The sequence below is a fragment of the Rhinoderma darwinii genome, chromosome 2 (assembly GCF_050947455.1).
Source record: "Rhinoderma darwinii isolate aRhiDar2 chromosome 2, aRhiDar2.hap1, whole genome shotgun sequence".
Taxonomy (NCBI): Eukaryota; Metazoa; Chordata; class Amphibia; order Anura; family Rhinodermatidae; genus Rhinoderma; species Rhinoderma darwinii.
Window position 1 is genome coordinate 467,815,455 of NC_134688.1, and position 66,479 is coordinate 467,881,933.

The 66,479-nt window shown below is 44.4% G+C and overlaps 1 protein-coding gene across 1 annotated transcript; it reads right to left on the reverse strand.

Moving 5' to 3' along the window:
• Positions 1-29,175: 29,175 nt before the first annotated feature.
• On the reverse strand, positions 29,176-60,151 carry RIPK4 (receptor interacting serine/threonine kinase 4). Its single transcript, XM_075850999.1, has 8 exons — positions 59,918-60,151; positions 46,338-46,629; positions 40,117-40,265; positions 39,043-39,092; positions 38,400-38,558; positions 35,419-35,525; positions 32,192-32,444; positions 29,176-31,499 (listed from the first exon to the last, which is right to left on the reverse strand). Exons 1-8 carry the CDS (start codon positions 60,097-60,099, stop codon positions 30,568-30,570), a joined length of 2,124 nt encoding a protein of 707 aa, XP_075707114.1. The 5' UTR covers positions 60,100-60,151; the 3' UTR covers positions 29,176-30,567.
• Between the last annotated feature and the right edge of the window lie 6,328 nt (positions 60,152-66,479).

Genomic DNA, 66,479 nt, shown 5'->3' on the forward strand with positions numbered 1-66,479 from the left:
TTGCCTGAAGCCTTAAATACTAAATTGTCTTTCTAGATTCCAGCAGAGCGTCACAAAAGGACCCTCGGGACCTCCTCAAGTAAGAGCTGATGTCACTCCCACACATTTACTGCATCGTAGGAGACTTATTGTGAAATTTTGGAAAACGTGAAAGCGGCAGATGGCCAAATACTTGGGGACCAGAGATGAGCACTGACATGTCTCTGAGTGACATCATTCCGACAAGAGCTTTCAACGCCCTAAGGACGCAGTTATTTTGCACAGAAATTTTTTATGTTTTTTTTTGTATAAGCCTTGTATAATTTTTGCACCATATTGGGGGGGATACAGGGGCAGATTTGCTAGGACTGGCATTTCATACGCCATTCTTAGCCATCTGCTCCGATGAAAAAGGATGCAACAGATTTATTAGTGCATGAGGTGAAATGTGATCCTCAGTTGTTGTACCTGGCATCGTCCTCCCCGTCTGCGGGCTGTAAATAGTCCTCCGGTACTCCGGTTGTATCACAGGTCATGCTGGTGAAGTGATCGTCTAGATCAGTCCGGCTTCGTATGTCCGTGAAAAAGTTATAGACCTGGTCTCGGTATTGGGTCCAAAAGTTGCTTTTTATTTTAAATTATCAGGTTAAACATAAAAAGTTGTAGTAAAAAATCAGGTAAAATAAATAATACAATAAATGAAAAACAATAAATAGAACCAGGAGTTCAACGTTTCGCAGGTGATTCCTGCTTCATCAGGGAAATGCGGGTTTGGGGGTAGTCTGATCGGAATGGGGGGCAAGGTACGAAGTCAAACAAGTGCCTCTACCTCACTATGTCAAACAGAATGAAATCTCTGCCAGCTCAAGTTGGCGTAGATTTCCACTATAATTTACACCAGTTTTCCTGCATAAATTATAATACATGTGCCCATGCCCCTTTTTTTGAAGCCACGCATCATTCCACTAAATTGGCGAGGGCGGCATAAAAATCTTAAAAGTCTCAAATTGTACAAATTGCGACTATTGGGCCCTTTGTGACTTTTTATGCTAGAAAACTGGCGTAGAAGCTTAATAAATTCCCCCCATAATGTATTGAAAAACTTTTATACATTTTTTTGGGGGGGTAATGACAGAAAAGCAGCGATTCCACTAAGTTTTATTTTTTTATTTAAAAAAATATTCTGTGGGTTGTTAGGTTTACGAAGTTTATATAGTTTATATAATGTTTTGTGTTTAACTACTTTTTCGTAGCTGCATTCCATGTTTTTGGCGGGAGGACTAACGGCTCATGCACATGACCGAGTGCACCGTCCGAGTCCCGTCAGTGATCTGAGGAAAAATAGGACATGTTCTATCTTTCCTCGGATCGGAAACTCGGACCATTTTTCACAGACCTGATTCACCCGCTAAAGTGAATGGGTCCGTGAAGACTATCAGGTGCCACTCGGATGCCGTCAAAAATGGCCCGAGTGGCACAACGGTCGTGTGCAAGAGACCTTAGGTTATATTCACACGACAGTGAAAAAAAAATGGACATTAAAAACTGATCAACTGTCAGTTTTTCATGGCCATTTTGCATCAGTGTCTCTAAATTCTCATCCATTTCCAGTCCGTCTGTCCGTTTTTAATGGCCGTTTGACATCTGTTTTGCATCAGTTTTTCATGGCCGTTAAAAAAACAGATGAATTTCATTGGTCAGGCCTTTTTTGTCCCAACCCCCTGAAAACACCCAAAGGAAGGTCATTGTCATAATTGTTTCACAGCCCCGCTGTAGATGATGGCACAAAGACCCCTTGTATATGATCCAACACATCCCCCCTGTAGATAATGCCACACAGCCCCCCTGTAGATGATGCCACACACACACAGCCCCCCTGTAGATGATGCCACACAGCCCCCCTGTAGATGATGGCACACAGCCCCCCTGTAGATGATGGCACACAGCCCCCCTGTAGATGATGCCACACAGCCCCCCTGTAGATGATGCCACACAGCCCCCCTGTAGATGATGCCACACACACACAGCCCCCCTGTAGATGATGCCACACACACACAGCCCCCCTGTAGATGATGCCACACAGCCCCCCTGTAGATGATGGCACACAGCCCCCCTGTAGATGATGGCACACAGCCCCCCTGTAGATGATGGCACACAGCCCCCCTTTAGATGATGGCACACAGCCCCCCTGTAGATGATGCCACACAGCCCCCCTGTAGATGTTGGCACACAGCCCCCCTGTAGATGATGCCACACAGCCCCCCTTTAGATGATGGCACACAGCCCCCCTGTAGATGATGGCACACAGCCCCCCTGTAGATGATGCCACACAGCCCCCCTGTAGATGTTGGCACACAGCCCCCCTGTAGATGATGGCACACAGCCCCCCTGTAGATGATGGCACACAGCCCCCCTGTAGATGATGGCACACAGCCCTCCTGTAGATGATGCCACACACACACAGCCCCCCTGTAGATGTTGGCACACAGCCCCCCTGTAGATGATGGCACACAGCCCCCCTGTAGATGATGCCACACAGCCCCCCTGTAGATGATGGCACACAGCCCCCCTGTAGATGATGCCACACAGCCCCCCTGTAGATGATGGCACAATGCCCCCCTGTAGATGATGCCACACAGCCCCCCTTTAGATGATGGCACACAGCCCCCCTGTAGATGATGCCACACAGCCCCCCTGTAGGTGTTGGCACACAGCCCCCCTGTAGATGATGGCACACAGCCCCCCTGTAGATGATGGCACACAGCCCCCCTGTAGATGATGCCACACAGCCCCCCTTTAGATGATGGCACACAGCCCCCCTGTAGATGATGCCACACAGCCCCCCTGTAGATGTTGGCACACAGCCCCCCTGTAGATGATGCCACACAGCCCCCCTGTAGATGATGGCACACAGCCCCCCTGTAGATGATGCCACACAGCCCCCCTGTAGATGATGGCACAATGCCCCCCTGTAGATGATGCCACACAGCCCCCCTTTAGATGATGGCACACAGCCCCCCTGTAGATGATGCCACACAGCCCCCCTGTAGATGTTGGCACACAGCCCCCCTGTAGATGATGGCACACAGCCCCCCTGTAGATGATGGCACACAGCCCCCCTGTAGATGATGCCACACAGCCCCCCTTTAGATGATGGCACACAGCCCCCCTGTAGATGATGCCACACAGCCCCCCTGTAGATGTTGGCACACAGCCCCCCTGTAGATGATGGCACACAGCCCCCCTGTAGATGATGGCACACAGCCCCCCTGTAGATGATGGCACACAGCCCCCCTGTAGATGTTGCCACACAGCCCTCCTGTAGATGATGCCACACACCGATGCTGCTCCATCTACATCACGTGTGGTCTCTAGTCTCACGGGTTCTGCGGAGGCAGCGCGATGACCGCATCTCATCGCATTCACAGAACCTGAGACTAGAGACCACACCTGAAGAAGACGGCGCTGCATCGGTGAGTATGTGTCATCGCGCCGCCGATAGCCAGCAAGGGAACCAATAGTTCCATTGTCTCTTGAATCCCCATGTCACAGATCAGTTTTTAACGGTTGTTACATGTATTGTTAAAAATGGATCCATTGCCTTCTATGGGGCCAGTCTGACTGTGAAAACAGACAAAAATAGGACATATCCTATTTTATGACGGCCATTATTCACAGTCCGTTAAAAAAACGGCCGTGTGAATACACCCATAGAACATCATTGTTCTGAAAACGGCCGTGTGACGGCCGTTAAAAGAACGGTCGTCACACGGACATTTTTCATTGTCGTGTCAATAAGGCCTTATTCATTTTTATTGGTAAAATGGTACATATTACTTTTTATTTATTTTTTAACAAAAAATAGCAATTCTGCCGTTGATTTAAAGTTGTTGTTGTTTTTTTACGGCGTTCACCCCGCGGGATAAATAACATGCCTGTTGTATAGTACGGGTCGTTACAGTTGCAACAATATTAATTATATGTACTTTTTTTTATATTTTTTATATTTTGTAAGGGATAAAATCTTATTTTATTTTTGTATTTATTTTTTATATTTCTTAACATTTTGATTAACAATCCCCCTAGGGCACTAAACCCTGCAACTTCCTAATAGGCATACACGATTCTTTATGGCCCCAGCTGCCATGAAAACTCATCAGCAACGATCGGGGGGACAGAGGGAGCATTGACCAAGGCATCTGGAGGGTTAAACGGCCAGGATCGGAGTTGACTTACACCGGAGTGTGGGCCGGCTGACACCCACTGCGGAGGGTGCGGACACAGCTCCTTTGCCTGCACCATCCCAAGAAGTACATTTACAGCGCTTTGCTCTAACTGCATAGCGCCGGAGTCGTAAATGTTTATCCAATGGCGCCAAGAGGTTAAAAGGGTGTTCCGGATTGAACAAATAACGCTTATACACTTTTTCAATCTACTGTCTATAACAATCCTCATCGTTTTCAAGATCTCTGCTTGCTGTCATTCAATAGCAACCTTTAATGTTTACTTCCAGTGTGTGCAAATCTGTCCAGGCCACGTGATGGACACACAGGCACATGACTACTCCCAACCAACGTCCTATGTCATATCCAATTTAAGTGAGTTCGCTTGGTCCATCTTGATGACATCATTAGAAGAGCATTGGCATTAGAAGAGCCGCTATGGCAGGGGGTGCTCTGGATGCAACATCTGCAACCCTTATTGCTGTGCCAATGGTATGTGGCATTCTGACCATGGCGAACTGCTACCCAAGAACGTTAATTAACGAGGTGTCCTACAGTATATAGTGTTATGGGATCTCGTAATCTGGGTAAGATCAGTATTGTGACGTAAGAGCTCAGTCCACAATACATTTTTATTGCTCTTCCCTTAGGCAGGACAAGTTAATCATTCAAGATTTTAAACATCTCAGATGTTACTTGGAGAAAAACAACATAGTCCTCAAAGAGTTTACACCGAGAAGTTAATGGATAGAAGGTAAAGGGGTCAATCATTACCATCTGGCTCTGGCCTATTTTTGGTCAGTATAATTACATGGCACTCAGGAGGGAAGAATAATATTGCTGCGGTGTCCCCCATAAGGAACAGAGCCCTTAGTGTAGTTCTATGCTCGTCATGGACATTCAACAATTAAGATGAATAAACCTATGGAGAGGAGATCAGCAGCTACCTGACACCTATTCCATCGCTTATCCCAAAAAGAAGCAAGATATTTGACCCGAAAAAATCCTAATATACATTTTTCCGCCAATATCATATGGTTGATAGATCACACCAAGTCTATGTTTACATTAAAGGGCTTGTCTAGCTTGGACAACCCTTTTATACACCCTATTAGGGAATTCAGAGTTAATAGAGGGGGGTCCCCTGTTCAGGATCCTCATCTCTTGGTCAGAGTGGAGAGCGGTTACATAGAGCGTCTCCCACTCTGGAGGACCTGTCCTTTCCTGCATTACACAGACAGCACATTGATACGAATGGACACTGTGTAATGCTTCATTTCTCCTGTGGTGGTGCTGCAGGGAAACTGAACACATACTGGAAGGTTTCCCCACAGATTACAGCTGATCGCTGGGGGTCCGATCGGGGAAAACTCTGTGATCTGCTTAACCCCTTCGCGCCATTTCACGTACAGTTACGTGATGGGAGATGGCCTTTTCGCGCATCTCCACGTAACTGTACGTGATGGAGATGAAGCTGGCTCAGGAGCTGAGCCAGCGACATCACCGCCGGGTGACAGCTGTATGTTACAGCTGGCACCCTGAGGTATCGGCCAGGACCGGAGCTAGCCTCCGATCCGACCGATTAACCCCTCACATGCTGCGTTCAATAGAGATCGCAGCATGTGAGGAGTTTATAGCCACCGGCGCCCCAGCAACGTGATCGCTGGGTTGCCGGTGGCTGCAAAGGCGATCGGAGGGCTAATGCTTACCTCCCGATCAGCCTGTAACGGAATCCTCCTATGCCCCGTCGTCGGCGGGGCCCAGGAGGCTTCCGGTACCATCGGCAAGATGGCGCCGGCTCAGCTTCCGGCTCAGAAGCTGAGCCGGCGTCATCAGCAGTGGGTGTCCGCTGTATGTTACAGTGGACACCCCGATCTATCGGCAGGAACCGGAGCTAGCTCCGATTCCTGCCATTAACACCTTCAATGCAGCGATTCAATGCAATCGCTGCATCAAAGTGGTTTGTATGCAATCGGCAGCCTTGCCATGCGATGGCAAGGCTGGCGACTGCTACTATGGCAACAGGATGCCTAACAATGGCTTCCTATCTGCCATTACGTTAGCCGATTAGGCCCCGCCCGGAGGCGGAGCCTGATCGGCTTGCTGTCAGTGAACAACTGACAGTTCTAATACATTGCACTACATAGGTAGTGCAATGTATTAGAACATCAAACAAACAGTTGGACCTTCAAGTCCCCTAGTGGGACTAAAGAAAAGTGTAAAAAAAAGTGTAAAAAAAGTAAGAATAAAAGTTGTAAAACATACAATAAAAGTTTCAAATAATAACACAAAACACAATCGCCCTTTTTCCTTTATCAAGTCATTTATTATTGAAAAAAATAATAAAGCCATACATATTTGGTATCGCTGCGACCGTAACGACCTGAACTATAAAAATATTATGTTATTTATTCCGCACAGTGAACGCCGTAAAAAAAAAAAACTAAAAAATACTGACATAATTGCTATTTTTTGGTCACTTTGTCTTCCAAAAATTTTAATAAAAAGTGATCAAAAAGTCGCATGTACCTAAAAATGGTACCTATAAAAACTATAACTCGTCTCGCTAAAAACAAGCCCTCATAGAGCTCCGTCGACGAAAAATTAAAACCTTTATGGCTCTCACAACATGGCGACAGAAAAAATCCATTCTCTTTACAAAGGTTATTTTATTGTGCAAAAAGTTGTAAAACATAAAAAGTGCTATAAATTAGGTATCACCGGAATCGGACTGACCTGCAGAATAAAAGTAACATGTAATTTATAATGCGTGGTGAACGCTGTATAAAAAAAACTAAAAAAATATGCCAGAATTGCTGTTTTTTGGTCACCTGGCCTCCCAAAAAAAAAAGGATAACAGGTGATCAAAATGTCGCATGTACCCCAAAATGGTACCAATAAAAACTACAGCCCGTCCCGCAACAAACCAGCCGTCATACCGCTACGTCTATGAAAAAATAAAATTAGTCAAGGCACCAATAAATCAGGAAAGAAAAATATGTAGTTGTGCCCGAGGGGAACATTTCTTCTGTTTCAAGTGGCGAATTATCAAGGCCCCTAAAATTAGGGAACCAGGAAGGGGTGGGCCCAAACATATCTGCTGGAAGTGAGGGCGCTCGTATTATACTAGGACAACACTTCTCAGCAAAATTCCCCAAACTTCAAAGGTGCGGAGTGTGGACCAAAAGGGGAATAAGTAAAGACCATTTATTAGTGCGACACCGGCCTGTGCAGAAAGGATTGTGTCACAGCGTAACACACATCTATGGATTATTTTATTGTTTTTTTTTACCCCACTATACCACCTGACTATGCCCCTTATATACTCCGCCCGCCTTACATGTACCCCGACATTATAAACGGAAACACCAGTAAGACTCAAAACAAAACTACTACAAGCAAAATCCACGCTCCAAAAGCCAAATGGCGCTACCTCCCTTCTGAGCCCTACAGCGTGCCCAAACAGCAGTTTACTTCCACATATATGGCATCGGCATACCCGGGAGGACCCTTTTAACAATTTTTGGGGTGTGTGTCTCCAGTGGCACAAGCTGGGCGCCACATATTGGCATATCTATTGAAAAACCATTTTCACTCTGCAATATCGAGTGCACACCAATTTCTGCCAATCACCTGTGGGGTTAATATGCTCACTACAGCCCTAGGTGAATACCTTGAGGGGTGTAGTTTCCAAAATGGGGTCACTTCTGGGGGGTTTCCACTGTTTTGGTCCCACAGGGACTTTGCAAATGCGACATAGCGCCCAGAAACCAATCCAGCAAAATCTGTACTCCAAAAGCCAAATGGCGCTCCTTCCCTTCTGAGCCCTACTCTGTGCCCAAACAGCAGTTTATGACCACATATGTGGTATTGCCGTACACAGGAGAAGTTGCTTTACAAGTGTTGGGGTGCTTTTTTTCATTTATTTGTTGAGAATATGAAACATTTTCAGCTAAAACTACGTCTTATTGAAGAAAAAGGATTTTTTTTATTTTCACTGCCCAATTCTAATAAAATCTATGATACACCTGTGGGGTCAAAATGCTCACTACACCCCTAGATGAATTCCTCAAGGGGTGTAGTTTCGTGAATCGAGTCACTTTTGGGGAGTTTCCACTGTACTGGTACCTTAGGAGCTTTGCAATAGTGAAATGGTGTCAAGAAACCAATCCAGCAAAATCTGTGCTCCAAAAGCCAAATGGCGCTCCTTCTCTTCTGATCCTTGCCGTATGCCCAAACAGCCGTTTATGACCACAAATTGGGTATTGCCGTACTCCAGAGAAGTTGCTTTACAAATGTTGGGGTTCTTTTATTCCTTTATTTGTTGAGAAAATGAAACATTTTGAGCTAAAGCTACGTCTTATTGGAAAAAAATGTTTTTTTTTTATCTTCACTGCCCAATTCTAATAAAATCTATGAAACCCCTGTGGGTTCAAAATGCTCACTACACCCCTAGATGGGTTCTTCAAGGGGTGTAGTTTCCTAAATGGAGTCACTTTTTTGGTGTTTTCACTGTTTTGGTCCCTTAGGGGCTTTGCAAATGTGACGTGGTCTCCGCAAACCATTCCTGCTAAATTTGATCTCCAAAAGACAAATGGCACTCTTTCCCTTCTAAGCCCTGCCGTGTGTCCAAACAGTCGTTTATGACCACATGCGGGGTATTGTTTTACTCGGGAGAAATTGCTTTACAAAAGTCGTGGTGCATTTTCTCCTTTTAGTCCTTGTGGAAATTAGAAAAAATTAGCTAAACCTACATTTTCTTTGAAAGAATGTAGATTTTCATTTTCACGGCCTACTTCCAATAATTTCTGCAATAAACCTGTGGGGTCAAAATGCTAACTATACCCCTAGATAATTTCCTCAAGGGGTGTAGTTTCCAAAATGGGGTCACTTTTGGGGGATTTCCACTGTTTTGGCGCCGCAAGAGCCTTTCAGACCAGACATGGTGCCTAAAATATTTTCTAATAAAAAGGAGGCCCCAAAATCCTCTAGGTGCTCCTTTGCTTCTGAGGCCGGTGCTTCAGTCAATAAGTGCACTGGGGCCACATGTGGGGTATTTCTAAAAACTGCAGAATCTGGGCAATAGATATTGAGTTGCATTTCTCTGGTAAAACTTTCTGTGTTACAAAAAAAATAGATGAAAAATGAATTTCTGCAAAAAAAAAAAGAAATTTGAACATTTCACATCTACTTTGCCTTAATTCCTGTGAAACATCTAAAGGGTTAATAAACTTTTTAAATGCTGTTTTGAATACTTTGAGGGGTGAAGTTTTTAAAATGGGGTGACTTATCGAGGGTTTCTAATATATAAGGCCTTAAAATCCACTTCACAACTGAACTGGGCCCTGTAAAAATAGCCTTTTGACATTTTCTTGAAAATGTGAGAAATTGCTGCTAAAGTTCTAAGTCTTGTGAGGTCATAGAAAAATAAAAGGATGTTCAAAAAACGATGCCAATCTAAAGTAGACATATGGGGGATGTTAATTAGCAACAATTTTGTGTGGTATTACTATCTGTCTTACAAGCCGATACATATAAATTTAGAAAAATGCTAATTTTTGCAATTTTTCGCTAAATTTTGATGTTTTTCACAATTAAATACTTAATGTATCGGGCAAATTTTGCCAGTAACATAAAGTCCAATGTGTCACGAGAAAACAATCTCAGAATCGCTTGGATAGGTAAAAGCATTCCGGAGTTATTACCACATAAAGTGACACATGTCAGATTTGAAAAAATAGGCTGTGTCCTTAAGGGGTTAAAGAGGCTCTGTCACCAGATTTTGCAACCCCTATCTGCTATTGCAGCAGATCAGCGCTGCAATGTAGATTACAGTAACGTTTTTATTTTTAAAAAACGAGCATTTTTGGCCAAGTTATGACCATTTTCGTATTTATGCAAATGAGGCTTGCAAAAGTACAACTGGGCGTGTATTATGTGCGTACATCGGGGCGTGTTTACTACTTTTACTAGCTGGGCGTTCTGAAGAGAAGTGGATGATACTGGCAGATCATGCTGTGACGTCACTTCCCCAGGTCCTGCATCGTGTCGGCACCAGAGGCTACAGTTGATTCTGCAGCAGCATCAGCGTTTGCAGGTAAGTAGCTACATCGACTTACCTGCAAACGCCGATGCTGCTGCAGAATCATCTGTAGCCTCTGGTGCCGATGTGTCCTCGCTCGTCTGACACGATGCAGGACCTGTGAGTGACGACACAGCGTGATCTCTCGAGAACACGCTGTGTCTGCACTGCCAGAAGCTGGGCGTTGTGAAGAGAAGTGGATGATACTTCTATACACAACGCCCAGCTAGTAAAAGTAGTAAACACGCCCCGATGTACGCACATAATACACGCCCAGTTGTACTTTTGCAAGCCTCATTTGCATAAATACGAAAATGGTCATAACTTGGCCAAAAATGCTCGTTTTTTAAAAATAAAAACGTTACTGTAATCTACATTGCAGCGCCGATCTGCTGCAATAGCAGATAGAGGCTGCAAAATCTGGTGACAGAGCCTCTTTAAGGACTTTTTCTAACAAGTATGAATTGTTCAAAAGAGAGAACCCCTTTACTATGTTAGGTAACATTGATAGCTTAGATAGACAGATCTTCTGCTACAAGTCTTTGACACTCTTAAAAAATTAAAACAAGACCCAAAAAAGTTCAGCCTGCGCCATGGAGAAAGTGGTGGGTTTAGGGTTAGATTTTAGGGTTAATTCATGGGTAAAGTTAAGGTTTTATTTTGGGGCTCTACATGCCCTCAAATTCTTATGTCTTTCAATGGTAACATTTTTGGAATCTTCAGTTGTCATCTTCTAGGCCACAACTGAAGTCTGTACCGGCCATCGAAATATCCTAATGTTATGTTTCATGGGCAAGCACAGGCTTAAACTGCGGCTTAGTTGAGGACGGGGGAAATCTTTGGATTGTTGGCATTCAGATACATAAAAATTTGGGGACATGTGGAGCTAAATCGTCAAAATAGGATGTTAGGTAACAGAGAGATGGACAGGTCTTCCCTCACAGGTGTTTGACCCTCTTTAAAAGTAAGAACAAGTCTGCACAATGGAAAAAGAGACGGGTTTAGGGTTAGAACTCAGGGTTAAGTCGTGGGTAAAATATAGGTTGTGTGATGTCCAGCATTTGAAATCAGATTTTGTGGTTTAGTAATCTGGTTGTGCTCTAAGGAAATAGTAGAAACTGGAGATTTGGCCGTTTCCTATGGGGAAGATAGGAATTGAGCATGGAGTGGATCCTCTCAATCCCTAATAAAGATATGTTTGTCTTCCAAATGTAATTCTGGACACCAACTGGAAATTTACGGAGCTCTACAAGCCCACAAATTTTCATTTCTCTCAATAGCACTCTTCTAGAAAACCACTTGCCACGACCAGCACAGGCTTCAACTGCGGCCTACTTGAGGACAGGGGGAATTCAGATACTTGAAACTTTGGAGACGTGTAGAACTCCATGACTCTGCCCAAAAGCTGAATATTCCATTATTGTCTGGAGTTAGACTTTAAGGACGTAGCTATTAATTTTGGAGAAAGTGGAATTGCTGGAGACTGAAGAGGTCAAAACTGCAATCTCGCCTAATTAAATTCACAATGAAACATCTATATAAAGGAGTGGTCTTCTCAAAAAGGTGGTCTTCTGGAGAGGTTTCATTGCATGTGGTGGAATATGTTGATTAGTCCCACTATAGTGCATGTGCCTACAGGGGCACTCAAGCTGAATATAGGGTGTTCTGTGCCTTGTTGAATGTTCGGGTCAGGATGTAGAAAACAAGAACAGTTCAAGCTCAGCCTTCATCTCAGTTCGTTCACAGCAGTAACCATTCTGCATAAAACGACTAAATTAGAAACATATGACAACAGCAGCTTACTGATTGTTTTCATGTTGGAGATTTAGACATTTTTAGAGATCGGTTATCCTTTTTGGATATTTCCTTTTAATTAAGCAGGTGCCCGTAGGACTAACTCATGCAGGTCCTACTGTTTGGACACCCTGCAAGTACGACTATGACTGCATATAGATATGAGGGTGTGTATATATATATATATATATATATATATATGTATGTATGTAAAATAGTGTTTAAGGGTGTACACATGCTGTAAGTTACAGGCATGGCATGGTTAAAATTGACCTAAAACTTGGCACAGGCCATGAGGGTTTGGGTCAGTTTGTAGTTATATGATAGCTGGCGAAAGTGTCCAAGATGGCAGAATTATAGCACAGTCACGTTTATGACCTCATCCATCTGTTGTGACTGCTGTACAGCTGCTGCCTGGCATCATTCCAGGATCCACCTACATATTTTCATAATAACCCCATGCTGGAAGCATCCTTGTACTGCAAGTTCCTGTTCAGAGGTTGATAATTACAAATTACAACCGTGCTTGGAATTTATACAACACAACAGGAATGTTCTGCCGACAGAATCCGCACTGGTGATCGCTGTAATCACAAAAACAAACACAACCATTGGTTTGATCTACTGCACCATATTTATTTATAGCACGGTGGACTGACTACATGTAAATTAGCAGTGAGACCAAAATCGGCCCAGTGATCATCAGAATTCTGAGATTACTAATTATATTACTTATCCTGTACTAATCCAGAGTTACAGCCTGTATGATACTCCAGAGCTGCATTCACAATTCTACAGGCTTCAGTGAAGAAATTTTCCAGCATTTCCAGCTTATTCAATGTCCACAAGGAGCTTATTCTTATTTGAAAAGCATTCTAGAAAGTGTCGTCTTTACACCAGACAATGTACAGTAATCAATAAGGAAAAAACTAACTGCTAAATAGAAGTTTAGCACAGCTGTTGGGGGTATGTCTGGTGACAAGTTTGCTGACTGTTACCAATGACAACCAATAAAAGTGTAAATGCAGCTCTGTAGTATAACACGGCTGTAACTCAGGATTCATACAAGCCAAGTAATGTAATGTATGTACACAGTGACTCTGCTAGCAGAATAGTGAGTGCAGCCCTGGAGTATGATACATTATGTAACTCAGGATCTGTGCAGGATAACTAATGTAAAGTATGTACACAGTGACCCCACCCGCAGAATAGTGAGTGCAGCTCTGGAATATAATACCGGATGTAACTCAGGATCAGTACAGCATAAATAATGTAATGTACGTACACAGTGACTCCACCAGCAGAATAGTGAGTGCAGCTCTGGAGTATGATACAGGATAAGTAATGTAATGTATGTACACAGTGACTCTACCAGTAGAATAGTGAGTGCAGCTCTGGAGTATAATACAGGATGTCACTCAGGATCAGTACAGGATCAGTAATGTAATGTATGTACACAGTGACTCCACCAGCAGAATAGTACGTGCAGCTCTGGAGTGTAATGCAGGATGTAACTCCGGATCAGTACAGGATAAGTAATGTAATTCATGTACACAGTGACTCCACCAGCAGAATAGTGAGTGCATCTCTGGAGTGTAATACAGGCTGTAACTCAGGATCAGTACAGGATAAGTAATGTATGTACACAGTGACTCCACCAGCAGAATAGTGAGTGCAGCTCTGGAGTATAATACAGGATGTAACTCAGGATCAGTGCAGAATAAGTAATGTAATGTATGTACACAGTGACTCCACAAGCAGAATAGTGAGCGCAGCTCTGGAGTATAATACAGGATGTAACTCAGGATCAGTACAGAATAAGTAATGTAATGTATGTACACAGTGACTCCACCAGCAGAATAGTGTGTGCAGCTCTGGAGTATAATACAGGATGTAACTTAGGCTCAGAACAGGATAGGTAATGTAATGTATATACACAGTGACTCCACCAGCAGAATAGTGAGGGCTGCTCTGGAGTATAATACAGGATGTAACCCGGGATCAGTACAGGATAAGTAATGTAATGTATGTACACAGTGACTCCACCAGCAGAATAGTGAGTGCAGCTCTAGAGTATAATACTGGATGTAACTCGGGATCAGTACAGGATAAGTAATGTAATGTATGTACACAGTGACTCCACCAGCAGAATAGTGAGTGCAGCTCTGGAGTATAATACAGGATGTAACTCAGGATCAGTACAGGATAAGTAATGTATGTACACAGTGACTCCACCAGTAGAATAGTGAGTGCAGCTCTGCAGTATAATGCAGGATGTAACTCTGGATTAGTACAGGATAAGTTATGTAACGTATGTACACAGTGACTCAGCTCCTCATCTAGATTGCATCTATATATCTAAATTGAAAACTGGTGCTTAACAGTGAACACATCCTTTACGGCAGGGGTCTCAAACTCGGCCGGGTAAGTGGGCCGCATATAGAAAAAATGGGAAGTTGACGGGCCGCATTACTTTCAAATTTGATACAATACAAAATTATTGTTAATCAATTAGTTATTTGAACTACTATAACACTATATTACTATAATAATAGCGCTAGGTTTAAAATTTGAGATATTTCTCCACGTGCTTATTTCAACAATCCAGCTTTCCAGTTTAAGTGTCGCTAAATGCAGTCCGGCGGCTCAGTTAGCACACGTCAAGATTGGGCAGCCCCTTTTTAGATAGTGCCGCAGTGCCCTCGGTGGATGCTGCCGCAGTGCCCTCTGTGGATACTGCCGCAGTGCCCTCTGTGGATGCTGCCGCAGTGCCCTCTGTGGATGCTGCCGCAGTGCCCTCTGTGGATACTGCCGCAGTGCCCTCTGTGGATGCTGCCGCAGTGCCCTCTGTAGATAATGCAACACACCCCTAGATAAGGCCACAGTGCCCTCTGTAGATAAGGCCACAGTGCCCTCTGTAGATAATGCAACACACCCCTAGATAATGCCAGTGTCCTCTTCAGATACTGCCACAGTGCCCTCTGTAGAGGCTGCCACAGTGCCCTCTGTAGAGGCTGCCACAGTGCCCTCTGTAGAGGCTGCCACAGTGCCCTCTGTAGAGGCTGCCACAGTGCCCTCTGTAGATGCTGCCACAGTGCCCTCTGTACATTCTGCCACAGTGCCCTCTGTAGATGCTGCCACAGTGCCCTCTGCAGATGCTGCCACAGTGATGTCAGGGGCTTGCCCAGAGCTGGAGTCCCGGAGCAGAGCCGCTTCTGGCACTCTGCCTGGGATTCCAGCTCTGCTTCTGACATCACTGTCCATATATGGACAGAGATGTCAGGGGCAACCCCAGAGCTGGAGTCCCAGGCAGAGCGCTAGTAGGCTCTTCCTGGGACTCCAGCTGTGCTCCTGACATCACTGGGACTCCTGCTCTGGGGAAGCCCCTGACATAACTGTCGATGTATGGACAGCGATGTCAGAGGCTTCCCCAGAGTCCCAGAGCAGAGCCGATAATAGCGCTCTGCCCGGGACTCCGCTCTGGGGAAAACCCTGACACACTGTCCATATATGGGCAGCGATGTCAGGGAATTCCACAGAGTCCCGGAGCAGAGCCCATACTAGCGCTCTGCCCGGGACTCCGCTCTGGGGAAGACCCTGACACACTGTCCATATATGGGCAGATATGTCAGGGAATTCCGCAGCGTCCCGGAGCAGAGTCTGTACTAGTGCTCTGCCCGGGACTCCGCTCTGGGGAAGACCCTGACACACTGTCCACATATGAGCAGCGATGTCAGGGAATTCCACAGAGTCCCAGAGCAGAGCCGACACCAGCGCTCTGCTCGGGACTCCGGCTCTGGGGAAGCCCCAGACATCGCTGTTCATATGTGGACAGCGATGTCTGGGAATTCCAGAGTCTCGGAGCAGAGCCGATACTAGCGGCTCTGTGTCCCGCGGGCCACAGATGACAGCCCCAGGGGCCGCATGCGGCCCGCGGGCCACGTGCTTGAGACCCCTGCTTTAGGGTATGTTCACACCGTGCGCATATGCTACGTAAAAACACAGTAAGTATTCTATTTTTTCTTCTGAGTTGGGATTTTTGCGGGGGAATCGTAGCTTTTCCGCAGCAAAAATCGCAACATCTGCTATTTGTTGCGGGTTTTACTTCCCCATTGAATTCAATGGGGAAAACCTGCAAGAAAAAAGCAGTGATTCCGAAGCATAAATTGACATGCTGCGGAATAGAAAACCGCACCGCAGAACAATTTATCAAAAAATTTCTGCTTATTATTTATGCAGCGTGTGGAGGAGATTTGTTCAAATCATCCACTAGTGTGTTATGCTGCGGATTTTCCGCCAGGAAACACGTTGCGCAATATCTGCAGTATTTGCGCTACATTTGAACAACATACCCTGGTCTCTGCCTTAGTCCTCGCTCGCAGTTCGTGTTAATGATACAGTTATTAGCCGATTGCATGCCGTAAAATACCACAGGAACAAAACACGTGTAAACATACTGCTATACTGGCCTGTGAAGATGAAGCCATTAAAGCGAATGTGTCGCTAGAAATTTTTTTTTTATTTTTTTAGTTAAACAGTTATTATACACATGATTACACATTGTTCTAATTTTTTTAATTTTTTCACAAGTCAGGAAATATTATAAATTAGATTCTAAAATGGCAGGCCCCATAGTGAAGTAAAAGTAAGAAAAAAGTAAAACACAAAAACACAAATAAATAAAATGTATTTTAACCCCTTAATGACCGGGCATGTTTGTACCTTAATGACCAAGCCAGATTTGTCAAATCTGGTATGTCTGACTTTATCAGAGAATAACTCTGTGAAAGTTTTGAATATCCAAGTAATTCTGACATTGTTTTTTCGTCACATGTTGTACTTTATTTTAGTGGTAAAAGTAGACTGATACAATTTGTGGAAATTAATAAAAAAAATAGAAAAATTGAAGAAATTTTGTAAAAATTACCATTTTTCCCTATTTTTAACTGCAATATGTCACATATGTACATACATACTGCACAGTTTTTTTAATTAAATATATGTTTTCATCTCTTTACTCTATTTTGGCAGCACTTTTGAAAAAATAAAATAAAGTTTCAGCAATTTAGAGGACTTACAAATTGAATAATAATTTTATCAATTTTGAAGTACATTTTGTTTTCCTGCACCAAGCCAGGTTTTCAGAGGCTCATAGGTCTCAGAGTGATGGAAACCCCCACAAATGACCCCATTTAGAACACTAGACCCCTTAAGGTATTTATCTAGGGGTATAGTAAGTATTTTGACCCCACAGTTTTTTGCTAAATTTAATGCATAACAGCTGAAAAAAGAAATAATTTCACTTTTTTTCATAAAAGTATCAGTTTGAAGACCGATTTCTTTATAAAGTGACCATGAGAATGAAGAAACACACCACAAAATCTATCACCCCATTTCTCCTGTTTTCAAAAATACCCACATTATGGCCCTAATGCGTTGTTTGGACACACGGCAGGGCCCCAAAGGAAGGGAGCACCCGGAGGCTTTCAGGACTCATATTTTGCTTGAAAATGTTTTAGGCCCCACTGTACTTTTGGAGAAGCTTTGAGCTGCCAGAACGATAGAAACTCCCCATAAACGACCCCATTTCGAAAACTATACCCCTTAAGGTATTTATTTAGGGGTATAGTTAGCATTTTGACCACACAGGTTTTTCGCTAAATATATTGGAATTAGTCTGTAAAAATTAAAATGTACTTTTTTTCTGAAACATAGAAATTTTTAATATTTACAAGGAATAACGAAGAAAATGCACCCCAACATTTGTAAAGCAATGTCTCACGATTACGACAATACCCCATATGTGGTAATAAACTGCTGTTTGGACCCACAGCAGGGCTCAGAAGGGAAGGAGCGCCATTTGGATTTCTGATTTTGCTGGAATGGTTTTCGGTGCCATGTCGCATATGCAATGCACTGGAGGGACCAAAACAGTGGAAACCCCCCAAAAGTGACCCCATTTTGGAAAAACCTTCAAGGAATTTTTCTAGGGGTATAGTGAGCATTTAGACCCCACGGGTCTTTTGCAGAGTTTATTAGAATTAGGCCGCGAAAATTAATATCTAAATTTTTCCACTAAAATGTTGAATTTTCTCATTTTCACAAAGGATAAAGGAGGGGAAAAAAACCAAACATTTTTAATAAAGCAATTTCTCCCGAGTACGGAAATACCCCACATGGGGTCATACGTTTTTTTCATTAGAAATGGATTAACCCGTTCAGGACTGATACATTTTTTGCTTTCTTATTTTAGATTTTCACTCCCCGCCTTCCAAGAGCCATAACTTTTTTATTTTTCCATCAATAGAGTGGTGTGGGGCTTATTTGTTGTGGGAGGAGCTGCAGTTTTTATTGGTACCATTTTTTGGTACATAAAAAGTGATTCAAAAGTTGTATTACATTTTTTTTTTAGAGCGAAGGTGACAAAAAAAACAAAACAGCGATTTTGGCGGTTTCAATTATTACATTTTTTTAAGGTGTTCACTGTGCAAATTAAATAATGGTATATTGTAATAGTTCTGACTTTTACGGACGTAGCGATACCAATTTTGTTCATTTTTTTACATTACTTTAGAAGAAAAATGAGAAAAGGTGTTTTTTTTTAACTTTAAAAAAAAAAAATTCTCACTACTAACTATAATTCTTCTACACATTTTATTAATCAATCCCCTTAGGAGACTTGATCCAGCGATCATTGGATCGCTGGTACAACACACTGCAATACTAATGTATTGCAGTATATTGTTATTCTTACAGGCTTCTGTAACAGAGCGATCGCTGTACCTGTCCCTTAGTCCCGGGTGTCAGCTGTAATACACAGCTGACACCCGCAGGGTATGGAGCGGGCTCAGCATGTGCGCCCGCTCCAGACATCAACCCCCGCACCATGACGGACAATTAAGTCATAGTGCGCAAAGGGGTTAATGCACAGCGGAGGGTTCAAAGTGAAAATTGCAATTTTCCACTGATATGCCATTTTAGTGCATAATATGTTGTGCCCAGTTTGTGCCACAGAAGATAAATACCTCATAAAACGTTAAGCGGATTCTCTCGGGTATGGCGATGCCATATATGTGGGCGCAAACTGCTGCTTGGGCACGCTGCAGGGCTCAGAAGGGAGGGAGCGCCATTTTGCTTTTGGAGCGCAGATTTTGCTCGCTAGTTGTTTTGTTTGGGGTTTCGCTGGTATTTCAGTTTATAATGTGGGGGGACATGTAATCTGTGCGGAGAACATCAGGGTATAATAAGAGGGTATAATAATGCGGTACATAAATAATAATTCATAGATATGTGGCCGGTGTCGCACTGATAAATGGCGCCCGATTTTAACCGATTTTGGAACACTCTGCACATTTTGCGTCGCCATATTCTGAGAGCCAGAACTTTTTTATTTTTTCACCACCGGAGCTGTGTGGGGGCTTATTTGTTGCGGGATAATCTGTAGTTTTCATTGGTACCATTTTGGGGTACATGCGATTTTTTTTTTGATCACTTTTTATTACATTTTTTTGCAATCCTGACAAAAAAAACAGAAATTCTGACACCGTTTTTTAGGTTTTCTTTTTGCGGCGCTCACCGTACGCTATAAGTGAAATTTTTACTTTATTCTGCGGGTTGGTACGATTACGGCGATACCATATGTATATAGGTTTGGTCCTTTTTTTTTTGCGTTTCCACAATAAAATCACTTATTTATAAAAAAAATAATTTTCTGTGTCACCATATTCTGAGAGGCGTAATTTTTTGATTTTTTTTAGTCAAAAAAGCTGTGTAAGGGCTTGTTTTTTGCGGGACGGGTTGTAGTTTTTATTGGTACTATTTTTGGGAACATGCGACTTTTTGATCACTTTTTATTCTTTATTTAGGGAGCGGTGGTGACCAAAAAAATTGCGATTCTGTTGTCGTTTTTTATTGATTTTTTTTGGGGTGTTCATCGTGCGGGAAAAATAACATTACAGTTTTATAGTTGGGGTCGTTACGAACGCGGTGATACCAAATATGTGTACTTTTTTTAAACGTGTTCATTTTTTTTCTATAATAAAAGTCTTATTATAGGAAAAAAAGCATTTTGTGTTTATAGAACTTATAACGCATTTTTACACCTTTTTTTTAAAAAACATTTATTACTTCATTTTACTTGTCCCACTAGGGGACACTTAGACTTGCAGCTTTGATCGCTGCTAGAGTACATTACACTACACACGTAGTGTAATGTATTCTAACTGTCATTGTGACGTAACTTTCACTCTGACAGGAAGCCTCGGAGGACCGGCCAGAGGCTGCTCCTCCGAGGCTTCCGTACATGGCAACCCGGAGGTCATTATCTGACCTCCGATTGCCGTGACAAGCATCGGTAGCCCCCGCGATCACTTCGTGGGGGCTGCCGATGTGCTTCAAACCACTTAAATGCGGCGACGGCAATCCGTCGCCGCACTTAAGGGGTTAATTGCCGAAAGCAGCGGCGATGGTCCGCTGTCCAGCGAGACTGATGTGACAGCTGTCTAGGACAGCTGTCAGCGCGCGCCTGTCACTCTGTGTTTACACAGAGTGACAGTTTGAAATACTGACGAAAATGAACGTCCTGGTGCGGGAACTAGCAGCCGACCAGGACGTGCATTTTCGTCATTGGTCGTGAAAGGGTTAATAACACACTCAGGGCGGATTCAGACGAATGTGAGCGTTTTGCGCGCGCAAAAAACGCTGCGTTTTGCGCACGCACAAGGCTCTTGCCAGCTCCGTGTGTCAGCCCCGTATGATGCGCGGCTGCGTAATTTTCGCGCAGCCGCCATCATTATGACACTCCTTTTGGATGTTTGTAAAGAGAAAAGCACGTGGTGCTTTTCAATTTACATTCATGCTTTTACTGCTGTTGCGCGAATAACGCGCGTCACACGGAAGTGCTTCCGTGTGACGTGCGTGGTTTTCACGCACCCATTGACTTCAATGGGTGCGTGATGTGCGAAAAACGCCTAAATATAGAACATGTCGTGAGTTTTACGCAGCGGACTCACTCTGCGCAAAACTCACGGACTGTCTGCACTGCCCCATAGACTTGCATAGGTCCGTGCGACCCGCGTGAAAACCACGTGGGCTGCACGGACGCAAATCACGTTTGTGTGAATCCCCCCTAAAAGCAAATTTATATATAAAAAAAAAAATTCTGCGACACCTGTCCTTTAATCAGCACAAACTCAATATATAAAGGCTTATTGGGGGGAGGGGGGGGGGGGGGATACGGTTTATATATTCCAGGTATTTTCCGGATGTCTTACATTTACCGGTCCACGGCAGCAACGAAGGATTAATAATGAATTGACGTCCAGGGACATGTTGTGTAAGAACATAAGAGACGCTTTATTACTCATCACATTAGGATCTCTGGTGTCGCGTACACGTAATTAAACATTTAACGTTAGGATTCCGGCAATAAGCGGCACATTGTGGCACGGACTTCCCTTGCCGGTAATGTACGTCGTCACCTCTGTAATTGCGCTATTTATATCCTTCGCCTCAAATAGTTCCATGAAGATCATATGAGAGATATTTATTTTTGTAAACGTTACATAAACCACAAAAACTAGGCCAGCGCTAGATGGTGATTTTGGCACTGTGACGTGTGACATTATCAAGGCTGCCTAAGGCTATGTTCACACGGAGTATTTTGCCGAGTTTTTGGACGCGGAAACCGCGTCGCAAAACTCAGCAAAAACGGCCCGAAAACGCCTCCCATTGATTTCAATGGGAGGCGTTTACGCCTCTGACCTCCCATTGACTTCAATGGGAGGCAGAGAAAGCGTATTTCGCGCTGTTTTATGCCCGCGGCGCTCAATGGCCACGGGCGAAAAACGGAGCGAAAAACTCCGCGAAAATAGGCGTGCAGGGAGAGGAATATCTGCCTCAAACTTCCAAACGGAATTTTGAGGCAGATATTCCTCCTGCAAAATACACCGTGTGAACATAGCCTTATATGGCCACTAACTTTTCAACAAACTTTGCCTTAGTACAAGCGAATATAAGAAACTTTGTAAAACATATAATTAAGGAAAAATGTGTATTCCTCCACTTATCAGGTTCCTTTCCTCCTCTCCTAACTGTTCACTCACTCTGAATTTAGTGCTTTTTACATCTCCTCGAGACAAGATGGACTAAAAGCTCATTAAGGGATCAGGTAACAGCTGCCCATAGAAGTCTATGGAGAGGGAAGGGGCAGGATTAGCGCAGAGAGAGAGAGTCAGAGAGACACAGAGATGCTGCAGCGGCTTCTAGTAAGTGTTATGTCTCTTGTCCAGTGCTGGATTCACAGCTACACTGCTCATTACTGCAGTATAATCTCCTCCATGCTGCTGCTGCTTCTGTTTATATGACAGATAAAGGTAGGTGAGCAGAATGTTCTCTTCTCTGTGTACAGTGAATAGAAGAGATGATAGCAGTTAGGCGGAGTTCATAGAATACTGAGAATTAAAAAGAGCCTGCAGAGGGGAAAACTGCTAAAAAAAATAAATAATAAATGCAGAAAATAAGTCATATAATGGCCAGAAATAGTGTTATCCCTTATATGCACACATATGCCTTATTCTGAAAGTTAGGCAGGCTTTAAACTCAGGGGTGCACTAAGGGGGTGGGGGTTTCCTAATACCTGGAAACCCTCTTTTGAGTTGTTCATGAGAAGCTTTCCGCCACCACTAGAGGGAGCTTACTGCATACTGTTTTTTATTGTGTTCAATGGGAGCTGTATAATTAGTACAAGATAGTAATATGTAACTCAGGATCACTACAGGATAAATAATGTAATGTACGTACACAGTGACTCCACTAGCAGAAAAGGGAGTACAGCTCTGGAGTATAATACAGGATGTAACGCAGTGCAGGATAAGTAATGTAATATATGTGCACAGTGACTCCACCAGCAGAATAGGGAGTGCAGCTGTGGAGTATAATACAGGATGTAAGTCAGGATCAGTACAGGATAAGTAATGTAATGCATGTACACAGTGACTTCACCAGCAGAATATTGAGTGCAGCTCTGGAGTATAATACAGGCTGTAAATCAGGATCAGTACAGGATAAGTAATGTAATGTAATGTATGTACACAGTGACTCCACCAGCAGAATAGTGAGTGCAGCTCTGGAGTGTAATACAGGATGTAACTCAGGATAAGTAATGTAATGTATGTACACAGTGACTCCACCAGCAGAATAGTGAGTGCAGCTCTGGAGTATAATACAGGATGTAAATCAGGATCAGTACAGGATAAGTAATGTAATGTATGTACACAGTGACTCCACCAGCAGAACAGTGAGTGCAGCTCTGGAGTGTAATACAGGATGTAACTCAGGATCAGTACAGGATAAGTAATGTAATGTATGTACACAGTGACTCCACCAGCTGAATAGTGAGTGCAGCTCTGGAGTATAATACAGGATATAACTCAGGATCAGTACAGGATAAGTAATGTAATGTATGTACACAGTGACTCCACCAGCAGAATAGTGAGTGCAGCTCTGGAGTATAATACAGTATGTAAGTCAGGATCAGTACAGGATAAGTAATGTAATGCAATTACAAAGTGACTTAACTTTTTATGTAGATTATTTCTATATGTAACCAGTTCAAAAGGTGGACACACACTTGAACCAATATAATGTTATTTTTTTGGTAAGGCTTAGTGAGTCATAGTCGAACTTGAACCCATTATAACTGGTAATTAGTCAATATCAAATGATCCACATTAAAGGGTTGATAGTGTCTGAACATACGGCCTGGGAGCCCTGGGGCCAGTATGTAATAATTACAGCTTAGAGGAGCGGTTGCTGCAATGTAAACATTATGAGACTGCTTAATCATCATTACAGGCAGAGCTGGATATGACGTCACCGGTGAATGACAGAGGAGACACATTGGGACGCCATTACTGAGACAAAGGGTCCCCAAATGTTACCATTCTCCATAGCAATAAATGAGAGCACTTGGCTATTTAACTATCCAGAAGGGAATGGGAACTTAGAGCCCCTCATTTTTAGCAATGAAGGGTGTACAAAAAATAAAGGGAGACCATACATCTGCTATGTGGCCTTAGAGAGGGGGGCCCAGTCCTGGTCAGTCCCATCCTCTTAGCTATTGATTGGCAAGAACCTGTGTAGAACTTCTCTCTCCAGAGGAACTGAATTATTACCAGACATTGGGGAAATGGCCCAAGGGTCCTAAAAAGGGGGAAATAAACTCCAGACTCTTCTGTTCTAGGTGGCAAAATCAAGCACCTTAAGGGTTGTCTGTTTTGATCCCTTTCTGCTGTATAAACTACTGTAGATATTAGACCGTCACCAATCATACAAAGGGCTTACGTACCAAAGAGGCTGACCATGCAGCTGCATGGAGTTGCCCAGAGAGAGGGGGCCCATTCCAGGTTGGTCAGAGGCATCGCTTGCGCCGGGCATCTGGGGTGCATGTCCTGGACTTTTGGCCCAGACCCCTGGGTGACCACCACATTTAAATGTATGCATGTGCTCGGGACACGGATACAGTTCAATGCTATGGCGGAGCAGGGAACCATCGACTTCCTACCCCACCATTCACTCAAGCCACAGGGCACTTTAAGTATTTGGTTTACTGGATACAGGGCCGGTGCAGGCAGTGTGATGGCGTCAATACATCGCACCGCCTGAATCGGAATTATAGCTAAAATGCTAATTGAATGGGATTAGAACCGCTCTGCTCAACGTGTGAACGGGTTTAGGTGAGTATTAGGTAGTATTAAATTTTTTTTGGAGGCACAAATGTTATGGGGAGGCACAGAGGGAAAATATGACTGGGGGCACTATTACAGAGGGGGCCACAAAACTTATTGGGGGCACAGAGGGTTCACTAAACTTAGTTAAGGCATAGAAAAGCAACTAAACTTAGTGGGAGCACAGAAGAGACACTAAACTAAGTAGGGGCACAAAGGGGCCACTAAATTTAGTGGGGATCATCCATGCATTCATTATGTGGAAGTTAGTGAGAGGAGAGCTACTTCTTACGTGAATTCCTCCACCTCCTCCACTGCGTTGCTGCCCCGGGGAAGGGATGGTGCAAGGTTTTATTTCCATTCTGGAATTCTACTTACTGAAAAGGAGACTTGTCTTGCTTTCTACTGTATCTTAAAGGGGTATTACCACTTGAACTCAATGGGGGCGATTTGGGACGGTTTTTGCCACGGATTATGACGCCGTTTCTATGTCAGAATCAGCGCCACAAAACTGTGTGAACTGACGCTATTGTTCAGACTTTTACAGATGCAGCGATACCAATTATGTTTATATTTTTATAGTTGACTTTTTTTTTATGACCGTTTACTTATTTTTTGAAAAAATTTTACATTTTTTTCTTTAGTCCTCCTAGGGGACTTTATTATGCAATCACTGGGACGGTCATGCTATACACTGAACGTTTCAAAAGATTGCTATGGGGCGAAGTACTTTCCAGTTATGCCCCTGGCAGGCTTTATTTTTGTGTGCAGTGTATACACCGTCGACATCTGGGCCCCCCCATCTCCCACGAAAACTGGATCCCATGATGGCTATTCAACAATCCCATCCAGCTGAGAAGAGGGGGAGATGCATGCGTGTGGCTCTTTTTTTTAATATAAAGTCTAAGGGAGTCGCCGTTTCCATAATTCTCATAGACTTTAGTGGAGAGGACCATACGCATGAACAGCCACCTCTCCTATATGTTATTTCTATAGAAGGTCAGGTGGATTCCGGGTCCCAAACAAGGGGATGGGAGTATCCACCAACCAAAATCCGGCCTTGGTTTAAGAATGATTAAGTCTCACTGCTGAGCGCTCCAAGTGGCAAGTGTTCAATTCCCCTGCAGCACCACCACAGGGGAAATAAAGGATTACACAGTTCTGTGTAATCCACTGTGGATGCGGTGGGTCCTCCAGAGCAAAATTCACTCTTTGTAGCCGCTCTCCCTTCTATATAATATGAGGGCCCTGAACAGGGATTCTCCAGAAACCGTGCCACTCGTTTCCATGGGCTGTGTCTGGTATTGCAGCTCAGCCTCGTGAATGAATACAGACTATATATTGGTCAGTGTCCTTACTAGCTACGTTCTGCATTCTGCAAATAGGGCCCTTTTGTATGAAAACCCCCTTCAAATCTGCCTTGTTATGCAGTTGCACATCCCCTTCGCCTATTTTGCTGAACAAATGGACAGAATTGCCCTTCAGGAGTCTGGAAAAGCTAAAAAAAACAGCTGCATGGAAGAAACTATCTTTAGCGTGTTGTCCTTTAAAAATAAAAAATAAATCACAAGAACACGTCGTGAAGAAATTGTGACTGTTTTTGGACAAACCCTATTTCTTGGGTGGTTACAATCTGCGGCTTGCTCCGACTTGCGTCGTAGCTCTGACTAAACCCATAAAGAACTCTCCCACAGCAGTAATAACCAGGGATATGCCAAGTTCCCGGTCCTGCTGTGATTAACAAGCCATGTACCTACACATATCAAGGCTCCGCTCATTAACATAAGCCCGCCTCCTGTGTATAGCCCCACCTCCCCTGGTAATATGGTACAGGAAGTGGCTGTGCCTGATCATGGAGAACAGAGTGGCTGTCATAGGACAGCTGCTTTGTTTTCACCTGTTCTTGTGATTACCTAATGCAACGGGTACCAGGGACATACTGGCCAGAAACCACTGGACACCAGAGACCTGGGGCATATAAACTACTGAATATCAGGGACTTTAAGCACAAAAACAATGGAAATATACTAGAGGATTCGTCACCGTGCTGAAAATACTACCAAGAAACCAAGAGGGAGTCTCACTCCGGGACTTAGCTAGGGGGGACTACTGGGGCACTTGCCTCGGGCGCAGAATGTGGAGGTGGAACACCTGGAGCTCCATATTAAAACAAAATTGATGATATATAAATATCATCTGTGATCAATTGGATTAAACAAATTCATAACGGCCTGTATATTTGCCCTCGTCGCTCTCGACTCTTCAGATCAGGACGCCATTTCACCGGGTCCTGGCGCCATCCTTAAGCTTTGGTGGTATAGTGGTAAACATAGCTCCCATCCAAGCCATTGACCTGGGTTCACACTAGAGTACGACTTCTACTTACTAGTCATTTATTTTTTATTTTTGGCGCAATGATCTGGATTTGCCCCGATGCCCCGGCAGTTATCAGCTCCGCTTCTATAAATACTTGGCCTTTGCGCAATCCTCTTTTCCAGCAGGACAACAACACCTAGTATGGGGAAACACGTGAGGAGCCAGCACTGACTTGCAGTGACTTGTATAAGCGCCATATAAATGAGTTCTCAGCAGACAAGCAGCGACACCTCCCTGTATAAATATCTCCAGAATAGCTCTCCGCTCCGTAATCCTGTACAGAGGATTTATGGCTGCACAGTACGATCGCCTGCAGACATCAGGAGTTCATCTTTTATGGCAGAGCTCACGTGGTAAGTGAGAGGGGACAGCGCCAGGTTCGGCCCATACAGAGCAGGAGGGAAATTATGCGCCATATTGCTTACCCTCCTTAGTTGCGGAAAATGCGCAGCAAATACAGATAAAACAAATCTCATCCACACGCTGCGTAAATACGGAGTGGAAAAAAAGCTCTGAAATTGACCTGCGGTGCAGAGTTTTTTTCCGCAGCATGTCAATTGTATTTGCATAAACGCTGAATTTCAAAAGAAATGCTTGAATTCAATGGGGAGATAAATCCCGCAACAAATAGTAGTTGTTGCGTTTTTTGTGGCGGGTTCGCGATCCTAGAGCAAAAAAAAAGCAAGTCAGAAAAAAAAAAAAAAAAAAAAGCCGATACTTTTCTTCCTTCCTCCAGCGCGGCCTTCTGGGATGAAGTTCCATGCCATGTGACCGCTGCAGCCAATCACAGCGTATCCATCCCGTGTGAACCCAGCCTAAGGCAGGATTCACACCACGTATTTGTTGCAGATTTTTTTGGGGAAGGAGAAGTTTTTCCTTTATATTTCCCATTCATTTTGAAATCACTTGTTGAAATCTGCAACAAATACGCAATGTGTGAATCCAGCCACTTGGTAGGTGGGGGGGGGGCACTATTCAAGTTTTTGTATTAGGGCCTAGGTGCTTCAAATTACCCCTTTGAGGAGGACTCATATACCTATTCACTTCCACAATTGATGAGAATTTGGACCCGGAATTCAACCCAAGGGCTTAATCTAGGTCTGTGGACCTTACAGTAGAATAAAGGACATTTTGGATCCACGGTAGTAAAATAGTTTATTTGTAAAAATGACTATAATACAATACAGAAAACGTGAGAAAATCCACAAGTGTACTAAAACATACACAATAAGGTTCTGTCATAGAAAGAGTTACATACAGGTTACAAGCCAATGACGGATTAAACATGATATACACAGTATAAAATACAGTCCTATATACAAAAAGGTAAAAAAACACAACATATGAGGTGCAAGGAAATCAAATCTTATATAGATTTGCAATAGCAAACAGACACGTGTTCTCCCAAATCAGCTGCGATGTATGAGACATAGTCCTAGGCGAGGCCGAAATCTATAATTTGGTAAAAGGGTGTTAACCGGCAAAGCAGAGCAGGCTGCCCATCGGCATCCTTTAACTATTGCTGTACCAGGTAAGTGAGCTGGCAGGGGCGTTACTACCAGGGCAGCAGACATAGTAGCTGCTATGGGGCCCGGTAGCGGATGTCCACCTTCTCAGTCCCAGAAGTAGTGAGGGGCAATGGACTGATATGGGTAGGTGACCATCAACTAGAGACAAGATGTGAGACTTGGTGAAGGGGCAAATGAGGCAAGGGCCGGGGAGATAGTAGTAATAACATTATTATAATAATAAATGCAGGGTAAATCACTAGTCACATGGCCTAGGACCTAGTTAAAGGGATATATGGGGTCCATTAAAATTTTTGGTATGGGCCCATGATGGGAGACAAATATACTACTGTACCCACCACCCTACATAGCAAAGCCTAAACCGTGCAATCTATTGTTTTCACCACGTATTAATAGTGGGGTTAATGGAAATTCTAGAGAAAAAAAAAATTGTCGACTATAAAAAGTGATATTATGCCCCCCCCCCCCCCCCATATAAACTTACAAAAAGGTCTAGAAAAACCAGTCTGAAATCAAAGCTACCTTGGCGATTCCATAGTATTCAGGTTGCACCCATAGACCATATGTACAGAAAAACATTGTTGGTTGCCTCATTAATCCAGACGCAGATTGATGGGATTACTAACTATTGTTTTGGGGCATTTCCTCCCTCAACCCACCTTGGGTGCCATCACCTATGTAGCCATGTCAGAGCAGGGCTTTACAAATATGTGTAGGGACCAAATGCGATATTTAGCATGTCTAATACAATGGTCTACCCCTAACTCCTAGACTAAGAAGTGTATTGGCATATACAACCCAACCCAAAAACACATTGAACACCTCCAGTGCACATCTCAAAAATGGTTGTTGAAAAGATAACAGCTATGCCATGCTAACCTCATGGATTGGAATTAGCCATTTACCCACATTCAGACACAGGAACATTGACACAAGTAACGTAGGTCATCGTACGCAGGTAGGTGACTTCTGACTCTCGACCGATTACTCAAGGACTCCAAAAAGGGGTCATTGGCCATACAAGCATGCATATTTGTCTTTTTGTTTTTACTTTTCCATATATCACATTTGTCGGAGGGACATGGACCACACCAAGGAGTAGTCCAGTAATGTCTCACGGTTGAAGCCTGAAGGTCTTCGTAATCCAGTAATAACTGAACAATGCAGAAATGTTTCAAAGAAGCAAAAATCTGCCTAAAAAAACAGGACATTGTAATTATCAAGGCACATAGTGAATTAGGGGACGACGGTTATGATTGATCAAGTTTATTTTTTCATTCGGATATCCTTGTGGTCAAACAGAATGACCAATTTTTAGGTAGCACTGTGAAGACTTTTTGAACTCCATGCGTGTAGAGAATAAAAACACAAAATGATCAATCTTAAAAAGAGATTGTCCAGTTTAGAAAACCCATGTTCATACACCCGATTAGAGAATTCTGATATAATACAGAGGGGTCCCATGTATAGGATCCTCATCTCTTGACCAGAATGGAGAGCGGTCACAAAGAGCATCTCTCACTCTGGAGGACCTGTCCTGTATTACCGAGATAACCCATTGATATGAATGGCCACAGTGTAATGTTTAATTTCCCCTGTGGTGGCGCTGCAGGGAAATTGAACATTTATTGCTAGATTTCCCCACAGCTTACAGCTGATCGCTGGGGATCCCAGTGATCAGCTTATTGTCAACTGACCCTTCTAACAAGAAGGGATTGTCCTACCCCTTTAATTTGATTTTGCCTTGGATTCCAGATAAAAAATATTTAGCAACATCTATCATTGAAAGTTTCTGGAGAAGAGAAATGATCATCATGTTACAGGACCTGAGGGATGTTCTACAACCCGACCTCCTCATGTCATACATTTTCCACAAATAGAACGGATTCCTCACTAGTAAGGTCTGCTCTTGCATCCATGAGAAGCTTAACAGCAGAATAATGCCGGTAATGGATGGCCAGATCTAGGGCGGTGTAGCCCTCAGCTGTAGAAGAACTCAGGTTGGCACCATGGTGGATGAGGAGTCGAGCCGTGCTGGTGTGACCTGTCTCAGCAGCAATGTGTAGAGGTGTCTTCAACTGCATGTTGGGAATGTTGACATCACAACTAAGTTCCACCAGGATCCGAGCCACTCGGTAATGTCCTCGTTGCGCCGCTAGATGCAATGGCGATCTTCCATCGGATGTCTGGCAGTTCAGATTGGCCTTACACTGCTTTGCAAGAAGCTTCACAATATTTAAATGTCCCTGCCAAGAAGCATAATGTAAGGACACCCAGTTCTCCAGTCCTTGAACATTAATGTCCGCACCTCGTCGGAGGAAAAGTCGGACAATACTCTCTTGACCATGCTGGCATGCAACATGAAGAGGTGTTCGGCCTTTACTGTCAACCTCACTCAATGAGGCGTTCTTCTCCAAGAGAAGACGAGTTATAACCTCATCTCCATTTTGTGCAGCAAAGTGAAGTGCTGTGAAGTGATCTTCATCCTTGGCGTTGATGTTGATCTTCTTCGAAAGGAGTAGTTCCACAATGCCTTTCCGTTTCTTTTCAGCAGCAATGTGGAGTGGTGTGGAACCCTTCAAATTGGTCATGTTGGGACTAGCATTGTAGAGAAGAAGCATCTTGGCACACTCCTCCTGCCCAGCCTCTACAGCCAAGTGAAGGAGGCTGGACCTCCCTTCCAAAACTAACTCAACATCTTGAGGCTGGAGAATCTTCAGAAGCTTGGCATTATCTCCAGTCACAATGGCATCAATCAATTTCTTTTTCTGGATCTCTGTGGTACTAAGGTCTGCATTTGTAGAAAAGAAAAAAAGTATTCCATCAGATTTGATCCTTATAAAATAGAAATACAAAATTGCAGGGCACTCATAAGAAGTTTTTTTTTTACTTATTAGGGAATTCTGAGAAAATAGAGGAAAGTCCACATTCAGGTTCCTCCTCTATTAGCCAGAACAGAGAGTGCCTACATCAATGTATTACACAGACAGTCCATTGTTTTCAATAAGCACTGTGTAATGCTTCATTTCCCCTGTGGTGGCGCTGCAGAAGAATTAAACACTCGCTCTCAGGTTCCTCTGCAGAATAGAGCGGATCCCGCAGGGCCCCAGCAGAAAAACCCTGTGATCAGAGGAACCCTTCTAACTAAGAGATATTGTCCAAAGTGGAAAACCCCTTTAACAATGAGACCACCCTGGCGATCAACTGATCTCTGCGGGTTTGGCGTCTATAACCCATGCCGCTCAGTGGGAATGTCCTAAAACATGGCACCATTTAAATAAATGGGTGACTATGTAATACATGGTCTCGTTGAGTCCACCGGAGGGGGAAGCCACTTTTTAGGGAGGCCCTCTACTATGGCACATAGAGCGGGCATATGGAAAGGGGTTTTCCTGGTGGAGCCACCCCTTTAACATGAACAACTTTTTCACTGTCATCACTACTTGGAAGTTCATTTTATGTCCTAATACTTAAGCAACCTACCTTCTACCGAGCCATCTTTTTCAAAGGATAAGTTGAGGGAGCCTCTGGATGAGAAAGCAGAGTCAACAGAGGAGATTCCAGAGAGACGCTTATCACTCGGTGCCAGCTCCGGCTCGGAAGCACTATGACAAAAGCTCTCTGGCCCTTCCATAGTTTGTGAAATCCCAGAATCCAGTTGGGAGAGAAGCTCGGAGAGACTGTAGTCCTTATCATACATTGGATATCCTTTTTGTTCTGACTGGTTGGACAAATCCTTAAAAGTAAAACAAAAAAGTAATAAGTAATGATGACTCCGTATTATAAAAGAGAAATCAAGGTGGATAATAGAGCAAGGAGATAGCTTACAAATGTGTAAGTTTAGGACTGACCCTACATATAGAGTGTCAGCTCTTATGGGCAGGGACCTCTCTCCTGTAGAGTGTCAGCTCTTATGGGCAGGGACCTCTCTCCTGTAGAGTGTCAGCTCTTATGGGCAGGGACCTCTCTCCTGTAGAGTGTCAGCTCTTATGGGCAGGGACCTCTCTCCTGTAGAGTGTCAGCTCTTATGGGCAGGGACCTCTCTCCTGTAGAGTGTCAGCTCTTATGGGCAGGGACCTCTCTCCTGTAGAGTGTCAGCTCTTATGGGCAGGGACCTCTCTCCTGTAGAGTGTCAGCTCTTATGGGCAGGGACCTCTCTCCTGTAGAGTGTCAGCTCTTATGGGCAGGGACCTCTCTCCTGTAGAGTGTCAGCTCTTATGGGCAGGGACCTCTCTCCTGTAGAGTGTCAGCTCTTATGGGCAGGGACCTCTCTCCTGTAGAGTGTCAGCTCTTATGGGCAGGGACCTCTCTCCTGTAGAGTGTCAGCTCTTATGGGCAGGGACCTCTCTCCTGTAGAGTGTCAGCTCTTATGGGCAGGGACCTCTCTCCTGTAGAGTGTCAGCTCTTATGGGCAGGGACCTCTCTCCTGTAGCGTGTCAGCTCTTATGGGCAGGGACCTCTCTCCTGTAGAGGGTCAGCTCTTATGGGCAGGGACCTCTCTCCTGTAGAGTGTCAGCTCTTATGGGCAGGGACCTCTCTCCTGTAGAGTGTCAGCTCTTATGGGCAGGGACCTCTCTCCTGTAGAGTGTCAGCTCTTATGGGCAGGGACCTCTCTCCTGTAGAGTGTCAGCTCTTATGGGCAGGGACCTCTCTCCTGTAGAGTGTCAGCTCTTATGGGCAGGGACCTCTCTCCTGTAGAGTGTCAGCTCTTATGGGCAGGGACCTCTCTCCTGTAGAGTGTCAGCTCTTATGGGCAGGGACCTCTCTCCTGTAGAGTGTCAGCTCTTATGGGCAGGGACCTCTCTCCTGTAGAGTGTCAGCTCTTATGGGCAGGGACCTCTCTCCTGTAGAGTGTCAGCTCTTATGGGCAGGGACCTCTCTCCTGTAGAGTGTCAGCTCTTATGGGCAGGGACCTCTCTCCTGTAGAGTGTCAGCTCTTATGGGCAGGGACCTCTCTCCTGTAGAGTGTCAGCTCTTATGGGCAGGGACCTCTCTCCTGTAGAGTGTCAGCTCTTATGGGCAGGGACCTCTCTCCTGTAGAGTGTCAGCTCTTATGGGCAGGGACCTCTCTCCTGTAGAGTGTCAGCTCTTATGGGCAGGGACCTCTCTCCTGTAGAGTGTCAGCTCTTATGGGCAGGGACCTCTCTCCTGTAGAGTGTCAGCTCTTATGGGCAGGGACCTCTCTCCTGTAGAGTGTCAGCTCTTATGGGCAGGGACCTCTCTCCTGTAGAGTGTCAGCTCTTATGGGCAGGGACCTCTCTCCTGTAGAGTGTCAGCTCTTATGGGCAGGGACCTCTCTCCTGTAGAGTGTCAGCTCTTATGGGCAGGGACCTCTCTCCTGTAGAGTGTCAGCTCTTATGGGCAGGGACCTCTCTCCTGTAGAGTGTCAGCTCTTATGGGCAGGGACCTCTCTCCTGTAGAGTGTCAGCTCTTATGGGCAGGGACCTCTCTCCTGTAGAGTGTCAGCTCTTATGGGCAGGGACCTCTCTCCTGTAGAGTGTCAGCTCTTATGGGCAGGGACCTCTCTCCTGTAGAGTGTCAGCTCTTATGGGCAGGGACCTCTCTCCTGTAGAGTGTCAGCTCTTATGGGCAGGGACCTCTCTCCTGTAGAGTGTCAGCTCTTATGGGCAGGGACCTCTCTCCTGTAGAGTGTCAGCTCTTATGGGCAGGGACCTCTCTCCTGTAGAGTGTCAGCTCTTATGGGCAGGGACCTCTCTCCTGTAGAGTGTCAGCTCTTATGGGCAGGGACCTCTCTCCTGTAGAGTGTCAGCTCTTATGGGCAGGGACCTCTCTCCTGTAGAGTGTCAGCTCTTATGGGCAGGGACCTCTCTCCTGTAGAGTGTCAGCTCTTATGGGCAGGGACCTCTCTCCTGTAGAGTGTCAGCTCTTATGGGCAGGGACCTCTCTCCTGTAGAGTGTCAGCTCTTATGGGCAGGGACCTCTCTCCTGTAGAGTGTCAGCTCTTATGGGCAGGGACCTCTCTCCTGTAGAGTGTCAGCTCTTATGGGCAGGGACCTCTCTCCTGTAGAGTGTCAGCTCTTATGGGCAGGGACCTCTCTCCTGTAGAGTGTCAGCTCTTATGGGCAGGGACCTCTCTCCTGTAGAGTGTCAGCTCTTATGGGCAGGGACCTCTCTCCTGTAGAGTGTCAGCTCTTATGGGCAGGGACCTCTCTCCTGTAGAGTGTCAGCTCTTATGGGCAGGGACCTCTCTCCTGTAGAGTGTCAGCTCTTATGGGCAGGGACCTCTCTCCTGTAGAGTGTCAGCTCTTATGGGCAGGGACCTCTCTCCTGTAGAGTGTCAGCTCTTATGGGCAGGGACCTCTCTCCTGTAGAGTGTCAGCTCTTATGGGCAGGGACCTCTCCCCTGTAGTGTCAGCTCTTATGGGCAGGGACCTCTCCCCTGTAGAGTGTCAGCTCTTATGGGCAGGGACCTCTCCCCTGTAGAGTGTCAGCTCTTATGGGCAGGGACCTCTCCCCTGTAGAGTGTCAGCTCTTATGGGCAGGGACCTCTCCCCTGTAGTGTCAGCTCTTATGGGCAGGGACCTCTCTCCAGTTAGTCATCCGATTGAAGAACACTACAGCCGGCCTCTCTTTAGTCTATATGACGGATAACAGAAAACAATAGACTGTACCCACCTGCACACCAAAGAGAAATATACCAAACCCAAGAACTATTGGCGATATAATAATATAATAGAATAATCACATACCTGCTCTTTGGTGTCTGCTGTTGCTTGGGCCACCGATTCTTGACCGGTCATTGAAATGGCCTCATCTTCATGTTTTGTACACAGCAACTCTGTCTCGGAGGTAATATCTAGTGGAAAAAAAAACAAGAAAAAAAAATGGTTCTTAAATTTCTCGTGACTATTATTTTTGCAGGATGCAGGCTGGTGCTATTGACCCTTGATCTATTATTACGGTAGTAACCAATAGTCTGCTGGTTGCCATTGTCCTCTACATACGACCTTGTGACTGGCAGCATAAAAGGGTATATACATTTTTGTAACCATTTTTTATTGCTCCATTGCAAATAACACTGCAGAAATTCTACCGTTTTGTGTCTGCAGCTCCTAAACAGGCACATGTCTCTCCATGGTAACAAACTACAAACAGACCCTGAAGTTATGGGTTACTTCAAATGGGTAGATGGAAAAGAATTAAAAAATAAAAATCAGACTGCACAGGGTTTGCTTGTAGTCTGTAATCATGGAGACACATAGGACTGCATAGGAGCTGTATACACAAAACGTAATTTTTTTAGGGGCATTAAAGTAATAAAAATGGTTGAAAAAGGTCTTGTGTGCGCAAAACTGGGCAGCTGTCCCTTCAGTATGTAAATGGCGGATTATCATTGTGTCGACCCCGTGAGTGCACTCCCCTCTATAGCATTGTGGATGGTCTACGTCCTGCTGGGTGCAGTAATGTTGCCTGCCCTGGTGTCAGGAATTGTTCTCTATTTTTAGGGTGACTAGAGAAAATGATGTTAGATCTGGAGAGAAAACAACTTTTCAGCCTGGCGGATCAGCACGGCCTTAAGAAACGGCAAGACTTTTAAAAGGCAAGTATTAAAACTTTAACTATTGCAACATGGACATTCCTGACACACAAGAGACGCACTGTCAGGACTTGCAGTTGTGGATCGTCCACATTCCGGAGTGTGAGAATCAGATACAAAAGTTCAACCTTAAAATCCCCGTGATAGATGAAAAAAATGCACAAAAAACAACAACAACGCTGTAACCGCATCCGGCAGGAACTAGATCTACAAATGTCTAAACTTTTAATCAACTCTGGAGGTCAGCGAAAGGAAGAGCCGCTTCCTTCTGGACGCCCGCCAGATCCATTTCTTTTTTTCTCTCAATGTAAAGAAACAGAAAAACACAGGGTGCGTAGACAATGTCATCGGAAATATCCAAGTAGTGCCCTGCCGGGACCTTCGCTCTCAATGTCACCACCATAGAACTACATTTCCCTGGAATCCTTGATGTGGACTCTGATTATTACTCTCGGTGTGCGTACACTAGGGGGCCAACAAAGGGTATGACAATGGGAGGCCAATTACACTTAAAAGGGAACCAGTCACCAGCATTTCACCTATTAAAATCGGCAATACCTGGTGGTAGTGGGTGAAGAATAATTTGTATGTAACCTATAATTGTCTTCTTAGTCGGCTCTGGAGCTTTAGTATTCCGTTTTTTAGTGTTCCAGCGCCGTATGTTAATGAGCATAAGAGTCATATCTTTGTTCGAAAAGAATCCTATCTTTATACCCCAAGCCTCTCAGAGTTAACCCCGCCTCCTTACTTTTGATTGACAGCTCATCGCCTTCCCCAACACACACGAAATCCCACGCTTGGGCATAGAGTTCCTGTTTCGGAGCGTGCGCACAATGGGACACCATAGCGGCGCATGCGCAGTAACTAGATTTGAGGCCCAGACGAGGCAGAGAATGGTGCTGGACCACACAAGACGGGCGCTTGCGCACTATCTCAGATGAGATTTTGGCGTTCAGGGCGGGCCAGTTTTCGGCGGTGGGCGGCATAAGAAGAGTAAGGAACGAGAATACCGGATTATTACCATAAAAGACCCAAAATGTTTTCAGACCGTTATTTACGGTCGGAGGAGGCGTTTAGGAGAGGGGATAACGGCAATGAACTTTTGACAGCAGCGGCCAGCGAGGGGTGGGGAGAGATCAATAGGTGAAATGCTGGTGACAGGTTCCCTTTAACGCAGGGGTCCTCTTACAAGGTCCGACATAGGATGTATAAACGAGGGCTGATTGACAAGGCGGCTGGTTGATCGGCGGTCATTTGCTCCTTTCACAAGGGGCTATGTATGGGGACGAGCACTTGTTACTACGATTGCTCGTCCTCATACATTTCTATCATGTTGGCAGCGCGTCTCCCAGATGTGCTGCCGACATTGATAATATTTCTTGATGCATAAACGATACGATCAGCCGATGATCGAGCATTTGCTCGTTCATCCGCCGATCGTTGCTCTGTTTACTCAAGACAGTGATCGGGAATAAGCGTTCATATGAACGCTCGTTTGCCCCATAATTGGGCCGTGTAAAACGGCCTTAAGACATATAGGGGAGGGGAGAAGAGGACCCATCGATATGTAGGGTGAGAAGGGAACTGGGAAATCAAGGCTGCAGGCTTGAAAAATGGCTGAAATAAATCACTGGGTGCCCATTGGATACATCCTATGTAGGTGCATAATTAAATGCATAGAGCAGTTCTCTTGCATAGCGACTCTACTCACTAGAATATATATATATATATCTAATGGAGACCCTGCTATTACTTTGTGTGTTGACGTGCAAATAGTGAGGTACCCACTAAAGGGGTTCTCTGATCAAGAGCAGGTTGAAGCCGGCCCGACGTTCAGTTGATGGCCGCAGGTCTGGCTTCAGAACCCCCCAGTGATCAGATGTGATTGCCGAAAGAAGCTGCAGTCAGTCATACATTTCCACTACAGCGGCCACTACTGGAGAAATTTAATATTGCACGCTAGCCAATGTAAAACATGGACAGGTCGGGTCCTCCAAAAGAAAGATCCCCCCTTTATTAGCCGGAGCAAAGAAATGCTAAAAGAGAGGGGTTACCAAGTGGGGACGCTCCACTATAATGTCCACGTGGCTATAATAGGGCATATAGAACAGGTTGTCTTGAGGAGTCACCTACCTTGAAATGTTGGCCTTTTGTTGGGCTTGTCCTGCCAGCATTGGTGCATCAGTTTGATCATATTGTCACATTGTTGGGGTCGAGCTCTCGGTATCGGAGATAAGTCCGGTCGCAAACCACTTCCAACTTTGACCATAATATGCAAAATATTTTTCTCATCTGCAAAGTGTGAAAAAAATAAAAATAAATAAAATGTAAAAAAAATTACAAAAAAAAAAAACAAGAACTTTACACAAATTATCACGGCCTGTCAAGCATTCCCCCTGCCTACGCACAACACTTAAATCATCACGCACAGCCTGGAAGCGCTATGTGCCTCAGCTTGTTGCATCGGGAAAGTGCTGACTATGTGCAGGGTGTCGCTCGCCACAACTAGATCAGTGTGAGTTTTTTTAGATACAAAAAATTAGCAACAAATGCAAATGAAACCCTCTAAACAATAATAAAAGGGTTGGATGACAACAGAAAAAAACACAAAAAAAAAAAAACACACAACACAACAGCGCCCCCCTTGTCCAAAGGCCATTAAAGTGAATAGGACTGAGCTGCAATACCAGACAGAGCCATTGGACAAGAGTGTGTATATACACACACTGCACATTGCGGGCTGCTTTCTGTATAGGTTATCAATCTAATGTCTTACCTGCAAAAGGTTTCTGCTGTGTAAGGATTCCCCAAACAACAATTGCAAAACTGGAGAAAGAAGAAAAACATAATTACACTCCTAGAAATCGAAAACGTCCTCAAAAACACTGCGTAAGACATGGGCTGGCTCTGCCAGTAGCCACTAGATTGAGAAGTACAACATTTTTGGAACGTAAGGGCCCCCAAGGTCTACAAAAAAAACTGCTCGGTGAACTATAAATTGTATTAAAACTTAAATCACTGTCTGCAGCGTCGATTTGTCTGGCAAAATTACAGAAACTATTACGTAAACCCAACGGAACCTATAAAAGTCCATGGGTTCGGTCGGGTGAGAGATTGGCGTCGGTCATTTGACAAATCCGGCGCTTCCGTTAATCTGTTCCTACGCTGGAACAGAGTAAAGGAAAGTCTAGCGCAGATGTGAACAGTTAATAGTTCTACGACTTTCTAACAGATTTGTGTTTCAATTCCTCGCCACCAGAAAGTGGTAGAACATTTCATTTACATAAAGTCCCATTTGCTGCACATGAAGAACTTCACTTGTAGAGATTTCTGTGATTGATATTATAGCACTGAAACCTGTGGCTACTCTGTGTCCCCATGACAGACCTTCCTGTCCGATGATCTGCTAGTACAGCCTCATCATAGGGACATTCTTTGGATCCAAATCACCACCCACATCAATGTCCACATACTTACTAGCTTTAGTAGAGGTAATTAGTATCTTGACATTTATGCGGGTGGTGATTCGGATCCACGCAACGTCCCTAAGATAAGGCTGGACTGTAATAATAAAGGACAGGAAGTGTTGTCATGTGGAGACTCCGATGAGCTGACTGATTCAGGCCTGTAACTTCAGTCAACCATGACTCCAAGCAAGACGTGTAGATGAAAAAAAATGGGAGCTCATTGCAATTATCTGGACAATTTGGAAGATTTATTTTTAGTTGAAGGGGGGGGGGGCCTTTAAAGTAGACGCTGCCAAAATACCAATGTGACGTAATAACTATATAATGCCATCAAAATGTATGCGGAGCAGAAGACGTCAAAGTCGCCTGCTGGTGGTACTAACCTGTATACATCGTGCTTGGTGTCAAAGCTTTTGTTCTTCTCCTTGAAACGCTCAGGTGGGAGGTAGGCGATGGTCCCACAGATCCCATCCAAGCTCAACTCATGGGAATTAGACAAGCCGTTCCACTTGGCAAGTCCAAAATCGGATATCTAGAAAAAAAACAAAAACAGACCAAGATAAGAACGAGTACAACAAAGAAGAACATCCAGTAACTCAAAATTAGTCGTACCAAGTACCCCAACAGAGAGCACGCCATATCTCAGCTTCCTGCCCCCTGCGAGGTTGACATTGGGGTTTAAAAGATGCTCTGTACATTTAACGGGGGTTGTTCAGGATTAGAAAAACATGGCTGAATTTTTCCAAAAACAGCCTGTCCATGGGTTGTGCCTTCTGTTGCAGCTCAGCTCAATTGAAGTGAATGGATCGGAGCTGTAATACCACACATAACCAGGTGTGGCACTCTTTTTGGAAAAAGAGCACAACCTCTTTAATAAATATTGAAAGATGCATACGACCATGCCCATCTACCTAACCCACCTTCATGGATGAGGTATATATATTTAAACTACCACCCACTTAATCGAGGGCTACCAAATCTGTTTATATTACCACTATAGATGTTGCCAATGTATGGAGGAACATCTGGGTAGAGGTGTAGCCTGAAGTTTGGGCACCTGGGTACAAAAGTTATATTACCCAACCACCACTGAGGCTCGTATGATAAGTCTTGGCACTTCTCTGCCAGGCTATGAATGCCAGGCTATGAATGCCCACTGCTCCCCTCCCTAATGTTAGGGAAATTTCCCTAATTTCCTTCACATCCCAATTCCATGTCACAAGAGCTATTTTTGTAAATTGCTCTACCAGAAGAATAAGTTCCAAGACAAACTAATTTGAAGCCATGTCTACACGGGTGTGACAACAAGGTGAGATTGGCAAAATAGGAAAAAACTGGCAATTTATAAAGGGATTGTCTAGGATTACAAAAAATTGGCTGCTTTCTTCCAAAAACAGCACCCACCTGACCTGTCCATGGGTTGTGAATGTAATAGCAACTCGGCTCCATTGAAGGGACTAGACTGGACGGGGTGGCCCTGTTTTTGGAAGAAGACAGTCATGTTTTTGTAAACCTGGAGAACCCCTTGAAAACATTAGCTCTCCAAATAGAAAATAACCCCACGCCTCCAACATATGAAGGTTTCTTCCTTGTCCATCTTCTGTCCCTGATCTCTGTGCTCTTTCGGCCTAGCTCGAAAACTTTCATACCCAATACTTCTAACAACACCGAAAAAGGCCATACTTACAAATGGACACAGCCAGGTCTGAAACGCTGATGAAGGCGAGTGAGCAGGTGCTTTAAATAATAATAGCCACTCCCAAGAAATAATAAATGAATAGTGTATGTGCAAGTGTAATAATGTGAGTGAAATATAGGGGGCAGTAATGAGTAAAGTGCCTAAAAAATAAATAAAATAAATGAATAATGGGATGCAAGTGTGTGAAACATGGAGGAATAGTGTGTAAGTCATGAGGCGCAACGTAACCAGCCAGGTAGAAGCCTATTTGTGACGCCTTGATAATTCATAGAGCGGGCTACCCTGCTTGCTAGGCCAAACAACAACACACCATGCTCTCCCAGCATCATGACTTACACACTATTCCTCCATGTTTCACACACTTGCATCCCATTATTCATTTATTTTATTTATTTTTTAGGCACTTTACTCATTACTGCCCCCTATATTTCACTCACATTATTACACTTGCACATACACTATTCATTTATTATTTCTTACTACACATCCCATGCACCACATACCACTCCCCTCAAGACTAGTGGGAGTGGCTATTATTATTTAAAGCACCTGCTCACTCGCCTTCATCAGCGTTTCAGACCTGGCTGTGTCCATTTGTAAGTATGGCCTTTTTCGGTGTTGTTGCATAAATGTCCTTGTTTTTATCTGTTTTGTCTGTACATCAGGAGCTTTTCGCTCCAGTTAGGGACTCGCAAGTCTGGGGATCCTTGTCGTGGATTGCGAGCTTGCGTCCTTTTGGCCAAAATGATCACTAATACCCCAGGTATTTTTCATTATTACTTATATTCGCTTCTTTTGGACACAGCCGGGTCTTTGATGCTGGGAGAGCATGGTGTGTTGTTGTTTGGCCTAGCAAGCAGGGTAGCCCGCTCTATGAATTATCAAGGCGTCACAAATAGGCTTCTACCTGGCTGGTTACGTTGCGCCTCATGACTTACACACTATTCCTCCATGTTTCACACACTTGCATCCCATTATTCATTTATTTTATTTATTTTTTAGGCACTTTACTCATTACTGCCCCCTATATTTCACTCACATTATTACACTTGCACATACACTATTCATTTATTATTTCTTACTACACATCCCATGCACCACACACCACTCCCCTCAAGACTAGTGGGAGTGGCTATTATTATTTAAAGCACCTGCTCACTATCCTTCATCAGCGTTTCAGATCTGGCTGTGTCCATTTGTAAGTATGGCCTTTTTCGGTGTTGTTGCATAAATGTCCTTGTTTTTATCTGTTTTCCCAATACTTCTAATAATAAAGATTGGTTGGTTCTCAGTCAGGCATAAATGCAGCGCCACATTGTGATTTTATTTTTTTTACAAGTATGGGCCGAGAAGAGGGAAACGGGCAACAAAAGACATTGCATCTCCTTGCCTTTTTACGAGGTAAATTTTTGACATTTATTTTACATCAAAAATAGATTTGGGACAGATTTTTTTTGGGGTGTAGACGTCTCAAGGTTCCAAAAAGTTCATCATGGCCAATCCCCTTTAGTCCTGAAAGGGTTTTCTGCCCATGATCGTCAGCAAAGTTTAATGAAAACGAGAATTTGGTGCACATGTAAAAAAATTAAATAGGTACGAGGATCTCACCCAGCCATATTTGAGAATTTGGTTACTATCGGATCCACGTACTCCGTTAATGTCTAGGGGGCGAAGTTGTGACTAACAGTGCTCTGAGGACAATTGTGTGCCAAGTGTGGTTGTCACTTTGCGTAACCTACACAGCAACGAAGGGGAAGGTAGCTGGAAAGATGAACAAGCCATGCTTGTAAAATGTTGAATGCAAAACCCATCAAAAACCAACCAGTTTCAAGCCCAGAAATGATTTTAAGGAGTTGTGCGCTTTGGAAATCTCTACTTGTTAGAAGGGTTCCTTGAAAATAAGCTGATCACAAAGTGTCTTCCTGCTGGGACCCCCAGTGATCAGCTATAATCTGTGGGGAAAGCAGGCACTAAGTGTTCGATTTTCCTGCAGCACCCCCACAGGGGAAATGAAGCATTACAGTGTCCATTCATATCAATGTGTTGCCTGTGTAACACAGGACAGGTCTTCCATAGCAAGAAACGCTTTTTGGAACGGATCTCCACTCTGGCCAAGAGATGAGGATGCTGAACAGAGGACCCCCCTATATTAACTGCCAATTCCCTAATAGGGGGCATGCAAATGGATTTTTTTAGAGGCAAACGCCTCGAAGGTTACATCTACCGACGAATGGTGTATCTAGGTATGAACATTATACTGGTGCATGATAAAAGTATGTAAAGCACAGGTAAAAGAAGAACTGCGGGGACAAGATGGGGTTAAAGTATCAAACTTTCTGAGAAGCTGACATTAGACATTGCCCTCACTACTTGTGGTGACTCATTAAACGGTTATGACAAAGAATGATAATTTTACGGTGCTAAAGAGCATTCCAACCATACCGATGTAGTTATAAAACATAGCTCCTGCCAGCACAGTGTTACATAAAACCCTCAAAACCCCCAAAAAAGAAAAAGAACTATCACTGTAGTGCGAATACTGAAGACACAAAGATTTCCAAGAGCTCTTCACCGTGTCTAGAACATACACACAAGCAGTCAATCAGTGGTGTCATGGCTGCCACAACACATCCGGTTCTTATGCCGAGGGAGCCAAATTGGTAATGGTCAACCGTGAACTTCAACAGTGGCTTGAATGGTGCTAACCTGCAATAAAAGACACAGCCCAAGAACAAGCGAGGTGGCAGATTCCAAATCTAGGACAACCCCTTTAACTCCACTCACACACCAGTTTTACCCCCCGCTTGATCTGCCAGTCCGTAGAACTTTTTTTCCCAGCTTATCCTCATCTAATGGGCAGTCCCCTGGGTTGCATGGAGTAACTACACGTGACTGCGATAGGGATAACCTGGTGAAAAGTAGGGACACTCAGAAGAGCAGCCCTCGGAAATACTTATAGGGTCTCGCCCAATCATCTGAGGTAGAGGAAGTTTGAGGAATGGAGATCCAGGCATAAAATTATGGTCATCGTTCTTTTAGCCATAATGGACTCAATAAATAGTCGGGGTCCAAAAGGTTGAATTTATGGACAGAAAATCATTGACCACCCCGATCAATGTGGTGGTCTGTGGTAATGCTGTAAACCAGTGGTGACCAAATCTGGTCCTCAAGATCGATCCACAGTGCTTGTTCTTCACTGATGAAAATCCACAGCATGGCCTGAATTCTGCATGGAGATTTCCTACTACATGTGGAAGGGGCTTTCAAAGCACCATCCACATGTGTTGTACTATAAATTGGCACAACAAATCTACGACATTTGGACATATCCTTATGGATGTCGATGAGGTCTGGCCCACCACCACTATAGGCGTCATGAGCCATAAAACGCTCAGGAGCCATTTAAGCTTTCCTAGCGGCCTGGAAGTAGAAACTTCGACATTGCCATCAATAGGAAACAGCCCGCATAGATAGACGTCAGTAGAGAACTTCCAGGAGGATTGGGCTTTGGCCATTTCTTGACCAGAACACCTTTGATGAAGCTTCAGGTCAACGAGACTCCAAGGCTGCGTGGAATGTGTAGAAGAAAGGGACATAAAACCCAATACATTAAAACAACCTGAAGACACTAAGTCCAGACAAACTCAACTAGTAAAAGAGGGGACGTAACTCAGCCACTTTGAACAACCCCCGTTAAGCAAATTCTTCTCCCAACAATGGGCGGATACCAGGAGGAAGATAAATAAATTACTTAGTCTTCACCATTGAAATAATTGGGCCTGTCCATTTAATCAATAGACATATTAGGTCCTCCGGGCCAGGAGCTATTTTTGTAATGGATTTTTACTCTGTATAAGGGGAAGATCACTTCCATACTCCAGAATAGGGCATATGGGAATGGGTTGCCGAAAATAGACATTCCCTTTAAAGCAACCCTTCGGTCAAAATGATAAATGTGATGGGGTATATGGAGTAATAATATATAATGTCCTCTAGCTGTGCCCCTCTGCCATTTAGGGTCCCCTCTGTGTTGTCTCAAAGCGGCCACAGCGCTTCACAGAGTCTAAGACACTCCCTCTGTTCACGAATTAGTCAAAATGGCTCATGTGAGCAGCTCTGGCCAATCCGAGAACAGTGGGAGTGTCACAAACTCTAGCCGAAGAAGCAATGTAGCCATTTTGGCACAGCATAGAAGGGACCGTAAAACAGCACATCCATGGCAGAGGGGCACAACTGGAGAGAATCAGATATTACTCCATATAGACCATCATATTTAACACGTCCCGGGACCGGAGGGTCGCTTTAAATAACTCAAAGTACAATATATACATTTTCTTGAGGTTCACACGTAGTCTCGGCAGGGACAGCTAGGCTGTTACTCACAAGTGCATATTTACCATCTCTGTAGTTGCTATAGGGTTGATTTAGAAGGGGCTTCTCATGTCAAGTTGACCCCAGCTACCATCCCAATGGGCATTTTGAACAGGGGCGTAACTTAAAGCTCCTGGGCCCCTCACCAACCATGTGCCATTTATAATATTGGTGTCTTCTTATACGGCGCAGGGGCTTTTGGCCTGGGTACGACTGCAACTTTTGTACCCCCTATAGCCTCACCCCAGATGGTGAACAAACGATGGTCCCCTTGTCCTCCAATGTTGGCCAAATAGGGAGGGAGAAACTTGGTAAGGTGGTAAAGTGCCATGCCTTCCACTGTCCCAGGCTGAAGGTAAAATTAAGACACCACGACGAGCAGGCCCTTATTTCGATTTTTGCCATGGGGCCAAGCCATCGCTACATAGGCTCCTGGTTAGGGTGGAGACATCCCGAGTTATGTCATGCAATCTTTGAAAATATTTTAAGAAGCATCGTATTCCCAAACATGTGTAAGAAATATCAAACCCATACCTTGACGTGGTAATGTCCATCCAGCAGGATATTTGCTGGCTTCAGGTCAAGATGAAGAAGAGGAGGGTTCATGCAATGGAGGAAGTTCATCCCTACCGCGGTCTCATGAATAATCCTAAACCTCAAGTCCCATGGCAGGCGTTCGGAAGCCAAGAGCTTCTCCAGAGATCCAGTCTCCATATATTCCATGACGAGACCAACTGGGTCACTGCAGATCCCGTACACTGGTAAGATGCAACGAAATTTAGCCATCTCCATCTTCTTGGCCTCTTCAACCAGCTCGATACGTTCTCTGTGGAGGAATGAGACCAGAGGTCAGTTGTGCACGGAAATATATCAATTCTATACATTTTGGGGGATTTTTTTGGTTTTCCTGTCCAACCTGACGCCGATATATATTTGCCTCCCCCAACCTGAAAAGCCTATCTTGCATTTAACCACATATGGAAGTTAAATAATAAGTTCACTGTCCCTTTAACTGCGGCAGGGCCGGATCAATTGTAAAATAAATCCTTATTATTGGCAGCATGTGCCAACACACCAGTTGTACATCCTGCATTATGTTCCCATAGGTGTATCTACAATCATCTTCAAAGCACACGGCTCTTTAAATATTCATCAGGCAGGTAGGGCAGGAGAAAAAAGTAACTTGGTGATCCACCCAAACACTTTCTCCCAACCTGCAGATTATCTGACAGCAGTGTGTATATATAATGCTACAATCCCTTTTTAAAAAGACTTTTCCCTTGATAATATACTTATTAGAGGGAATCCTGCATCTGGGACCCCGGCGATCAGCTGCAATCTGTAAGAGAGTCTGGCAGCAAGTGCTCAATTTCCCTGCAGCGACACCACAGGGGAAATGAAGTATTACACCATACTCAATAAAATCAATTAGTTGCCTGTATAATTCACAAGCATGTCGGGTCCTCCAGAACAAGACACTTTTTGTAGCTACTATTCATTCCGGTTTATAAATAAGGATCCTGAATGGAGGACCCCGCTGTCTATTAACCCTTATTAAAAAATAAAGCTCATAAAAACAGTTTTGTTATAATTTAATATCTGTCTTTAGGGAAGCCGAGTGAAAACCAACCAAGCTGCCATTGCGGCTTGTCATCCAGCTTTCTTAGACTCCTGAACAGTAATTCTGCTGCCATCTTGCTGTAGTACTTAGCAATGTCTTCATACAGAAGTCTGGGAAAGCTGGGTGCCAATAAACTTTAAAGCGCTATTGCCATCTCAAAAACGACTCTTTGTGTAACTCCCATAGACGTGGATCGAAAAATCTGCCCACATGCTCGGCCATCTCTCCATTCGTTCGCCTGGTGCAAAAAAAAAAAATAATATGTCCGAAAAGGTTAAAAATTGGATGTTCCCCAACTCAACAAGATCATGTGGAGATTATTGACCCTTACAGGGACCTTCCAAGTTCTGCAGCTCCATCTAGATGCTCGGAAACATCTAGTAATCTTATTAGGTGGAACGAATAGGAGATCAAGTGACCATTACAGAACCACTAGAAGGAGACAATGGGATGAAACCGGATAGATTGCACGGCTCTCAGAGTCACCGACCCATATACAGTTACTGGAAGTCTGCACACGCACAAAGACGTCATATGAAGCTCCAGGGGCGCGAAGCGAATACTAGGGTCCCCCGCTGGCCTGGGCCATTTATAACACGGTTATACTCTTATGGGGCAAAGGGAACTCTGCCCCCCCCCCCAGGTATTAGGGCCAAGTTTGACTGTATCCCGGGGTGTAACTCTAGGGGGTGCAGAGGTTTCAGTTGCACCCGGGCCATGTAGCCTAATGGGGCCCAACGGTCCCTTAACCATATAGAAGGACACCAGTACTATTAGGCCTTGTTCACATGGCGCTAAAAAAAAAAGAAAAAAACAACGACGTGCAAATGCGTCAAAAACGCAAGTACAGGCGTTTTTGGCACTGTTTTGGCCGCGTAATTAGGACTTCCATTGACTAGGGGAATTAGGCACGCTTTACGTGCCAAGAATTGACCGGATGCTTTTTTTTAAAAATTTGTACGCAGCGCGTTTTTTTAAACACGTGAACGTAAAAAAAACGCAGCGTATGCACAGCACTGCGTTTTCCCATTGATGTCAATAGGAAACTTAAAGCATGCGTTTGACACGTTTTTTCGGTGCGTAAAAAAAACCAACACGCAACAACTATACGCCGTGTGAACAAGGCCTAAATGCCATATGAGGGTTGAGGATTTTTAAGTTACGCCTCCGCTGTAACCTCTGCACCCCCTATAGCTACAACCCTGAACATACACTTAGAGGGGCTGTCTTACCACAGATAACCCCTCTAAAGTGTGAGTCGACAGTTCCTGTCCCAAACTAGTTTCTCTGTCACACACTTTATAGGAAGTCATTTGGACTAGCAGTTTACTAGGGAGTGCGGGAGGAAATTTGACAACCTACAATCAACAATGGATGCCAAGGACTTGTAGTGTGACAACCCAATACACATAGAAGACTGCGGTTGTTAGGGAGTGTCTCCATAGCAACCACAATGACTGTCACATGACTCAGCTCTGCTTTAATTTTGCAGTGTGGGTGGAATGGTGGTCGCTTGGCAACAGTAATTTCCCCTCTCAGGCTGCAATATTAATCAGATTTTTTTTAAATAAAAACTTGCTGAAAAACCATTATTCCAGTAGGCTCATTCCGACGAGCGTGTATCACGCCCACGTGACGGCCTCATGTATTTCAATTAGGCCGTCCACAAGACCGTTGTTTCAAAGCAGCGTGTGAAGGGTCCGTGAAAAAATAAGACATGTACCGCACGGGTACAACTCGGACGTGACGGACTCCTTAGCGGAACCCTACACTCCCCTATTTAAGTTAAGGTTTTCTGTCAGGCATCAATTATAAACAAAAACCACGATGTAAGTGTGAACAGAGTTTTAACCAGGCTGAAGACAAAAATTATTTTTATATATATATATATTTTTTTTTTTTCAAGGGACGGTCTTTTATTACTTTTAAATACTCCACGCGCGCCAATGCAGATATTAGGTCCGGCTTTCAAGACTGGATATATTACGCAACTGCATTATAAGCAATTCCAATATATAAACGCATTTCGCATATCACAACCTTTCCAAACTGCAGCAATTTGGGTCAGAGAAGAGAGCAGCGGCGTGGAATATAAAGCCCCCGATGCTGCTCTCTTGCATTCGCTTGTTTGGCAAATTTTGGTAATCGTTATAAATTAGGGAATTCTAATACACAATGCGACAATACAATTCCCTAATACAAAGGAGGAGGTAGCCCACGCGTCTGGTGGGGGACGCTTTGTTGCAGTGTTTTGTTTTTTTAATTATTTCTTTTTTTTTTAAATACAATAGTTCACATCCCATCCATCACTGGGACAGTCCCTGCAATCCATTGTTCTGTGATTACATCTGAAAGGGACTAAGGAAGTGTGCAAATCCAGTTAATGCAATAAAAACGGAAGAAAATATCTGTAAGGCTTCGTTCACATATCCATCATAATGGAGTCCTGACTGAAACAACCGGAAACCATAGGTTTCCATTTCCATTACTACTGACTTCAATGGTGACGGAGCCGGTACCTATGGTTTCCGTTTGTTTCGGTCAGGGTCCCGATCTGACAGAAAGCTCCGAAGGAACGTCAGAACGGTACCCTGACGCAGATGTGAACGAAGCCTAACCGGTTTCCACTATCATGCCGCTGATCTCTACCACTCCTTACCTATCATCTGTACAAGATGACGTCACTGCAATGGTATAGCCAATCACCGCCTCTTAAAGGGATGTCATCATGGCTGAAACGTCATAGTGATGGGCCTTAATTGGCAGCTGCGATCCTGTGACATCATATCATAGCGTACAGCTGATAAAGCACTGGTAGGGATCCGTGGAGCGAGTACGGCACAGAATCACTAAAGTAAGTTTAATACTTGAATTTATTTTTAGCCATAGTAAAGCTTATTTTTTTATGGCGCGCTCTACATTTCCAACACCTCTGCTTGCTGTCAGTGAATGGGAACATTACATTATTTTTTGCATCCCGAGGCTGAAAACCTGTGCAGACCGAAGGGCTTGTCCACACGTATCGGAATTGCTGCATATTTTCCGTCCGGAATTGCGGACGGTAAATACGCAATAGAATACAGTAGCAGCAAAGTGGGTGAGATTTAACAAATCTCATCTAGACACTGCGTAACATTGCCGAGCAGAAATTGACCTCCGGTGAGTATTTTTCGTACTGCAGCATGTGAATTCCTGCTGTGGAAAGTGGACTGAATTGCTGCGTTTTCAGAGGCAATATCACCATCTCCCAGCAATGAAAACGCAGCAAAATCTTCATTCTTTGCAGTCACAAACGCAGGAAATGGTGCAGTTTTTCCGCAGCGGAATTTCTGCTAGTTTCTGCGGATTTGCTGAAAAAATTGTCTGCAACAAATCCGTTATGTGTGGACAAGCCCTGAAACTTCTAACAGCTGAATGTTTGCCACAACTGTATCCACTCCCGGCTTTTTATTCATGGTGAATGCTCTGAACTTCAGACTGATACGTTGTAGCAATCTATCAAGACAGGAGGGAGATGTGCGCTGCGGATAGATTTCGCTCACTGGATACAATCGCAACAAGCCCTAATTGAACCAAAACATACATTTTTATCAGCCGACACTCGGACCTTGTTGTGTGAAATAGAGCCTTCCGCCTCATGCACACGACCATGTGTGCCGTCCGAGTCCCGTCAGCGATCCGAAGTTAGGACATGTTCTATCTTTCCTCGGATCAGACACTGACTATTTTTCATGGACCCGATTGACCCGTTAAAGTGAATGGGTCCGTGAAGACTATCGGGTGCCACTCGGATGCGGTCAAAAACAGCCCGAGTGGCACAACGGTCGTGTGCATGAGGCATTAGGCTATGTTCACATCTGCATCCGACGGAACAGAGCCCTGACTGACACAAATTGAAACCACAGGTCGATTTCAATGGTGACGGATCCGGTGCCAATGGTTTCAGTTGGTCTGCGTTGCGCATGGGTTCCGTCGTTTTGACGGGATGAATACCGTAGTCCGTTCCGATGGAAAGCTCAGTCGGAACGGAGTCCTGACGCAGATGTGAATGAAGCCTCAGCTTCATCTACATAAAACAGGAAAACCCCTTTGATATCCTGTGGTGCGTCTAAACTAAAACCAGACCCCCACTTACCTCCCCAGCCCCCTGCTGGGCATTGTCACAGTTCATCCCTGTATTATTATGCACCCGGCACACAAATCTACATTATAATAAGGACATTTAAATAGCCCTTGTGGTTCACGCAGCAGATTAGCACATTGCATGTCAACGTAAGATTTATGAGGGAATTTGTAGGGTGTGACTTGGGGGACAGGTGAACCCTTCCCCTCCTCCTGTGCTCGGAGCCACACGCATCATTCATCTGTGAGAAACAAGTCCAGGCAGCCGTCACCTCCACTATAGGAAGCTGCACAGATCAGGTGTATATGGGATTGATAAACAACAAATAGGGAACGCTGTTCGAGGCCATACAATATTTAACCAGCAGTTTCTTATTATATGAATGATCACGGTAATGACGGGGAAGGGGTAACTGGGCAGATACCAGGGCCCACTGGGCTTGTGGGGCCCAGGGCAATATGGGTAAGCATGCTCTACTCTTGCCAAGCAAAGGGTGACGGAGACAAGGGGTGCGCTGGTGACTGTCCCACTACTTTTTACATGTTGCAAATGATCACATTAAAATTGTTGAGAAATCTTTTCCATCAATCGGACATTTGATCGGATTCTAGGAAAGCTCGTGCTGCGTCACCCCTTTTTCCCGTCAGACTCCGAAACTGCCCAATGAGGCGTCCCCTGCTCCCAAAGGAACAGCTTGAAGATTGTGGGTCCTGGCGCAACACATCCCACTGTTATATGCCACTGTGTCTACTCCTCTTTACCACCAGCAGTATTGTAAAGGAGTTTGAGCATTGGCAGGAACCAGGCCCCAAGGGTGAGTGACTGCATACTCAACCACCGTCTTCTAGAGCAACACCACTCCCAGTTCTTGTATTATGCCACTCTGGAGAAACTGGGAAGGGGCATTTTGTGAAGCGCGTCGTATGCCCTATGATCTTGGTCCGGTCTGCAGAGCTTGTAGACAGTGGCAAGATCGAGCGACGTTCAACATGAGTACCATAGACAACCACTGAAAACAGACACGTGAGCAATTACACGAACAGCAAAAAGGATGGAGATAAGCGGCATCATATACGTCACTTTTATCCTCCCTAATGTAAGGGACGTGCACTCATATCCAATCCACGTGTATATTTAAAAGTGAAATCAGGGGAGGTAACCCACAAACAAAATCATAACAGCGACTACTTATTGAGAAGTTCTCCAACTTTCTGATATGCTTTGCATCCCAATTCCACAACATTTTCAAGATCTCTGCTTACTGTCGGTGAACGGGAAAATTGTATTTTACACCCAGAGGCCGCAACCCATGTAGACCTACACTACCGTTCAAAAGTTTAGGGTCACTTCGAAATTTCCTTATTTTTGCAAGAAAAGCACTGTTTTTTTCAATGAAGATAACATTAAACTAATCAGAAATACACTCTATACATTGTTAATGTGGTAAATGACTATTCTAGCTGCAAACGTCTGGTTTTTAATGCAATATCTACATAGGTGTATAGAGGCCCATTTCCAGCAACCATCACTCCAGTGTTCTAATGGTACATTGTGTTTGCTAACTGTGTTAGAAGGCTAATGGATGATTAGAAAACACTTGAAACCCCTTGTGCAATTATGTTAGCACCGCTGTAAACAGTTTGGCTGTTTAGAGGAGCTATAAAACTGACCTTCCTTTGAGCTAGTTGAGAATCTGGAGCATTACATTTGTGGGTTCGATTAAACTCTCAAAATGGCTAGAAAAAGAGACCTTTCATGTGAAACTCGACAGTCTATTCTTGTTCTTAGAAATGAAGGCTATTCCATGCGAGAAATTGCCAAGAAACTGAAGATTTCCTACAACAGTGTGTACTACTCCCTTCAGAGGACAGCACAAACAGGCTCTAACCAGAGTAGAAAGAGAAGTGGGAGGCCCCGCTGCACAACTGAGCAACAAGGCAAGTACATTAGAGTCTCTAGTTTGAGAAATAGACGCCTCACAGGTCCTCAACTGGCAGCGTCATTAAATAGTACCCGCAAAACGCCAGTGTCAACGTCTACAGTGAAGGGGCGACTCCGAGATGCTGGCCTTCAGGGCAGAGTGGCAAAGAAAAAGCCATATCTGAGACTGGCTAATAAAAGAAAAGATTAATATGGGCAAAAGCACACAGACATTGGACAGAGGAAGATTGGAAAAAAGTGTTCTGGACAGACGAATCGAAGTTTGAGGTGTTTGGATCACACAGAAGAACATTTGTGAGACGCAGAACAACTGAAAAGATGCTGGAAGAGTGTCTGACGCCATCTGTCAAGCATGGTGGAGGTCATGTGATGGTCTGGGGTTGCTTTGGTGCTGGTAAAGTGGGAGATTTGTACAAGGTAAAAGGGATTTTGAATAAGGAAGGCTATCACTCCATTTTGCAACGCCATGCCATACCCTGTGGACAGCGCTTGATTGGAGCCAATTTCATCCTACAACAGGACAATGACACAAAGCACCTCCAAATGATGCAAGAACTATTTAGGGAAGAAGCAGGCAGCTGGTATTCTATCTGTAATGGAGTGGCCAGCGCAGTCACCAGATCTCAACCCCATAGAGCTGTTGTGGGAGCAGCTTGACCGTATGGTACGCAACAAGTGCCCATCAAGCCAATCCAACTTGTGGGAGGGGCTTCTGGAAGCATGGGGTGAAATTTATCCCGATCACCTCAGCAAATTAACAGCTAGAATGCCAAAGGTCTGCAATGCTGGAATTGCTGCAAATGGAGCGACCAAAGCAAAGTGTGAAGGAGAAAATTATTATTTCAAATAAAAATCATTATTTCTAACCTTGTCAATGTCTTGACTATATTTTCTAGTAATTTTGCAACTCATTTGATAAATATAAGTGTGAGTTTTCATGGAAAACACAAAATTGTCTGGGTGACCCCAAACTTTTGACCGGTAGTGTATTTTATTACAATTGTATCCAGTTTGGACAATGCTCTGTGAGCTAAATACGTCACAAACCTCTCTTCGGTCCTGATGCTTTGTTACAATGTATCAGTGCAGGTGACATGTATCAGCCTGGAGTCCATTATGGCCGCCAATAGGTAAGCATATTACAGGCGGTCACCCATCTATGCTCGCTAATACCTAAAACAAGACAGTACAGAGACAGATGCAAAATCGCTCCCCAGGGATCACATATTAAAAAAAAAAAAAAAAAATGAAGAACACATGAAAGCCTTGCAGGGAATTTGGCAATGCTTCGGGGCACTCGCAAATCTCAAAATGACTTAATTGGCTCAGGAGAATATGAGCCGCGGCTTGCAAAGAGAAAAATACTTCTAATTATGTTCTTAAAGACATGAAGGGATCTGGAGTTTGGAAGAAAAGATGTAAATACAACGTAGATGTTGCTCCTCCTTCTAGAAGACGAAAAAAAAATACACGCAAAGCAGCGATGGGGCCTGTGCCTACACGCGCGGTCTAATCCGACACCCTCCTTATTGGATACTCGCATGGAGAACACTTTTACAGCAACGAGACATGCGTAAAGTGTATCCAACTTATGTATCCGAGTGCTCTCTATAGTAGTGCTCATGTATAGTAATCAGAGATCTCTATGCAAGTGCAGCTCCCCTTTACAGGGCCATATTTGCCCTACGAGCAGGGCCCGAAACGTATTTTGTTAAAAGGTCGTATTTTAGTATCTGTTTTATGTTCACACGCTGTGTTTTCAGGCGTATTTCGGTGCGTAAACGCCTCGAAATACGCCTGAAGAAACGGTAGCTGAACGCCTACAAACATCTGCCTATTCAAATCAATGGGAAAAATGGTGTTATGTTCATCCAGTCTTTTTAAGCTGCTGTTCTTAAAAAAAAAAATGGCACGTAAAAAAAAGTAGCTTCACTTCATGAGCTGTTTTTCATCGTGTCAATAGAAAAACAGCTCCAAAAAGTCTAGGAAAAAAACGCCTAAAAACTAAATAAAAATAAACAGCTCTGTAGTTTTCAGCCGTTTTTACTTGAATGTGTGAACATACGGTAGGTACCCTTATGCTTGCAATACCCGAACCCCCGCACGGTTCTGCTGAATGGTGATCTAAGTTTGGTTCAGAAGAAAAGGGGTGGGGGGGGGGGGGGTATAACTTATGAAAAAAGTATTAAAGGGGGTTTTACACAGAACGATTATGGTGCAGACCAGCGTTCTAGGAACGCTCGTTGCTGATAATTGTCCTGTGTAAACAGGGGAACGATCAGCAGATGAACGAGCAAACGCTGGATCATCCGCTGGTCGTATCGTTTTAAAAAAGTAAAAGATTGTCGTTGTCGGCAGCACATCTTGGTGTGTAAACAGGGGGACGCGCTGCCGACATAATAATGGATGGGGACGAGCGATCGGAGTAACGACCACTGGTCCCCATTCATAGCTCCGTGTGACAGGAGCAAACGAGCGCCAATCAACGATGTCTCGTTGATCGGCACTCGCTGCACCGACCGAGTGTCGGCCGGTGTAAAAGTGCCTTAAGACAATGAGGATAAATTCACACCTCCAGTTAGGTTATGTTCACACGGCTTATTTTTGGCCGTTTTTCAGGCCGTAAAATCTGAAGAACGCCTCCAAACATCCGCCCACTGATTTAAATGGGAAAAACGGCATTCTGTTCCAACGGGCCGCTTTTTTTATGCAGCCGTTTTGAAAAACGGCCGCGTAAAAAAAAACTGCCGCGAATAGTGCATGTCACTTCTTGAGCCGTTTTTGGAGCAGTTTTTCATTGACTATAGAAAAACAGCTCCAAAAACGGCTGAAAATCAGAAGCGGTTTTCCCTTGAAGACAGTTCGGTATTTTCAGACGTTTTTTGAGTTTGCGTGTGCACATACCCTTGTAGTGTGGCACCGCGTACTGAACCGCGAAAAAAAAACACGCATGTCAATAGATGCAATTTTTTACACGTGGTTTTACGGCGCTTGATGTGCGTTTAATATTTCCCTATTGACTTCAAGCTAACATCTGTCCGTAGCTTTTTATTTATTTTGCCGCAAAAAAAAAACAAACACAGGAAAAACGTGACAAAAAAAACGCTGCCTGTTAAGCCACTCTACTAATGGTACATTCCATGTGAGTGTCTTGAAGGTTGCAGAGCTAGGCGACAACTCCCTATGGGCATCATACGGGCTGCCATTGGTGGTTGCCACCCAACATCTGTGTGACTAGAGACACAAGAGGATGACTCAAGGGGCTTATACTTCCCGAGAATTTTCGGAACATTTCCTTTAAAAGACACAGGCCTTACTTATCAAAATTGCCTAAGAGAAAATATGGCCTCGTTGCCCATAGCAACCAATCACAGTGCCACTTATTTTTTGCACTGCTCAGGACAAATGAAAGCTGTATTGTGATTGGTTGCTATGCACAACTGGTTCATTTTTACTTAGGTAGTTTTGATAAATGGGGCCCAATGAGTGGAGCAGTTACGCCTAGCAACCAATTAGGCTGCATCTTTCATTCAAAAAAGGACCTCTGTAAAATGAGAGCTGGTATCTGATTGGTTGCTATGGGCAACTGCTTTATATACACTGAGCTAAATCTCTTCTATGGGAGATATAGAAGGTGTCGTAATGTGTCATGTCCGGTCACCTTCTGACCTCATTCACAATCATGTTCGGCATTAATGACGTCATTGACAAGCATGGGACTATTTTGGGGCCACACATCAGCCAATTATCCAATGACTGTTATGAATCATCTTGGTATTTGCGGCCGCCATTACACATTGGGCATCTATGCAGCGCTCATATTGTATCAGTCACCTTCAGTATCAGGGTTGATGAAGTAAAGGCCGGTTTCACATAGCCGTAATAAGGCTTCGCTCACATGTGCGCTAGGGCTCCGTTCCGACAGAGCTTTTCGGCAGAATGGAGCACTGACAGACACAAACGGAAACCATAGGTTTGTCACCATTGATTTCAATGGTGACGGATCCGGTGGGAATGGTTTCCATTTGTTTCTGTTGTGCCAGGGTTCTGTCGTTTTGACGGAATCAATAGCGTAGTTTTGACGGAACGGAGCCCTGACGCAGATGTAAACGAAGCCTTAGTCTGCGCATGTGCAGAGAGAAAAATCCGTTAAACGTTACGGATACAAACGGATGGCATATCAGTTTGTACCCGTCATCCGTTGACTTCAATGTTAAAAAAAACCTGAAAGCTCCGTTCTGTCAGTTTTCAGTCGTTTTTTACGGAAACAATTGCACAGCAGACCACGGTATTTCTCCTCTCAAAAAAAAAGCGGAAACCTAACGGAACGGAGCTGAACTGATGCAAAAATAAAACCCATGGAAATCTATGTTTTTTTTAAAATGGAAACTGATACGCTAGAACGGAAGCCACAACGCAGATGTGAACGCAGCCTTAGGTCATTCAAGTACGATAGGTGGGGGTCAGACCATCGGGACCACAGAACACAGGCGTCCAGCAGAGCACAGGCGTCCAGCAGAACACAGGCGTCCAGCAGTAATAAACAATCAGTGTCGGCGCAGTGATATTTAACACTTGCAAGAGCTCAATTACCAATGAATTCTTGTAAAAGAGATATATATATATATATATATATATATATATATATACACACACACACACACACACACACACACATATATATTCCAGGTGTGTCAGGAACCACTAGTCTCAGCATGCCCTGGGGCGAAACATGGATACAAGGACATGAATACAGTCCCAGGGATTTCGTAATCACTTAATATTCATCTTCACTCTAATACATAAAGAAATAAATCAAATCCGCACCCACAGAATATCCACCCGGTTTTTTTGGGTTGATTTTTTTTAATTTTTTATTGTGTTATGACGAACACAAAAAAATATATATCATATATATACACACACACAGTTTTTTTTCCAATGTAAAGCCAAATTTATAATAATTGCAATGTAAAAAAAAAAAAAAAAAAAAAAAAAAAAAATCTGTGAAGATGAAAAAAATATGTATTTCAAAAAATACAAGTGTAAAAAGATGTAAGTCTAAAGTCATAATTAAAAAAAAAATAGGAAATTATAATATGTAGAAAAACAATGTTAAATATATAAATACATAAATTGTAAAGATGACTATAAACACACACGTAACAGATATACAAAAAAGATTAAAAAAAATGATATTTGCAAAAAAAAAAAAAAAAAGCAATCATTTATATTTTTTGTATTAGAAATTTTATAAAAGTTTAGGTTTTTATTTCACAAATCCAATATCAGAAACACGAGCAGGTACATGTGACCGGTGACCGCCTCTCACGTACAGACAAACATGTTTTGACCTTGGTCGTGACAGGTAGATAAAAATAGAAAGCGACTAAAGGGCACTAGAAAGCGAACGTTTAAAATCATCATCTCGCCCATGTATACAAACCTGGCAATGTAATTATAAATCGACTGATGTAGTAGAGCTGAGTTTGTCATTTGGCAAAACTCAAGGTGATATTACAATTGGTGGTTTTACATAGAACTGCAAGTCAATTTAATGAGTGATTTTAATCCTCAGTGACCACAACGCGCCAAATAAATAGTTGAATGACAAATTCAGCTCTGCTACATATACGTGTCACATGCTGCCAAAAATGGACTTTGACTTTGCGCAGACCTGGATATTTACCTTCATTACATGACAGCAAAAACTGACTCAATCCTGGGAAAATCATTTAAAGCTACAGCTGGACGGCTACTTCAGCCCCATAGGGTTGTCTCCAGGTGCTGCTGTGACCTTAATGTTACACCAACAGTTACAATAAAATCTATGGAAAACATACTGCGAAATATTCCGGGACTCTAAACGATCTCCTGTGCGATCACAATGAATTGTACCAAGTGACAAACTCAGCTCTACTACATCTGTACAGGTTCACAACAGATCCATAACACTCCAAACAAACAGAATCTTTGCTGACAACCAACAAGGCCCTTAAAGGGCCCTTTACCTGCACTTCTACATAACCCGGAGTGATAATCAATCGCTGATTATTGATCGCACACAATCGTCACCAGCGATCGCTTCTACCCGGGCAATTTATCGACCACATTCCTATAATTGCTCAATGTAAATGTTTCTTATAATAAAAATCAACAATCCTATAGGCTCCTTACATTATTTCTGTCCTCCAGCTCAGCGCAAATCCCACCAAGCACCCCCTAAGCAGCACCCCCACAGAGCCGCCTCCACTCCCTGCCCAAGCTGTACGCTACAATGTTTCTTTTTTGCAGACACAATGTAACATTGTAAAACAGCCTCAACGCGATTCCCTAAATGACGCAAGCGCCAAACGCAACTACAAAAGGGCGAGAAATGTTAACCCTTTAGCTGCCACTTATCATCTAAACCCCCTAAATAGGACTTACTTCTCATCCACATGCAGGCTGGGGGGACACTTGATGGCCAGCCATGTTTTCCAGGAGATGTGCTTCACCTTATAGACATGTCCAAACCCTCCAGATCCTATTTTCTCCCAGCCACAAAACTCTTTGGAGTCAAAGGTCCTGAGTAGCCCCATGTCCCATGGGGAAGAGGCCTCCTTGTCCATGGTGCTGCACCCTGTCTGCCCCTCAGTGGCAGCTCTGACTGTGAAGCCTGCAGCTCCCTGCCCAGGTGAATAAGGTGTGTTCATCACCCAGGAGCTGACATCATTTCCTGACTCTTTCTACCTTTAACTCCTCTAGGGCTAAGGGGGATTTTCAGGGAAATGATGCTGCCATCTAGTGGCGTAATAGTGCAACTACATCATCAATCACCCACCCTCTTGTTACATTGTAGCAAAGTCTTTTTCTAAATTCTAATCACTCCCATCATTGCATTAGATTTTTTTGTATTATTATAATTCATGTTTATTTTTTTTTAGATTGGGGGTTACACCAATTTCATAGGCAGCTGATTAACAATCCACACAAATATGGGAGAGAACATACAAACTCTATAGAGATGTCGACCCCTGGTCAGATTCAAACACAGGACCCCATCCGCAGCGGTGGTGTAGCTGGGGGGGGCATGTGCCCTGGTAAAGGGTGTGGAGGGTCGTAACTGGCACCGGCAGCAAGAATTGGACAACCCCTCTCTGTATACTGTATTTGGGTATATGTATGTTATAGAGGGGGGGGCACCCTTTATAAGTGGGTAGTGAGCTTATAAAGCACAATCTATGGTCATTATAGCTGGGAGTAATATGGCGGACAATATTAACCCCTTCCCAGCATCAGCCATATATACACGGCGGAGGCCGGGAGCGAAAGTATCGAGCAGGCAGACCACGCTCCATAGGTTGCGGGTGTCGGCTCTACACTTTAGTGCAATGAGCGGGATCGCGGATCACTAGGATGCCACTCGTTCAACTCCTTAGATGCCGCAGTCAATAACGACCGCAGGATCTAAGCCATTAGAAAGAGAAGGGTAGCCCCCTTTAACGGCCCATCGGCCTCCACGTGATGTGATGGCGGGATGCCGATGGTTGTCATGGCAGCCGGTCTGCCATCTTTCTGCTCCTGTTAAGCCCGGACCAAAATAACACAATATACTACAGCTCATTAGTATTACAGCGTAGCGCGCAAGCGATCCGGTGATCGCAGGTTCAAGTTCCCTAGGGGAAATAATAAAAAGTGGTAAAAAAATAATCTTTAAAATGGTACCAATAAAAACTACAACTCGTCCCGCAAAAAACAAGCCCTCGTGCGGCCATATTGATGGAAAAATGTAAAAGTTATGGCTTTTGGAAGGTGGGGAATAAAAAGGAAAACCCGAAAAATGACTGCGGCGTAACGGCCACAGTTTTTGGCGCTGTTAACGGGCACCACTATGGCTGGCACTGATACGCTGCAGGTAATTGCATTGGCCGGTTCTGTGACGCTCTTGTTACTCTGCTGGGCATAGAGTTTGAGACGTTAGCGGCGTCCCAAAACGTCAGGGCCCTTTAAATGAGAGGACATATCCGTATACTGTAATGGGGAAAGCCACGCAAATGCGCAATTACTATTTTGTTTTCCGTATGTGGTCGCCGGCTGATGAGGGAACCCCCATTTTCTTGACAGGTGGGGGTCCCACTTTATATTTAAATGAGATGACGCATGATAAAGAGACAGGGACTACAATGAGGGTCTCACCACAGAGAGGGGTCGTCTGTACTGGAGAAATAAGCCCGAGAATTGTCAGGGACATGAAAAGAAATGCGTCCGGGGGTGGGGGGGGGGGGGGCGATGTTATCAGGAGGATGTGACAATGGGGTCAGATAGTGAGAGCAGTAAAACTGGAGGCCTCATCATCACATCAAAGCCGCCACATCACTGCGAAGGACACATTAACGAGGACAAGAGAGCTGCGAACCAGCGACGGGTACCTGACAGATCCTGTATGTGACCCCCTAATCCAGAGAAGAAAGACGATCCACTAACTGTCCCTTTATAGGTGACAGAGCGGCCATTTTGGTCTACTAATAACAATACGCCTGACTCAGTAGCGTTATGTAACTTCATCTGGGTTTAGCAGATTAGAAAAAAGACTGGCGCAGTTTGTGGGGGGTGGGGGACAGACTATTAATCTCTTACTACTCCTTCAATAGGGTTGTCTAGGATTAGGGTAATATGGCTGCTTTTAAAAAAAAAAAAAAAACAGCGCCACACCTGTCCATAGGCTGTATGTGGTATTGCAGGTCAGCCTCATTCACTTCAATGGAGCAGAGCAATACCAGACACAACCAGACACAACCCATGTACAGACGAGGCGCTGTTTCTGGAGAAAAGCAGCCATGTTTTTCTAATCCTGGACAACCCCTTTAAGGCGACTGAACATGCGCAGCGCGATATCTGGTCGAATAAAACCCAACAATGTATTCGCATGCAATTAGGATTTTACGAGATTTTCTAAAATTTAGGTAACAAAATAAAAATCGCTTTGCGAAATCCCAGAAAATCGGGATTGCCTAACACTGCAATGTGATTTTTACTTATTTTTTACCTTCTGAAGGAAGGCGCTTCCCCCAAAATTGCGGATAATTGCCCGTAAAATCGCGATGTAGCGGTACAACCTCATGCGGGATTGCGGCAAATACACCACAAGTCAGCACAGACCCCTTATATGTGTAAATGGGAAAATTCCTTTAATCCAGAATCAATGGGACGGGATAAATTCCATATAATCAAATATTCTGGATTATTGGACAGTCACAGAAAATAAAATAGGCAGCACAAAATAGAATGCTGCGAAGCGGCTGAGCGATCACACGAGGACTTCAGCTGCTTCATTCTAGCGATCGGTGGGGGTCTCAGTGCTCGGACCCCCACCGATCCAAATCACTATGACATATCAGAAGTTTGTTGAACGTTTACTTCCCCTTTAAGTACCAGATTATAAGACTCTCCTGATGATTGGACGCCGGACCCTCCGTATATCTGTCTTTGCACTGTATATACACTGAGCACCTCATCTGTCACTACAAGTGTTTGTATATATCTGGCTGATAACACTTATCTGCTCTCCAGTAATCAGATTCGCAGTATCGGACATTGTGCTCCTATCAGATGTGACCCGCTCCTTTGTCAGCGCACACAATGGGACGCGGTCGCACGCAGGTAATGGGGTGCTCCGAGATGTGGTCATTTCAATGCCATTCATGTAACATTTTCATACAAAGCGGTAAAAAAAAGCCATTTGCTTCATTCACATCTGCGCTAAGGCCTCATGCACACGACCGTGTTTTTGCGGCCGCAATTCCCCCGAAAATCCACGGGAGAATTGCGGCCCCATTCTTTTCTATGGGGCCGTGCACACGACCATAGTTTTTGCGGTCCTTGCACGGCCCGGGAGCCCGCACCGCAGAAAGAACGGGCATGTCTTATTACGGCCCGGTTCTGCGGTCCGGGCTCATTGAAAACAATGGCCGCGGCCATGTGCATGTGCGGGCGGCCTGGGGCTGACAGCCCGCTGACAGTCCGCAGCCGGCCTACCCGAAAATCACGGCCGTGCACACGGCTACGGTCGTGTGCATGAGGCCTTAGTCTCCGTTCCGACTGAGCTTTCCGACGGAACGGAGCCCTGACTGACACAAATGGAAACCATAGGTTTCCATTTCCATCACCATTGATTTCAATGGGGACGGGTCTGGTGCCAGTGGTTTCCGTTTTTCTCCGTTGTGCAGTCGACTGCGCTATTGATTCCGTCAAAACGACGTTTGTGTTTGTCAGCGCTCCGTTCCGACGAAAGCTCCGATGGAACGTCGTAACGGAGCCCTAGCACCGATGTGAACGAAGCCTTAACCCATTCCTATCTGTGTGTTTTTTCAATTATTTTCCAAGATTTTCAAGCTCTGCTTGCTGTCAGTGAATAGAAAGTCATAGCTAAAAATAAAAAAAAACAAGAAAAATAATAATACTGAACGGCTCTGTTCACACTTCAGTTCTTTTCTACCAGGTTTCTGACACATTTTGATGGTCTGAAAAGCACAACGTGCTACAGCCAGTGGTGAACACAGATGGGACCCCATTGTAAAGATCACAATTGCGGGATGTGGATGGTTGTCATGGCAGCCTTTGGAGCCTAATGAAGAACAACATGTCTGCCATCTTGGTTTTCAGCCCTGAAATTACAATACATGGCAAAACATAGGAATTGCAGCAGATTGTACCAGTGATCTAATGATCGCTGGTTCTAATCCCCTAGGGGGGCAAAAAAAAAAAAAAAGTAGAAAATTGTTGAATAAAGTATTTAGTAACCTTTCGTTGCCGCGACCCCACCAACCAGCAGATTATTATTCATCCCGCAGGGTGAACGCCATTAAAAAAATGCTGTTTTTTGGTCATTTTAGCTCCCCAAAAAAATAGAATACAATAGAAAGTGATAAAAAAAAATTGTATGTACCCCAAAACAATATATGTAAAAAATACAGCTCACCCCGCAAAAAACAAGTCCTCATCCGGCCATATTGACGAAAATTAAAAAAAAGTTATGGATTTTGGAAGGGGGAGGAAAAAAACAAACTGAATGGCAGCGAGGGGGGCAAACTGCTATGGTAAAATGAAAGCTGCGCTGTGATTGGTTGCTGTCGGTGTGAGACTCATGAACTTTTACGTGTGTTTTTAGGAGTTTTCTTTTTTTTTTAATCATCTGATAATACGGAAAATCCAGTAATCCGGCACACTGGCGATCACAATTGTATGTAATTACAACCCATGCTTAGCCCTCATGGTGCCCCGTCCCTGACTGATGCCGATGTATTCATCGTGGCTTCAGAAAAACCCAACCCTAAGAATAGAAGCCGGGCCTCAAACATGGAAGTCCTCGCTAGTACTGAAATCCCCATCATTCTATAAATAGACCTGAAGTACACGCGGGACCCGGGGCAAGCGAGTCATGACTATCCCCGAGAGAAATACTTCTTGATGATGTGACAAATATAGTAACAAGAAAAGTCGCCTCCGAGACCAAACCCAAAATAGAACACAATGTGGGCCTTTTACAGGGGCGGATTTGGCACATCTGGGGCCCCAAGCAACGTTATGTTTGATGGCCGTCATCAAAAAATATTTAAGACTAATCAATCCCCCTTCACAGGAGCGATGCCCCTTTAGTGCCCCCCACACCATAGTGATGCCCCCCTAGTGGCCCCTACAAAGACATGATGCCCTGTTAGTGCCCACCAGTTATGCCCCCTTACTGGCCCCTACAAAGTGATGCCCTGTTAGTGCCCACCAGTTATGCCCCCTTACTGGCCCCTACAAAGTGATGCCCTGTTAGTGCCCCACACACAGTACTGCTGCCCCCTTAGCTTTAGTGCCAGCCCACACAGAAATAGTGCCCTATAACACAGTATAATAATAATAATTATAAGGGTATGTTCACACACAGTGAGCAAATACGTCTGAAAATACGGAGCCCAGTATTAACGCAGAGCCCCGTTTCAGCAGTCTATTCTTTAGGCCTCTTCCGGCCTGTGCAGTCGGTGGCTTGGCGCATGATGGAGCGGTGACGTCATCGCACCGGTCTTTGCTGAGGTCAGGGGTCTGTAGATTAAGGCCCCATGCACACGACCGTGCCCGTAATAGATTGCGGGCACGGCCGTCTGCTGACAGCCGCTCGCATTTTCGGGCCGTGCTCCCATACAAAGTATAGGAGAACGCCCCGTAAAACACGAAAAAACTGACACACTCCATAATTCCTGGTACGGTTCGGAAAGGTGTCCGCGACCAATAGAACCGAATGGGTCCGTAAAACCGCAGACCGTAACACATTATACGGCCGTGTGCATGGGGCCTAATGGCCCTTTTACACTGGCCAATTATTGGGCAAATGAGCATTCGCAAAACGCTCGTTCACGATAATTGCCCGGTGTAAACAGGGCAACAATCACCCGATGAACGAGTAAACGCTGGATCATCTGCGGATTGTATTGTTTTTGTTGCATGAAATATTATCGTTGTCGGTTACACATCTTGGTGTGTAATCAGGGGGACGCGCTGCCGAGATGATAATAATGGATGGGGACGAGCGATCGGAGTAACGACCTCTCGTCCCCATCTATAGCTCCGTGTGACAGGAGCAAACGAGTGCCGATCAACGAGCTGTCTTGTTGATTGGCGCTCATTTACATAGTCCTCAGCGGGCCATGTAATAGGACCCTAATGCTGGAGCAGGGAGCTGAGGGCTACCTGCTCCACCATTGTATTCAATTGTATCTGCGTTCTGGGGATGCAGATACAGTTGAAAGTTGTGGTGCGGTCAGAGGGCCCGACAGCGGCATTGGTTGCGTGATGGAAAAGACCACCGCTAGCAATTTATTAAGACCGGCATTTCGTACCCCAGTTTTAAACTACAGTACGTCGGAATAAAATGCACCAGGTTTATTAATTTGGCGCATCTTGAACTGTCCGAATGCCAGAAACTTAAATCTACGAGCAGGCGTAGGGATCCTCTATAATTTGCGCC

Bases quoted from the DNA above. Each gene is read 5' to 3' on its own strand.
- RIPK4 (XM_075850999.1), bottom strand. From the start codon at position 60,099: ATGGACAAGGAGGCCTCTTCCCCATGGGACATGGGGCTACTCAGGACC. The intron at 38,559-39,042 runs GTAAGACATTAG...CACACTTTGCAG, and splicing joins ACAGCAGAAACCTTTTGCAG to ATGAGAAAAATATTTTGCAT. The intron at 31,500-32,191 runs GTAGGTTGCTTA...CTACAAATGCAG, and splicing joins AAAAGATGGCTCGGTAGAAG to ACCTTAGTACCACAGAGATC.